Source organism: Cynocephalus volans, chromosome 3 (genome assembly GCF_027409185.1).
Source record: "Cynocephalus volans isolate mCynVol1 chromosome 3, mCynVol1.pri, whole genome shotgun sequence".
Lineage (NCBI taxonomy): Eukaryota > Metazoa > Chordata > Mammalia > Dermoptera > Cynocephalidae > Cynocephalus > Cynocephalus volans.
Genome location: NC_084462.1, coordinates 103,945,923 through 104,018,011, shown reverse-complemented (window position 1 = coordinate 104,018,011; position 72,089 = coordinate 103,945,923). Strand labels below are relative to the sequence as shown.

Sequence of the window (72,089 nt, the reverse complement as noted above, 5' to 3'; positions counted from 1 at the left end):
TTCTCAAATAACTACAGATAGAACTGCCATATGATCCAACAATCCCACTACTGGGTATATATCCAAAGGAATGGAAATCACATCAAAGGGATACCTGCACTCCCATGTTCATCTCAGCTCTATTTACAATAGCCAAAATATGGAACCAACCTGACTGTCCATTGACAGATGACTGGATAAGGAAAATGTGGTATATATACACAATAGAATACTGCTCAGTCATAAAAAAGAATGAAATACTGCCATTTACAGCAACATGGATAAGTCTGGAGAAAATCATGTTAAGTGATATAAGTCAAACAAGGAAAGAGAAATACTGCATATTCTCACTCATGACTGGGTGCTAAGAAGGAAAGGAAGGAAGGGAGGAAGGGAAGATGGAAGGCGGGGGGGAGAAAGGAAGGAAGGAAGGACCACAACAATATGTTGAACTTTCAGAAGGAGAGAACAATCCTAAGGATACTAGAGATGGTGGGGGTGGGAGGGATGGGGTCTGGGGAGTGATAGATTGGGTAAAGGACATAAAGAGAAATCATGATTTATAATAGTGAATATGCTAATAATAAATTTTAAAAATTAAATTTAAAAAGTCAAACAATAGCAAGTGTTAATGGAGATGTCAAAAAATTGAAAATCTCATACAATGCTGGTTGGAATGTTAAATGGTTCAGCCACGTTAGGAAACAATTTGACAATTTCTTAAAAAGCTAAGCATACACTTACCATATGACCCACCAATTCCACTGCTACATATACCCAGGAAAAATTAAAACATTTGTCCACACAAAACCTTGAACAGAATGTTAATAGCAGAATTATTGATAATCCATTCAAACTGGAAATAATCCAAATGATCATCACGTGGTTACTAAACAAATAAATGTGGATACTATAAATATAATGAGATACTCTACAGCAATATAAAGGAAAAAACTGATGATATGTATTACAACGTGGAAGAATGCCAAAAATAATATAAGTGAAAGAAGCCAGTAACAAAAGACGATGTATTTTATGATTTCATTCATACAGTATGTCCAGAAAAGACAAATCTGTAGAGACAAGAAGTATTTCTTGTTGCTTGGGTCTAGGAGTGAGAGTGAGGATTAACTAGAATTAGACAGAAAAGGTCTTTTGCAGGTGATAGAAATGTTCTAAAATTGAACTGTGGTGAGAGTTACATGATTCTATAAATTTACTAAAAATCATTGAATTGTATACCCCAAATGGATTAATTTTACAGCATATAATTTAAACATTCATAAAGCTGTTAAAACATGCTAAGTGAAATATACTCAGCTCTTGGAACTCTCATGATTTGTTCACATATCCATGCGTTATTTCTCAAAAATGTGAGACAAACAGACCAGGGGTTCCAATAACTTGCAACAACTCGATTAGAATCTAAAGAAAACCTAAAACTTCTTTAATTTGAAAAAAAAGATTATCAGAGCACAAAGTCACTTATCATCACACTAAACCGTTCAACTTCCCTGCAACTCTTTTCTGCAAATTGTGATAATTTGCCCTTGGGAGAAACAGTGTGCACAGAAGACCTGGTTTCCATTAGAAGCAATTATGGACTATAGGCAGTCCTACTACCCAGGCGTGCTAATTGACTTTCTTTCTACTAGTCTGAGATATTTATCAATTTTTGTCTTAAGAAATGGTGATGATTCAAAAAGGGTGTCTTTCTGTGTGTCTCAATCTCTTGAAGCTGCTGCTGAGTGGAGTCTGAGCCTGAGCAGGTACATAGGAAACTGTTCTTTAATGCCCTAGCGACTGGGTACATTGCTCCCTCCTTTATACATATATATATATATATACTTTTGTTTCCAAATATCCTTTCCTCTTTCTGTCTCCATTTTCCTTTTGCCAGTCCTCTTTATTTGAATGAGTTTCACTCATATTGTTACATATCTTTCTGGTCTCATTTTCATAATTTCAATTGTATTGAGGGGAATTTCCCTTCAAAGAGCCACTATTTTTATTAAATTGACATGTGAAGTGTCTTATTTTTCAATTCTTTATCTCTCTGAAATTAGATCACAGGAATAAAAAGTTATGTCTAAGTTTTGGATATTTCATTTCAATTGAGCACAATCTGGCAGACTAAGTTATCTCTATGTTTGGAGAGAATTAAATGAGTCTTAAAATCATTATAATTATTTTTTAAAATATATTTATTGAGTACTTATTATGTACTCAAGCCATGCTCTGATGTGTTCCATGTATTAACTCATTTAATCCTCACAACAACGTGATGAGGTAAGAGCTATTATTATCTCTATTTTACAGATGAGGAAATTGAGGGACAGAAAACTGAAGCGACTCACCCAAGGACACATAGCTCAGAAATCAAGAAGATGGATATTCAAACCCAGGTAGTCTAGCCCCAGAATCTGTGCTCTTAGCCACTACATTATACTGCTATTTATGAAATTACTCATTTTTAAATTTCCTCCATTAATTTTGAAATTTCTTTAAAAATTAGAAAATCCACAAATATTACTTAACATTTGAAATATTAAGAAATAATATAGAAAGTAAGAATAAATATTTAGGAGAAAATATAAAATTATCTAAAAATCCCACAACCTAGAGACAGTGTGGTATAAAGTCTACATATTTTAATATATATATTTATTTCATATTCATAGTTTTATAATCTTTTTCAACTTAATGAAATATTGCATATATTTTTTTCATGTTAGTTTACCAAAAGTTTTTACTTATTTCTTCATTTTTACCAAAAACATCTTATGTCATAATTGTAAATATATTTAAAAGTCCTCTTCCTTATTCATTTAGCAAATTGCTTTTCTTAGGAGCTTTTATTATGAAAACTATGACATTCTTTTGAATTACTGAATCTTTCCAAATATCTGGCGATGTTTTCCTATTCTACAGTATTTATATAAAATGCTTTATGTTAGTACTCCACTGTAATGCCTCTCTGCATATGTTGTTTGAGGGGAAAAATCCCTTTCTAGTTTTATTTCATTAGATTTAGTATCTAGTTGGGTATGTGGGGAGCTGAAGTCACTCTGAGAGAACAGTTATGAAACAGGGGACTCACAGACTTCCAGATAGGTTTCCATTCCCTTGTCAGTGTGCAGGTATCAGTAAGTTCAATTTTCAAAACCCCACAGGGGCTTCTATGACCCTGATTTTGTTAACATGTCTTCTTGAACTTTTACTATGAATGTTAGTGAAGACTATGTATTAGTGCCTACATTGTGCTAGAAATTGTGGTAAGCATTGTGGTATAAAAAGTTCACTAAAAGTTTCTTTTCTCAAAGAGATCATAGTTGAAATTATGAAATTAACATGAAAAAATTACAGTACACTTTAATTACAGTACACTTCAATTGTATGACCTTAAACAATGTGAGGGTTAGGGGCACCCTTCCCCCTCACTCGCATAGTTGAAAATCTGCATATAACTTTCAACTCCCCAAAAACTTAACTACTAATAGCCTGTTGTTAACTGGAAGTCTCACTGATAACATAAACAGCTGATTAACACATATTTTGCATGTTATATGTATTATATACTATATTCTTACAGTAAACTGAGCTGGAGAAAAGGAAATGTTATTAAGGAAATCGTAAGCAAGAGAAAATACATTAAGAGTACTCTAGGTACAATTATTCAAAATAATCTGCATATAAGTTGACCCATGTTTTAAACCTGTATTGTTCATGTCAAGTTTCTAAAAAATGTACAAGATATAACAATAGTTCACAGAGAGAATTTATTTACTCTGCATGGGATCTTCAATGAATATTTCAGAGGAGGTGATAGTCAATCTATGTCTTGAAGGATTAGAGGAAAAGGGAAGTAACATTGGTACTAGATGGGTTTGCCTATATCATCTCGAATACAACATCAGAAGAAGAAAGTTAGATTTCTCCCATTTTATGGACAAATAAACACCATCAGCATCATTTAGCTGCCTGCCCACATTTAAATAGCTCTGAAGAGGCTGAGTGGGATGGCAGCCAAAGTCCGTTGGCCTTAAAGCTGTTGGTTCCACTTTGTAATGACCGGGAATAACACAGGCAAGAGCATATGCAGAGGCAGAAAGACAGGGGGAAATGTAGGGAGTAGTAGCCAGTTCATGAAAGGATTTATGTTATGCTATTGAATTTCATATATTCTTTCTGATAAAACCAAAAGTTGAAATAAGAGAGTAACATGATTATATTTGATGTTTATATAGACAGATCTGGAAACAGACTATAGAATAGACTGAAATTAGGTAAGTCTGGAAACAGAGAGATCATTCAGAAGGCTTTTCAGTCATCAACATGAGAAAAAATACATAGAAACGAAGTAAGAACTGACAATGGAAATAAACAGGAGAAACCAAATCTGAGAAATATTTAGGAGCTATTATTTGTCCATCTGGGATATAAAGTGAAGAAGACACAGGGTGCCACACAGATTCCTGGATTGGGCATCTGGGAGAATAGTCATGGCGTTTCTTAAGGAAAGTAAGTAGATAATAAAATAATAAGATAAGCCTTGGACATTCTAGCTTTGAGCTATGTATGGGGATGTCCATTTACGTACTCCAGTACAGTTTTGGATCTATTAAGCTGGAGTCCAGGACTAGATACATGGATATAAAAATCCTCAGTAAGTGGGAAGTAGTTAAAACAATTAACCACGTTTGGAATAAAAAAGAAACATTTAGAATAGATTTCTGAGTCACATCAACAATCAAGTGTAAGTAGAAGAAAACAACCCATGTATTAGTGAAAGACAAAGAATTCAGAAACGTAGGAGAAAAACTGAGAGTGCTCTTATATAACTATTAGGAATGCAGCTGCAAGTAGCAATGTCTTATTTACAGTCTCCTGTACAAACTGGGTTTGTTTTTCCCAAATTACAGATTTCAGAAGGTAGACTTTTGCTGGCATCAGTTAAAGACCTTTGAAACCCAGGGTTCTTATATTATTTTTTCACATTATCATCTTTAATGTAAAGGCTTTCAGAGCTCATCGTTGCTGCACCTTTAGACATCACACTAACACTTAATGCAAGAATAAAGGGGCCAAGAAAAGAGCCTTCTCCAATAAAGTTTTGTATGTTAATCTAGGAAAGAAAGCCTTTCACAGAAGACATTTTTCTACGACTCATTAATCGTATCTAGATTACATACCCTTCTTAAAACAATGCATGGCCAAGTGAAACTCTATTATCATGTTTCATCCTGAGGCTGGGATAGGCGACTAGTGCCCCCCCAAATTAAGACATCTCTATCAAATACATAAACAGATAAGTGTTCTTTTAGTAGGAAATAGGGATGGAAAAGGCTTTCAGATAGACAGCATATATGGTAGCCAGTGGCAGAAGAAATATCAAAAACAAAGACACGATCAATAGTATCAAATTTGGAGAATAAGCAGTTAAGGAAAATAATGACTGAAAAGTGGTTATTGCATGTGATATTTTCATATGTGGACAACTGTGTGCTGTATCCTTCATAACTTCTCTAAGATGATTTTCTGCAGTGGAAGCTAGCTTATTTTGGCTTGTTCAATAAGTGAATGTATAAGTTGAGATAAACTTTCCTGTTAAGAGTTAGAGAGAGAAAGGGAATATCAGAAGAAATCCCTACCCCAACCCTTGATAGATTTGATTTTTGAAAGGAGAGATTCTCTGTGCAGTAAATCAAGACAAGTGAAAAGTTGAAGATGAAGGAGAAAGATTGATGTATCAAGATCCTCAGGGAGATCTAGAATATATTTGGAGGTGCTGGTCTTGAAGAGCAGAGTGCCGTGGTTAGAAGCATGCATTCTGAAGTCCTACAGCTCTGGATACAAGTCCTGGATCTGCCATTTCGTTTTTCTGAGGCTCAGTTTTTTTATTTGCAAAATAGAGAAAATAAAACCAAACCTATCCTATAGAAATTAAAAGAGATAACGTGCTTAACTCAATGCCTTGAATGTAAGATGCACAAGATAAATGTTATCTGTGATTATTATCACTGATTAATTAATTATTATCACTGATTAATTAATTATTATCACTGATTAATTAATATCTTTGATTATCACTTCTATATTTACTATTCTTTACTCTCAGATATTCAACAATTTATTTTTAATTGGATATTAATTAATCTATTCAATAAATTTGGCCATGGGCCAGAGATGATATTATGTTCTGAAGCAATATTGTATCTTTTAAGCCTTGTACATCTGAATTCTATTTAGACTTTAAGAGCTCAAAGCAAGGAGTGATGGGATGTGTTCAAGCACGTGTGACCTGGTGAGCTCCATAAGTCTAGTGAAGTAAGAGAATATTAATGGGCTAAAATGAATGCAGATAAGACTATATACAATTAGTAGTAGTGGTGTGACAGAAAAGATGGCATTAATTTGGTGAGAGAACATCTAGGAAAGTAGCAATAAAAATAATGGAGAAATCTTTTAGAGAAAGAAAAAAGAATTTAACTATAGGATGAAAACTAAAGTACCCCTTTTAAATGAAAATTAGAACCTTTTTGAGTCTATCTGAAAAATTTAGTCATTTTCTTCCTCAAGTATCCCTTTGTATAATAAATTTGTTACTAATCTTGTTTTTCTATATTCTTGATTTTTCCTACTCCCAATATTATCAAACTCAGTTAGCAAGGCAAATGGGTAATCTACCTTTGATTCAATGATACTTATTCTTTTTAATTTTTATCCTCAGGTCACTTGAATATCAACTCTTCTGTCCCAGTCAATGGGTGGACTAAATGACTCTGTGGTCACTGAGCTTGTTTTACTGGCCCTTTCTTGTTCTAGAGAGAAAAAATTTGTTCTCATCGTTATATGTTCCTTGCTCTATTTAGGGATCATCATGGGAAACCTTTTCATTGTGTTTTTGGTAATTGCTGATTCTCACTTACAGTCACCTATGTACTTCCTGCTGGCCAACCTATCCCTCATTGATGTGGGCCTTTCCTCTACCGTGATCCCCAAGATAATCACAGATCTTTTAAATGAATACAATGTAATTTCTTTCCAAAACTGTATGACACAGATATGTCTTATCCATATCATGGGAGGAATAGAAATGGTGCTACTCATAGCCATGGCATTTGACAGGTGTATGGCAATCTGTAAGCCTCTTCATTACTTGAAAATCATGAACCCTAAAATATGTGTTTCATTTGTAATTACTGGCTGGGTAACTGGGGTGATCCATGCTATGGCTCAGTTTGCTTTTGTCATAAACTTACCTTTCTGTGGGCCTAATAAAGTAGATAGCTTTTATTGTGACTTTCCCAAGATCATCAAACTTGCATGCACAGATGGAGCCAAGTATGAGTTTATTGTTACTGCCAACAGTGGCTTCATGACCATGGGCACTTTCATTCTGCTAATTCTTTCCTATGCCTTCATTTTGATCACTGTCTGGAAACGTTCTACAGGAGACTTATCCAAGGCATTTGTCACTTTATCAGCTCACATCACTGTGGTTTTTATGTTCTTCACTCCATGCATAGTTATCTATGTATGGCCTTCTCCCCCACCATCACTTGATAAAAATCTGTTCATTGTTGACTTTGCTATTACCCCTGTCTTGAATCCTGTCATCTATACATTAAGGAACAAAGACATAAGGGTAGCAATAAAAAGTCTGCACAAAAAGAGATCTTATTCCAGTTTTTGTTGATCACATCTCTTTAGAGCTTTAAACCTAATATATCCAACTGCACATTGGCTCATCTCCACTTAGGCACCACAAATTTAACAAATCCAGAACAAACTCATCAACCACTATCCTAAACCTGCCACAACTTCATCTGTGGAGTGTGAGACCATTACCATCACCATCATGGAAATGTAAATCTATCAATCCAGGAATTAATAATCTTACAGAGAACAGCATGATCTACCAAAGAATACTTTAATCTTCAAATTTTGGTTATTTTATGAATAAAATGATATAATAACATTTTTCTGCTATTTATAAGGTCTAAAAATAACCTAAAAATGTGTTGTTGTGACTGTCATGAATTTTCACATTGAATTGTCATATATATAGATCCAGTAGCTTTACTTATTATTTAAAAGTATACCCAGAGAGAAAATCTGAATGGCAGTTCATTTGAAAAGGAATTCTATAAGACACTGGTTTGAAAGTGTGGAAGTGAGCTAGGGAAGGGAAGGCTGCCAATCGAAGGTGTATTAATTTCTGTCTTACTGCTGTGCACAATTGGGGCACAATCCTAAGAGACTGTATACATTCTATGACTTCTAGTCATCTCACTTGAGAGGTAAGGAAGCTGCATATTTCTTTCCCGGTCTAGAGCTGCTGTAGGGCATTAACTCTATAGTAGTTCCAAGTTTCCCCAAATGGTGGGTTAAGCACTTTTGATATCCAAAGAAAAGTCTTCAGGCAGAGGTCTTGGGAACTTACAGGATAAAACAGTCTTAAATTCTTCGGAATATTAAGCACAGAAGGATATGTGTAAGGTATCAACAGCATCAGATACAGTCTGTATTTTCCCATTCTTAGAGACATTTATGCTCCATCTGAGTTCACTCCATCACTGACTCTTTAAATAAAGGAGTGTTAACGGAACAAGTGTTAATGAGTACTGTCATTACACTTGTTCCCAGGACAACATCCCTCATCTTCCTTCTCTACAACCCATTCTAAATTCCCCCATGTTTGTCCGACACTTCCGATGGTCTAGGTCACTTGCTAAAGTCCACATCTTCCTACCTGAACAGTCTGAGTCCGTAATTACCGTGCTGCTGTCAGGCTGTAAGTGCTGCAACTACCTATTTACAGTTATCATCAACCATGGCTAATGCAAGCGTAGCAGCAATTCTATCTCCTCACGATAAGAAAGGTCAATGATACCTGCCATTATAGTAACTTCTTTCTTTGTCAGCTGACCTACAAACACAAGGAAACCAAAATGACTAGAGAGCTACTAAAACTTCAGGTTTATTGGAATGCTTGCTGTTCCTCCAGAAGAAGCATTCTCCTCACTCTAGCAGAGCTTAAAGTTGTGGGTACAGGAAGCTCAAATTCCCCAAGGGAGTGACAGTAAGAGGAGCCACTCTCACTGTCTCCCTTTGGTTTCCAGATCTGTGTATTCTGGGGCCCAAAGCCTTATAATGTTTCATGGTTCAAAGTATATATCACATGTCAAAGCACAGAAACCCAACTCTGCAGAGTGCCATCCCCAAGCTGGCACATTAGTTGCACCTTCGCTTGTAGCTTTAAAAGTCTCTTTTCATGTTCTATCAGACTGATGGCTTTTGCTTGATACAGAATATTGCAGCACCAGTGGATCACTTCGTTGGGTGCTCATTGTTGTACTTTCTTTGCTGTGAAGTATATTCGTCTGTCCTAAGGTATGTTATGAAGGATATTAGGCATTCTATGTATCTTTGGAAAGTTTAATGGCCAGAGCATTGATGGCATGAGAGTGAAAACCATAGCTGGAGCACACATTTATTCCAGTAAGAACAAACAGTTGCTCTTCTAGCACTGGCAGGATCCAATGTAAACAACCTGCCATCAAGTTGCCGAGTGAATGCCTCAACAGATGAAATCATGTCAAGGGTTGAGCACCTACATGTGATGCTGAAAGGTCAAACATTTAACAGTTGCTGTAGCTAGACTGCCTTAATGAGAAGAGAGCATGCTGAATAAATAAAGCAAAGACTTTATAATTGCCTTTCATACTTTATACTACTTCATTTATACTTTATATTTCACACTATTTCATTCATGGGCCCATTGTGCAAGCAAAAGAGTGGCTGAGCCAGGTTATCAATGCCGCTATTTAACACTATTCTTGGAGAACAATAAAACAAGAAGCGCGAGCAAGCAGTACACATGTCTTTCTTCCTACTTTCTTCTGGCTAATGGAGCAATTACATCACATCCTAAGTTGACACATGTGTAACTAACCAGCATTCATTTTAAGTGACAATCCACAGTTGTGTAGAAATTTTAAAACTGACCCATACAGAAGAACTAATTGTGAGAATAAATATCATAAAGTCATTTGACAATTTCCAGTAAAGTGCTAGGTTGCTTTCTATTTTGCTTTTCTTAAATGCACAAAATAGAAAAGTTAACCCATACGGTATGGAATGGAGGAAATAAATGACATATCAGATCCAGATACTAATCAATTAGCAATTGGGAAGGAGATGAGGTAAGAAGTTGGTGCTGTTGAATGCACTTATCAATGGGTCCTTAAATAATTCACAATATAGAAACAATGATAGAATAGCAGAGAAAGCTCAGAAAGAGATCTAAGTTTTGTTCTATAATAAAGGTGTATTCTCAAAACAGAGGTGAATAAATCCATATATTGTGAAGAAATAATTAAGCTTTTAAAAAATTTTTTTTAAAGATTGGATTTTTTTATACAGACAAAAACTGTATTTCAAAATAAATTAATTGGATCACAATATTTTTAAATACGCCATAAAATAACTTGTAAAAATGTAGGTGAAATTTATATAACTGTGGCATAAAGTATGCAACTTTAAGCAAGGAAGCAAAAGCAGAACACATGAAAAAAGAAAAGATTAGATTTTACCACACTAAATTTAAATTTGTCAAAAACAAAAGTAAAGGCAAAATGGGAAAAATATTTGTGCTTGATGTATGACCAGGTACTGGTACCTATTAAATACAAAGAATATTATGAATTATTGTAATGTAAGCACAGCCATTCAAACTCAGTTTGAAAAGGCAATGCAAATGACAAAAATACATACTATATCTCTGTAACTGGTAATTAAATTTATGCAAACTCAAACAAAATGCTATATCATGCTGTCAGCAAATACCAAAAGGATTTTTGGTGAGGGTGTAGGGAAAAAGGGTATTCTCATAATACTTTGCGAGAGTGTCCATTGATGTGAACTTTCTCTCTCAAGCAATAAGTCTTCTTGATAAAAATGTGTGTACCTTTGGCTTAGGAATTTCACCTTTATCGATTCTATTTAACAAGCACTCTTCTCTTGGTGTTAGAAACAAAATCTCTGTCTTTTGCGGGGGTTGGGGGGAATTTACATTCTAGTACATAATACTATTATTATGTAGTAATCCTTCTATTATGTATTACTATAATATATAATATGCAATATTGTTATTATTTAGTAATATGTATGGTCCATCACAGGAGAAATTAACAGAAACTCTTCTTGATGAAGCACAAATATAGGACTTACTAAACAAAAACTTTTTGTTGTTATTTTTAGTATTCCAAATGGTACTTTTTTACTTATTTTTTTTATTGGTTCTGAATATTCATGAGCTACAGAGCCAGTTGTCACCCCTCATGTCCAAGATGTGAAAGCCAGATTCATGCTGGCAGCCTGCCCATTACCACAAATTGCATCTGTATCCCGTGTTGCCCACCCAATTATCCCCATCCTCTCTGCCCATCCCCCTATTCCCCTCAGTCAACTTTGTAGCCCAAAGAATGTTCTCTCCCTCTGCAAGTCCAATGCACTACTGTAGTCTTTCTTTCCTTCCTTCTTTCTCTCTTAGCTCCTACTTATGAGTGAATAGGTGTGGTATTTATCCCTCTGTGCTTTGCTTATTTCACTTAACATGAGTGTCTCCAAGCTCATCCATTTTGTTGCAAATGGGAGAATTTCATTCTTTTTTATGGCAGAGTAGTATTCCACGGTGTGTATATATCACAGTTTCCTGATCCAATTATCCATCAATGGACATTTAGGTTTGTTACATGTCTTGGCTGTTGTAAACAGAGGGGCGATGAACACAGGAATGCAGGTATCCCTTCGACGTGTTGATTTCCATTCCTCTGGGTATATACCCAGAAGTGGGATTGCTGGATCTTAATTTTAACATTTACTGATATATATTTGTGGGGTACAATGTGTTGTTTCAGTACATGAATATGCTGTATAATGACTCACTTAGGGTAGATAGAATAGTTTTGCTCCTATTAGTCCTTCAATTCTCCCCCCCCTCTGTCCTCTTCCCAAATGCTGGTAAATATTATTCTTCCTGACTTCTATGAGAACCACTTTTTTTTTTAGATTCCACATATGAGTGAGATCATGTGGTATTTGTCTTTCAATGCCTAACTTGCTTCACTTAATGTGATAGTTTCCAGCTCTATCCATGTTGCTGCAAATGATAGCATATCATTTTTTTAAAGCTGAACAGTATTTCATTGTCAATATATACCACAGTTTTTTAATCCACTCATCCATTGATGAATATTTAAGTTTATTCCATCTCTTGGCTATTGTGAACAGTGTTGCAATGAACATGAGAGTGCAGGTGACTTTTTGATATATTGATTTCATTTCCTGTGGGTATATCCCCAGTAGTGGAATAGCTGGGTAATAAGGTAGATCTATTTTCAGTTCTCTGAGGAACCACTATACAGTTTTCCACAATGGCTGTACCAACTTGCATTCCCATCAACAATGTAGGAGAGTTCACTTTTCTCTGCATCCTCACCAGCAATTGTTACTTTCTGTCTTGTTGATAATAGCCATACTAACTGGAGTGAGATGATATCTCATTGTTGTTTTAGCTTGAATTTCCCTGATGATCAGTGATTTTGAGAATATCCTCATGTGCTTGTTGGCCATTTGTATGTCTTCTTTTGAGAAATGTCTGTTTGGGTGATTTGCCCATTTTTTAATTGGGTTATTTGTTTTTCTGCTGCTGAGTTGTTTGAGTTCCTCACACATTCTGGATATAACCCTCATAAGATATGCAGTTTGCAAACACTTTCTCCCATTCTGTCAATTGTCTCATTTTGTCAATAGTTTCTCTTACTGTGCAGAAGATTCTCAGTTTGATGTAGTCCCATTTGTGCATTTTTGCTTCAGTTGCCTGTGCCTTTGTGGTCTTGCTCCAAAAAGTGCTACCTACTCCCATTTCATGTAGTGTTTCTCCTATGTTTTCTTCCAGTAGTTTCATAGTTTTGGGTTTTAAATTTAGGTCTTTAATCCATCTTGAGTTGATTTTTGTGTGTGGTGAGAAACAGTGGTCTAGTTTCAATCTACCATATGTAGATATCCAGTTTTCCCAGCACTGTTTATTAAAGAGGTTGTCCTTTCCCCATTGTATATTCTTGGCACCTTAATCAAAAATCAGTTGGCTGTAAGTGCGTGATTTTATTTCTGGGCTTTCTATTCTGTTCCAATGGTCAATCTGTCTATTTATATGCCAGTATCATGCTGCTTTTGTTACTACACCTTTATAGTGTATTTTGAAGTCAGGAAGTGTAATGTCTCCAGCTTTGTTTTGCTGTTGTTGTTGTCGTCGTTGTTGTTGTTGTTCAGGATTGCTTTAGCCATATGCGGTCTTTTGTGGTTCCAAACAAATTTTAAGATAATTCTTTTTTCTATTTATGTGAAGAATATCACTGGTATTTTGATAGAGTTGTGTTTAATCTGTAAAGACTGCTTTGAATAATATGGACATTTTCATGATGTTAATTCTTCCAACCCATGAACATGAGATATCTTTCCATTTATTTGTGTCTTCTTCAATTTTTTTTCACCAGTTTTGTAGTTTTCATTATAGAGGGCTTTCACCTCCATGGTTAAATTTACTCCTAGGTATTTAATTTTTCTGGTAACTATTGTGATGAGATTACTTTCTTGGTTTCCTCTTCAGCTGCTTTGTTATTGGAATGTGGGAAGGCTATTAATTTTTCTGTTTTGGTTTTGTATCCTGCCACTATAATGAATTCATTTACTGGTTCTACTAATTTTTTGGTGGATACTTCAGGATCTTGTAAGTATGTGATCATATCACCTGCAAATAAGGATAGTTTGACTTCCTCCTTTCTGACTTGGATGCCCTAACTGCTCTCTCCTCCATTATTGCACTGGCTAGAACTTCCGGTACTATGTTGAATAAGAGTGAGGAAAGTGGGAACCCTTGTATTGTTCCAGATCTTGAAGGAAAAACCTCCAATTTTTGTCCATTCAGTATGATATTAGCTATGGGTTTATTGTATATAGCCTTTATTGTGTTGAGGTACATGTCTTCTATTCCTAATTTGTTGACTCTTTTCATCATGAAGTGGTATTGGATTTTATAAAAAAAAATTTTCTAAGTCTATTGAAATGATCATTTTTTTACTTCATTCTATTGATATGATATATCACATTTATAGATTTGCATTATGTTGAACCATCCTTGCATCCCTGGGATGAATCCCACTTGATCATGCGAATGATCTTCTTAATGTGTTTTTGGATTCTGTTTGCTAGTATTTTGTCGAAATCTCATCTGCGTTCATTAGGGATATTAGTCTATAGTTTTATTTATTTATTTTTTCTTTTGTTGTTTTTCCATTTTTGGTATGAGGGAAATGCTGGCCTCATAGACTATGGAAGTATTCCATCCTCTTCACTTTTTTAAGAGTTTCAATAGAGTTGGTATTAATTCTTCTTTAACTGTTTGGTAGAATTCAGCAGTGAAGGTATGTATTACTGGGGTTTTCTTTATTGGGAGCCTTTTTATTACTGATTCAATCTCATTACTCCTTAATGGTTTGTTTAGGGTTTCCAGTTCTTCACGATTCAGCCTCAGTAAGTTGCATGTGTCCAGGAATTTATCTACTGCTAGGTTTTCCAGTTTGTTCACATATAGTTGTTCATAGTAGTCTCTTGTGATCCTTTGTATCTCTGTGGTATCAGTTGTAATGCCTCCTTTTTCATTTTTGATTTTGTTTGAGTCTTCCCTCTTTTTTTCTTCAATAATCTAGCTAAAAGTTTGTTGATTTTATCTTTTTGGAAAGCAAACTCTTTGTCTCATTGATCTTTTGTATTGTTTTTTTAATCTCTAATTCACTTATTTCTGCTCTGAGTTATTTTTCTCCTACTGATTTGGGGTTTCGTTTTTTCTTATTTTTCCAGTATCTTGTGGTACGACATTAGGTTGTTAACATTAGGTTGTTTATTTTAACTCTTCTTTTTTTTGATGTAGGCATTTATTACTGTAAAATTCCCTCTTAGGACTACTTTTGCAGTATCAATAGAGTAATGTGTTTCATTTTCATTTGTCTCCAGTAATTTCCTTTCTGATTTCTTCTTTATCCATCCATTGGCCAGGAGCATGATGTTTAATTTCCATGTATTTGTACAGTTCCTAGTGTCCCTTTAGTTGTTGATTTCTAGTTTTATTCCATTATTTTCAGGCAAAATAGTTGACATGGTTTCAGATTTTTAAAAATTCATCAAGGCTTGTTTTGTGACCTAACATATGGCCTAGTCTAGAGAATGTTCCATGTGCTGCTGGATGATTTGAGACTAATGCAACCTAACTTTGATATTTTAGAAAAAAGAGAAAACTGAAGCCAACTTTCTGCTTTGGTGTCATCCCCCACCCTCCACACACATGCACTTTTGGACATTTTCTTGTTTGAAGTTATATCTTTTAATATTGCCTACATATTATATAGTTGTATATATGATACTGTCTTGTTAGGTTTAAACTTAGCCTTCTTTTTGCATTATACATGTTTATTGGGTGCAGTTTTTGTTTCAATACATGCATAATGATATAAAGATCTAATCAGAATAGTTAGTATATCTATCACCTATATACTTATCATGTCTTTGTGGTTATAACATTCAAGTTCCTCTTCTCTGACTATCTTGAAATATTCTGTACAATATTATTAGCTATTGTAACCCATAAGCACCAGAATTTACTCTTCCTGTCTAAATCTAACTTTGTAACTTTGTACTGGTCTACCAACTTTCCCTGGCTCCTTAAACCCCTCCCTTTTCCTGACTCTGGTAACTACAATTCTACTATTTCTCTCTTTTCTTCTCTGTTTTTAATTTATTTTTCATAATTGAACCCTGATAATTGTATTATGGTGTATAATATGATATTTGGGTACATTCGTAGTGTGCAAAGATCATATCAGGGTGCTTAGTATATCCATGACTTCAAACATTACTCACTTTTTTGTGTTAGGAACATTCAATATCATCTGGACTAGCTATTTAAAGATACACGGTACTATGTTGTTAACTGTGGTCTCCCTATACTGCTATAGAACACTAGATCCCATTCTTCCTATCTCTCCACTATTTTGTATCCACTGACCACCATTTCCCCATCCCCTCTCCCCTGACCTCCACCAGTCCCTAGTAACTACTATTCTATTCTCAACTTCTATGAGATCAACATTTTTAGGTTCCACATATAAGTGAGAATGTGTGGTATTTCTCTTTCTGTGCCTGGTTTACTTCACTTATATTTTTTCAAGACTCATCCACATTGCTGCACAAGGCAGAATTTCATTCTTTTTTATAGTTGAGTAGTATTCCATTGTGTGTACATACCACATTTTTCTTATCAAATCATATGTTGAAGGACATTTACATTGGTTCCATCTCTTGGCTATTGTGAATAGAACCATGATAAACATGGTAGTGCAGGTTTCCCTTTGACATGTTGATTTCCATTTAGACATGTACCCAGCAGCGGGATTGCTGGATTGCATAGTAGACCTTTCTGTAATCATGAGAAGTCTCCATACTGTTTTCCATAATGGCTGTACTAATTTACATTCTTATCAACAATGTATGAGTTCATTTTTTTCTGCATCTTCACCAGCATTTTTTATTTTCTCTCTTTTTCATAATAGCTATTCTGAGGTAAGTTGATATCTCATTGTGGTTTTGATTTTCATTTATCCGATCATTAGAGATGTTGAGCATTTTTTCATATACCTGTTGGCCATTTGTATATCTTCTTTCAAAAAATGTCTATTCAGTTCCTTTTCCCATTTTTTATTTGGATTATTTGGGTTTTTTTACTATTGAGTTGTTTGAGTTCTTTGTATATTCTGGATATTATTGCCATGTGGGATGCATAATTTGCAAATATTTTCCCACATTCTGTAGGTTGTCTTTTCTCCATGTGGATTGCTTCCTTTGCTGTGCAGAAGCTTTTCAGTTTGATATAATCCCATTTGTTGATTTTTGCTTTAGTTTCCCTTACTTCTGAAGTATTATTCATAATGTCTTTCCCCAGACCTATGTGTGGAAGTGTTTACCCTATGTTTTCTTCTAGAAGGTTTACAGCTTAGGGTCTCACACTTAAGTTTTTAATTCATTTGAATTTATGTTAGTATGTGATGACAGATAGAAGTCTGGTTTCATTCTTCTCCATGTAGATCTCCAATTCTTCCAGCACCATTTACTGAAGAGACAATCGTTTCCCCAGTATGTGTTCTTGGCACCTTTGTCAAAATTCAGTTGGCTGCAGGTACATGGATTTATTTCTGAACTCTCTATTTTGTTTCATTGGTCTGTGTGTCTGTTTTGTACCAATACCATGCTCTTTTGATTACTATCACTTTGCAGTATATTCTGAAGTCAGAGAGTATGATACCTTCCCCCTGCTTTGTTCTTTTTGCTCAGGATTGCTTTGGCTATTCAGGGTCTCTTGTGGTTCCATATAAATTTTTGAATTGTTTTTTCTATTTCTGTGAAGTATGTCATTGGTAGTTTGATGAGGTTTTCATTAAATGTGTAGATTGCTGTGGGTAGTATGGTAATTTTGATGATATTGATTCTTCCAATCCATGAGCATGGAATGTCTTTTTATTTTGTGTGTTCTTTGACTTCTTTAATCAGTGTTTTACAGTTGTTATTATAGAGGATTTTCCCCTCATTGGTTAAATTTATTCCAATGTATTTGATATGTTTTTTGTTGCTATTGTAAATGAAATAGCTTTCTTGATCAGTTACTGGAGCATTATTTGGTTTTTTGGTGGTGTCATGTTACCTTGTTTCTTACATGTGTCTTATTTCCCTGCATTGACATCTGTGTAGCAGGTGGAACAGTCACTTCTGAGTGCTGTAGAGTGGCTTGTGTGGGAAAACACATTCAACTGCAAATGCATCCCAGGGTGTCAACTGGGTAGAATGCAATGGCTTTGTTCTGGGTGGATGCAGTAATGTAGACTCTGTGTAGTTTCTTCAGCTATAATCCTCTTTTCTTATGTCTGTGAGTGACTCAGTGACCATGTTTGTGAGGTTTGTGGCAGTGGTGGCACAGCTTTGCCAGAGGAGGGATTGCTATGTTGGTTCACAGGCTGTGGGTGTGTATATACACCTGTGGGACAGTCGTCTCAGAAAAGGCTCACTGGGAATGTGGTTGCTGGGTTAATTCTCAGGCTGCGGGTATAGATATATGGCATGTCAGGGTCTCCAGGAGAGGCTTATCAGTGGTGGGGTCACCATGCTGCTTCTCTGACCAGTGATGGACCCACCAGGGGCATGTCAACCAAGCTGTTTTTCACTCAGATACATATGCATGTGATGGCTGAAAGACTCAGGCAGAGGTCTTCCAGGGGTGTGACAGCTGACCTTTTTCTCTAAGCTAGGAGTGCGGTATACTTTGGCTCAGCTACTTGATTGTGTCTACCAGTGGCCTTTCCACTGTGCCACTTCTTGGGGCCTGAAACAAGGTTGTGCTTCCCTCAGCAGTTCAGGAGCTGGTCTGCCAAGACTGGAGCTCCTGAGCTGTTTTTCAGGAAGTAAGCAAGGCCACTTGGCAGGGCTGCAGTGAGGGGACCTGTCCAGCTGCTCCTAGAGGATGGGTGGGGTCCCTGGGCATGCCTGTGGTGAGAGGACCCATCCAGCTAATTTGGATGGTGAGCAGGGCCACAGGGCATGGTCACTAGTCATGCCTACCATAAGGGGGCCAGTCCAGCCACTTCTGGGACTCTGGGAAAGTCTGCTAGGCAAAGCTGTTCAGGATGAAACTGCCTGATTACCTCTCCAGGAGGGCATGCATGCATTTTAATTCCACAAGCCCATGGGTGTTTTCATTAGGATAGTAACCCATGCACTGTTTTTCTGGGTTGGTGGCTTAGGTGCACACAACTCAGTCAGCTGGCAATGGCTGGGGGTTGGGGGAGGAATTGTCTACCTGAGGAGAGTCTGCCTGTCTGATCACTGCCTGGGAACATGGGACGGTGTCAGTTCAGGAGGATTAGGGTTGACTTCCCAGACTGCAGAACTAGAAACACATGTGCTATAAGACCAGGCTTCAAGCCATGACAATCAGGGCATTGTAGCCTCTCTTGTGAGCATTCTGGGATTAGGGCAGAGCCTTAAGGCTGGGGGGGCACCATGGCTTTTGATTCTAGGGCAGGACATGCTCCCACAAGGGCCCTGGTTTCAAGATGGCATCATCCTGCATTGGCCTGTGTCATGAGGGTTGTGGGTGGGGAGCGCACATTCTGTGCTACTGCTCTTGAGTGAGGCAGGTGTGTTTACTCTAGGCGGCTCCCCACACTTGGCACCAGGCTTGTCCTGCAAAAGAATCTGTTGGCCTCTGTGGTTAGTGTGGGGGTTGGTATGGATCCTCTACCTACTTTTTTGCCACAAGGGAAAATTCCTCCTGTGCCCATCCTGAATGTTGGACACATGATGTCGGAGGCTATGTGGCTCTCTGTTCTCTCTATGATGTCATCCTGGGCTTTCATGCTCCACAGGGATCTCGGCAGTCTCCTGCTACACTTCCATACTCTTCCACATATGTTTCCATCAATATTTAGCTGTCTGTGAGTTGTTCTGGTCCTTTTCGTGGGAGGAAGGCTCCCTGAGCACCTCTAGTCCACCACTTTACTATGCCTCATTGTAACTGTTTTTGCCATTTAGTGTCCATACTAAAGGTGTAAAGGGTGAATATAAACAGATATAAAGGCTTTATTCTCCACCCTTACAACATTGGAGTATTCTGAGATTGTCTGTGTATTTGCTTTACTAATGAGTTAATGTACCTTCAAATGTTTTTTGGTTTTTGTTTGGTTCAGTTCTGTATTGTTTGTGCTACTCTTTGGCATCACCTTCTTTCAGTTGATGCACCCCCTTTAGCATTTCTTGTAAGGTAGATCTAGTGTTGATGAAATCCCTTACTTTTTGTCTGGGAAAGACTTTATTTCTCCTTCATATGAAGGTTAGTTTTGCTGGATACAGAATTCTTGGCTGACAGTCTTTTTCCTTCAGAATTTGAATATTTCATCCCATTTTTTTCTAGCCTGTAGGATTTCTACTGAGAAATCTGCAGAGATGTATTGGGGCTCCAATGAACATTATGTGTTCCTTTTCTCTTGCTTCTTTCAATATTCTCCCTTTGCCTTTGGTTTTTAATAATTTGATTCTGATATGCCTTAGGGTGTTCCTCTTTAGATTGAATTTGACTGGTGACCTTTGAGCTTTCTGTATCTGGATGCTGTCCTCTGTCTCCACACTTGGGAAATTTTCGGTCTTTATTTCTTTGAATATTCTTCCTAAGTCTCTTTCTTTTTCCTCTCCTTTGGGTATGTTAATTATGCAGAGGTTATTTCAGTTGAGGAAGTCCAATATTTGCTGTATTTCTGTGTTTCTGTTTCATTTTTTCTTATTCTTTTTTTTCTTTTTGCTCCTCTGATCAGATAATTTTATATGTTCTGTCTTTGAGTTCACTGATTTTTTCATCTTTTTGATCAATTCTGCTGTTGGAGCTTCCTGTCAAGCTTGGATAATGTATTTTTTATTTCTAGAATTTCTGTATTTTTAATTGATTCAATTCTTTTGTCAAGTTTCTCATTCCACTTCTGGATTGTTTTCCAGATATCATTTAATTTTCTTTCTGTATTTTCTTGTGACTCCCTGAACATCCTTTAGTGGCTTATTCTGAATTCTCTGTCAGACATTTCATAGATTTTCTGTTCCTCTGGGTTCATTGCTGGTGCTTTGTTGGTTTCCCTTGACGGTGTCATATTTGCCTGCTCATTCTCAATCTTTGTGTCTTTATGTTGATGAGGAGACTACAACCTCTTCTAGATCTATTGAGTGTTCTTTGGTGGCATTAGACCTTTATTGCTTAATATCATAGCTTTGTCTCTGGTCTTTGGGTTTTTTTCTACTTGTTATAGATTGATAGCTACCACCATCATGTAGACTCTGCACTAGAACTAATGTGCTGTTCTGTTGTTAATTCTCAAATTGAGGGAACTTCCTGTGGGGACCAGAACTTGGGCTCTTTGCTTGAACTAAATTAATGCTTTACAATGATTCTGTGTGGAAGAATGATTAGTAGATTAGTATGTGGATTGAATTTTAATTCTTGGCATTTTAATCACTTCCAGGTCATGTGAAGTCTCCAGATACAATGGGATTGTGTGGAAATTCAGGCCCAGCACTAAGTCTTTCCTGCAAACTGTGCCCCCTGTACTTCTATAACTCTGACCAGACTCCCCTGATTGGTGCTCATGCCAATTGGAAGGTAGATCAGCTGCTCACATTGCACTTCTGTGTTCCCCTAGTGGGCCACCTTTCTCCTCGCACCCCAAATGTTTCCCTTTGGGCAGACTGTTCACAAGCCCCTAAAAATAATCCATAGACCTCTGGATGGTTCCTTACTCCAGTCAGTTGAGGTCCCTTGTTCCTATGCAGGACCGGGGGAACCCTGCCAGTGGCCTTGCTGACCTGAGGGCTGATATGATGTGCTCCTCAGCCCTCTTCTTCTCTGCAGACTCCAAGGAACTTGAAGAAAAGGGCATAGCTATGTCTTTGCTGGCTTCTGGTAGCAGCTCCACGTCCACCAACTTCTCCCCATTCTGCATCATGCCAGAAGCAACTGGGCCTCAATGTAATTGAAGGAGTCCCTACTCCTTCTCACTGCAGCCTCTCATACCTTCATGAATTCCGTGGGTGTCTTCTCCTCTTCCCCAAAGCTACAGAAGTCCTATGATGGCAGTTTTTACTATTTAATAGTTGTAAATTGATTGATTGTGGAGGGTGACCAACCTTGGGAATCATCTATTCCGCCACCCTGATGACATTACCCCAAATGATCTGATGTACTAAATAAAAACTTTAAATCAACTCTCATATATGGTCAGAGACCTAAATGAAACCATAGACAAAGAGCTAAAGGAAATCAGGAGAACAATGAATGTGAACAAATCAAGACTTTCAATAAAAGACAGAAAATATAAAAAGAATAAAATAGAAATTCTGTGCTAAAAAGTACTATAAATTAGTTTTAAAATTCACTAGAGGGTTTCATTAACATATATGAGCAGGCAGAAGAATTGGTGAACTCTAACACAGGTCAATTGAAAGAATCTACTCTGAGGAACAAGAAGCAAAAAGAGGAAAGAAAAATGAGCATAACCTAAGAGACCAACAGGACACCATCAACCATATCAATACATGTGTATCATCTTCTTCTATAATCATACAAGCAGAGGAGAAAGAGTCAGAAACATTATTTGAAGAATAAATGACTAAAAATTTTTCCCATTTGATAAAAGTTTTGAATGTACACATTTAAGAAATTCAACAAATTTCAAGAAGAATAATGGCAAAAAGACCCACACTGAGACACATTATCATCAAATTGTTGAAATTCAAGGACAAATAGAGAATTTTAGAATCAGCCAGAGACAGGTGACTTGTCACCACTTCACACCCCACTAGGATGACTATAATTTTAAATAAATGGAAAATAACACGTGCTGTCAAGGATGGGGAGAAAGTGGAACCCTTTTATATTGCTAGTCACGATGTAAAAATGGTTTGAGGATCCTCATCCTCAAAAATTTAAACATATAATTACTATTATTGCCCATTGATTCCACTCCTAAATATATGTCCAAAAAGATTGAAAACAGGTATTTAAAAAAAAACTTGTGCACACATGTTCATAGCAGGATTATTCACAATAGCTAAAGTTTAAAAAAATCCAAATATCCACCAACAGGTGAATGGATGAAGTTGTGGTATATTTCTACACTAGAATATTATTCATGCATTAAAAGAAATAAACTACTGATACATGCTGCAATGTGGATGAACCTTAAAAAAATGCTAAGTGAAAGAAGCCAGATACAAAAGGTCACATATCATATAATCCCATTTATGAGAAATATCCAGAATTGGTAAATCTATAGAGACAGAAAGCAGACTGATGGTTGCCAAAGACTGGAAATAGGAGACAAGAAGGAGTAATTGCTTAATGGATATAGGGTTTACTTTTCTGGTGAAGAAACTATTTTGGAACTAGACCATGGCGGTGGTTGCACCTCAATGTGAATATACTAAATGCCACTGAATTCTTTACATTAAAATTGTTAAAATTTTGTTTTGTGAATTTCACTTTAATTTTTTTTTAAAGTTTCATGTGCTTCTTGAATGAGCTCAAGGATTTGACAAGAAAACAACTTGTGCCAATTCTTATTTCACTCTCATGGGAAAATCAAACTAACTCAACACCAGGTTCATGAAAACTGTTTTATTTCTGAAGTGCAAGGTTCAAAGAATAAAGAAGACAGCAATCATCTGCCATCTACCAACACATGAAGAAAACTTTCTTTCTTGGAGACTTCCTTCAAACATCCACAGAAAGCTCTTCCTTTCTTGGGAAATAATTCTTTCTTTAAAATGTATGTCTCAGATTTGTTTAAGAACATTTACCCCAAAATTAATGATGACAAATGTCAATAATCATGAAAAACTTGATCTTTTTCTCTAAAACTCAGATGGCTGGTTCCAAGCTATTTGCCAAAAAAAAAAAAAAAAAAAAAAAAAGTTTGAATTATTTCTGCATAACATGTTACCTAAAAACTAAACAGCTTAAAACATTTAGTTTTAATCATGATTTTAGTGGTTCATAAATTTGGCAAAGGCTCACGTGGACAATTCTCTATTTTGGTCTCTATACCATCAAAACTTTACATATTATTTTGCATGAAATAACAAGCTAATTGAGACTTTTCTGTTGCTTTGGAATTTTAGCTACAGCGCAAAAGATGAGAAGAATCAGCATAGAATATCTTCTCCTTCTACCCTTTCACATTCTAAAGAAATAGTTAAGCATTACCCAAGACCTACTGCTATGAGATGGCCTTTCTACCACCTTTGTGTCACCTGATGATAAATAATTGGAAGGCAGATAATATAGAGTGTCATCTTAGTGAGGAATTACGAGGCCTTTTCTACCAGCCCTCCCAAAACTGAAAGTCCCAGAAAAGAGAGAAAAAAAGACAGACATGTAAATTCAATGCTTACAACTCCCCTTTTTGAGTCTGTTGGGTCTTGGACTATTCCTGAGATAAGTACAATGGTGTTTTGTATTGGATAAAAGATTGAAGTTTAAACTGGACTTGATTGGACTGAACATTTATACATTTAAAGGATATTGAAAAGCCACAGAATATAACCAAAATATAAAGAAACAAGAAAGAGAAATTAAATACAGCAAACACTCAAACGGAAGTCAGTTGTTGGGAGGAAAAAATAAGACCTTTCCAAGAAGGTGAAATAGGATTTTCTAGGGCTTTTCCTCCATAAAAACATCAATTTTAACAACTATCCATGCAAGAATACCTTCACAAGTGCTAAGGAATCCAGGTGAGAGATTACAGAACCTGGGTGCAGCACAGAAATAAGAAAAGATTCATTGAAGGGGGTAGAAAAACAATTTCACATATCCCCATCACCCCTCCCCCAAGCCTCCAAAGCACAGCACAGGAAAATATACCCTCCACATTGGGAAAGGAATGTAAAGTGAGTGGAGACCACCAATAAAACAAAATAAATCACTAGTAACTGACCCTAAAGACAGAGGAATCTATGAACTGTCAAATAATTCAAAATAATTGTCTTTAAAAAGTTCAGTAAACTACAAGAGAACATAAGATAGACAGCTAAAAAAAATCGGGAATATACACACAAAATGAGAAGTTTCACAGAGAAAGAAACTATAAAAAACAACCAAACAGACATTCTGGAGAAAAAAAAAAAACACATTGAATGACCTAAAAAAATTTGATATAGAGCTTCAACAACCCACTAGATCAAGCAGAAGAAAGATTCAATAGGTGCAAAGACAGGTAAATTGAAATTATCCAGTCAGATAAACAAACAAACAGACAGAATGAATGAAAAAGAGTGAAGAAAGCCTACAGTAATTAGAAAGCAGCTGAACAAACTTATGCATTATGAGAATTCCAGAAGAAGCTCAGAAAGAGAAAGGGGCAGAAAGCTTATTTAAAGAAATAATCTCAGAAAACTTCCCAAATCTGGAGAAGAAAATGAACATCATGATCATAAAGCCCAAAGAGATCTTTGCTGAGACGCATTACAGTAACATTTTTAAAAGTCAAAATCAGAGACAGAATTTTGAAAGCAGCAAGAGAAAAGCAACGTATCATATACAAGGGAATGACCATAAGACTCAGTAAATTTTTTAGTAATAAGTTCACAGGCCAGAAGGGAGTGGGGTGATATATTTGAAGTGCTGGAAGAAAAAACTGCCAACCAAGAATAGTATACACAGGCAAGTGGGAGTTCATTACACCTAACTTATGAGAAATGCTAGAGGAAGTTCTTCAATTTAAAACAAAAGGACACTAACTGATAGCATAAACACATATGAAAGTATAAAATTCACTGTAGAGGTAAAAATATAGTCAAATTCAAAATATTCCAATACACTGTAAACTTTTGTATAAAAATGCATACACAATATATAAAAGAGGGAAATCGTGACATTCATAGCATTACATGGAAGGGTAGGAAAAGATAAAGTATAGACATTTTGTCATAGTTAAGTTGTAGTCAGATTAAAATAGACTGTTATAACTATAAGATATTTTAGGTAAGCATTTGGTAACCACAGAGACAAAAGACCTGTAGCAAACACACAAGAGATAATGAAGAAGAAAGAATGAATACCATTACAAAAATAATAAAATCACAAAGGAAGGCAGCAAGAGAGAGAAAAAATAGAATAAAGGAAGTACAAAAAAGACACAGCCAATAGCAAAATGGCAGTAGTAAGTATTTACCTAAAAATACTTTAAATGTAAATGAATTAGGCTTCTAGTCAAGATGGTGGAATAGATGGTCCCCAGTGCCACTCTCTCCCACAAATCAACCAATTTACAAGCATTAGAAAGCTACGACAGCCAAGCTGGGGTCACTAGAGCTCAGGGAAGAAGGAGGAGAGACCTGCAGAGTTCATGAAAGCAGGAGAAGCCCCAATGAGAGAAAGAAAGAATTACTCCTACCATTTCAAATCCCAGCCACTTCAAGGCTGCAGCTACATCCAAAAGCCACTGATGTGCCCTTCCTGTGAAGTAGCTTGGAGGTGGCAGGGGAGTGGCAGTGGACTGGCACACTGCCTGTCCCATGAGAAGTGTTTGAAGTTTGGGTGACAGGGGAGAGGGGCCCACCAGGGGAATAATAGGACACAGCATGGACAGCCAAACTGCCCCCAAATCAGTGCAGGACCATTCAGCGGAGACTGATCAGGAATACAAAACTGCAGAGGAGTAGTTTGCTGAAAAGACTCAAGCCCAGACCAGAGTTTCCACACAACCCAGGTGAACTGGATCTCACGAGACTCAGAAGTACCTACAAAGTCAACCATTAAAATCTGAACTGCATAAAAGTCCTTCCTGAGGAAATCAGCAGCAAAGCAACAATTTAGCTCAACCACAGGGCTGTAGTGCTGGTCCCCACAGGAAGTTCCTCCATTTTAGAAGTAAGCAAAGGACAACAAACTAGTTCCAGTGCAGAGTTTAAGTAGTGGGAACAGTGAATAATCCGACACAGAACTGAAAGAAAAAACAAAATACCCACAGACCAGAGACAACGTTTGATATTAACTATTAAAGGTCTCATTTCACCAAGGAATACCTATAAAACCCAGAAGGACCAGTACCCCCATCGGTCCACAAGCCAGGGAGTGGAGAGGGCAGAGGCCTCAGTCATGCCCCCCAACATACACAATCAGCCCAGCAAGGACCACCAAGCTTCTGAAGGAAGCACTCCAGGCTCCCAAACTGTAATAGAGGGGACCAAGGGCCTCAGCCACACACCCCCAAAACCCACACTCAGACTAGCAATGACCTCTGAGCCAGACAAAGAAGTTCATTATATAATGGTAAAAGGGTCAATTCAACAGGAAGATATGATAGTTATAAATACACAGTACCCAACATCAGGATACCTAAATATATAAACCAAATATTGAAAAATCTGAAGGGATTAATTGACAATAATACAATAATAGTAGAGTAATTCAACACTCAACACCCCACTTATTATAATAGTGAAGACATCAAGACAGAAAATCAATAAACCAGCGAACTTGAACAATATGAGAGTACTTCAAAAGTCACAGAAAAATAAAATTAAAAGATAATACAAATCTTTCCATGAACTTTTGACATACCCTTATATAGATCAGATGGCTGTAACAGAAATACACAGAATGTTTCATCCAATAGGAGCATAATACACATTCTTTTCAAGTGCTCATGGAACATTCTTTAGGATAGAGCTTATATTAGGCCACAAAACAAATCTTAACAAATATAAGAAGATTTCAAGTATTTTTTTCCTACCACAATGGTATGAAACTAGAAATCAGTAAAAGGAGGAAAATTGGAAAATTAAAAATATGTGTGAATTAAATATCACCCCTGAATAACTAATAGCTCAAAGAAGAAATCAAAACAGGAACCAAAAATATCTTGAGACAAATAAAAATGAAAACACAACATACAAAACTTACAGATACACCAAAAGCAGTTCTAAGAATAATAAATGCCTACACTAAAAAAATTAAGATCTCAAATAAACAACTGGACTTTACACTTCAACAAATAGAAAAAGAAGAACAAACTAAGCTCAAAGTTAGCAGAAGGAAGGAAAAAAACAAAGAGCAGAGCAGAAATAAGTAAAATAGGGACTTTAAAACAGTAGAAAAAAACCAGTGAAGCTAAAAGTTATTTTTTTGAAAAGAAAATAAAATTGAAAAACATTTAGCTAGACTAAGTAAAAGGGATAGAAGACATAAACAAATAAAATAATAAAATAAAATTATGAATAAAAGAGTAGATATTACCACTGATAACAGAAATACAAAGGATAGTATGACATAAGGATGAATGATTATGTACCAACAAATTGAGTAACCTAGAAGAAATAGATAAATTTCTAGAAATATATAGCCTACTGAGACTGAATTATGAAAAAAAAGAAAATATGAACAGATCCATAACCATAGGAGATTGAATCAATAATCCAAACTCTCTCCACACAGAATAGCCCAGGACCTGATACTTCACTGTTGAATTCTACAAACATTTATAGGATATTTAATGTCAATCCTTCTCAAACTCTTCCAGAAGTTTTAAAAGGAAGAAATACTTCCAAACTCATTTTATGAGGCTAGCATTACCCTGATAGGAAAGTCAAACAAGGACACTACAAGAAAAGAAAATCACATACCAATATCCCTGGTGGACATAGATGCAAAAATCCTCAACAAAATAGTAGCAGCCCAAATTCAACAATACATTGAAGGGATCATATACCGTGATCAGACAGAATTTCTCTGAGATGCACAAATCAATAAATGTGATACTCTACATTAACAGAAAAAATGCAAAAAATCATATGATCATCTCAATCAATAGATACAGAAAGTGCATTGACAAAATTTAACACCCTTTCATAATAAAATCTCTTGAAGGCATGTACCTCAACATGATAAAGGACATTTATGACAAGCCCACAGTTTACATCATATTCAATGGTGAATAGCTGAAAGATTTTCCTCTAAGATCAGGAACAGGACAAGGGTGCCCACCTCCCACCACTGCTATTGAATGTAGTACTGGAAGTCCTACCCAGAGCAATTAGGGAAGAGAAAGAAATAAAAGTCATCCAAATCAGAAAGGAAATTTTTCTGTTGGCAAATAACATACTCTTATATAAAGAAAACCCTAAAAACTCCAGCAAAAGAAAAAGAAAAATGAGAGGTAAACAAATTCAGTAAAATTGCAGTATACAAAATCAACATATGAAAGTCAGTAGTGTTTCACTCTTCTATCAAGGACCCACCAACGTGGGCTGTGTTCACACCAAACCCATGAAGAAGGCAGCCTGCATCGTCATTGAGAAGTACTACACATACCTGGGCAATGACTTTCACACGAACAAGCATGTGTGCAGGGAGATCGCCATTATTTACAGCAAAAGAAAGCAGGCTAAGTCACACATCTGACGAAGCAGATTCAGAGAGGCCCCATCCGACGTATCTCCATCAAGCTGCAAGAAGAGAAGAGAGAAAGGATAGATAATTATGTCCCTGAAGTCTCAGCTCTTGAAGAGATCATTGAAGTAGATTCTGCCACTAAGGATATGCTGTTGCTTTGGACTTTGGCAGTTTGTCCGACATGCAGGTCACTCAGCCTACTATTGGAATGAATTTCAAAACACCATGTGAAGCTGTTTGAATCGCTGTGCTGTAATATTTTCAATAAACCTGGGACAACAAAAAAAAATTGGTAGTATTTCTATACATTTAAAACAAACCAACAGAGAAAGAAATGAAGGAAAAAAATCCCATTTACAGTAGATTTTTTAAAAATGAATAAAATACTGAGAAATACACTTTAACAAGGTAGTGAAAGATCTGTCCACTGAAAACTATAAAACATTGATGAAAGAAATTGAACAAGACACAAGTATACAGAATGATATCCCATGCTCATGGATTAGAAGACTAATATTGTTAAAATGTCAATACTACAACAAACAGTTCGTAATTTTAATGTGATTCCTTCAGAATTCCAATGGTATTTTTCACAGAAATAGAAAAAAATCTTAAATTTTATATGGGATTTTGTAATTAAAACGATGTGGTGCTGGCATAAAAACAGACTCATAGACCGATGGTAAAGAATAGGAAACCCAGAAGTAAATTCATGAATTTACTCTCTATTGGCTTTTGACAAAGATTCCAGGGACACACTAAAAGCAGAATAATATCTTCAGTAAATGGTTCTGGGGGAAAAACGGATATCCACATGTGGAAGAATGAAGTTGGACCCTTGTCTCACATCAGACACAAAAATCAACTTATAAAAGATTAAAGACATAAATGCAAGATCTGATTTTAGTATATGTGCTGCCGAAGCGAGCACCATAAATGCAAGATCTGAAACTGTAAGACTACCAGAAGAAAACATAGGGAAAATTCTTTTGACATTGATATGGGCAATCACGTTTTAGATATGATCCCAAAAGCACAGGAAACAAAAGCAAAAATAGACAAATTAGATTGCATCAGACTAAAAGCTTCTGCACAACCTAGGAAACAATCAACAGAGTGAAGAGACAATTACAGAATAAAAGAAGATATTTGCAAACCATACATCTGATAAAGAGTTAATATCCAAAATACATAAAGAACTCAAACAACTCAATAGCAAGAAAACAAGTAACTCAGTTTAAAAATGGGCAAAGGACTTTACTAGACATTTCTCAAAAGAAGACATTAAATGGCCAACAGGCATATCAAAAAATGCTCAACATCACTAATAATCAGGCAAATGCAAATTAAAACCACAATGAGATATTATCTCACACTCATTAGAATGGCTATTATTAAAAAGATGAAATACAAGTGTTGGGAAGGATGTGGAGAAAAGAGAACCCTTGCACACTCTTGATGGGAATGTAAATTGGTACAGACATTATGGAAAATAGTATGGAGGTTGCTCAAAAAGTTAAAAATAGAACTACCAGATTATCCGGTAATCCCACGTTTTGGTGTATATCTAATTGAAATGAAATCAGTATATCAAACAGCTATCTGCACCCGCATGTTTATTGCAGCATTATTCACAATAGCAACGATATGGAATCAACCTAAGGGACCACCAACAGATGAATGGATAAAGAAAAGGTGACATATTATTCAGACTTGATATGAAGAAAATCCTGTCATATGTGACAACATGGATAAACCTGGAGGACATTATGATGAGCGAAATAAACCAGGTGCAAAAAGACAAATACTGCATGATCTCACTTATATGTGAAATCTAAAAAAGTTGAACTCATAGAGAATAGAATGGTCATTACCAGAGTCTCAGGGGAGAGCAGGGCTGGGAGTGGAGCATTGTTGATCAAAGGATACAAAGTTTCAGTTAGGAAGAATACATTCAAGAGATCTATTGTACAATATCAAGACTGTAGTGAGTAACAATGTAGTTTATACTTGAAAAATGCGAAAACAGTAGATTTTAAATGTTCTCACCACAAAAAAATAATGTTATGTGAGCTAATGGATATGTTAATTTTCTTGATTTATTCATTACACAATGTATATGATGGAGTTTGGATGTGTCGTCCCCTCCAAAACTCATGCGGAAATTTGATCTCCAATGTGGCAGTGTTGGAAACTGATTGAGTCATGGGGGCCGATCCCTCATGAATGGATTAATGCTCTTCCTGGAGGAGGAGGTGTAATGAGTGAGTTCTCTCTCTACTAGTTACCGCGAGACCTGATGTTTAAAGGACCCTGGCACCTCCTTCTCTCTCTCTCTCTCTTGCTTCCTCTCGCCATGTGATCTGCTTGTACCCACCAGCTGCCTGCCACTTTTCCACCATGAGTAGAAGCAGCCTGAGGCCCGTGCCAGATGCAGCTGTCCCAGAATCGTAAGCCAAATAAACCTTTTTCCTTTATGAATTACCCAGTCTCGGGTATTTCTGATATAGCAACACAAAATGGACTAGTACAGTATACATTCCACAATGTGTGTTTGTATGTATATATGTAAACATCATGTTGTATACCATAAATATATACAATTTTGTCAATTAAAAAAACAAAAACAAAAATACTGACACTTTTAGGTTTATAAATTAAATATTCTATATAAATTTTTTTAAGTAAAAACAAATATGGGAGGTAGTTGCATTGGGCTCTACAATTACGTAGACATCCTGATTGCAGGCAATATGTCCAGAGACAGGGTCTACAGGACTTCAACAGACTTAGCTTTTCAACTTTCATCTGCATTTTTACTCCCAAATATATATCAAGATGATGAAAATGGATGTGGATAATGCTTCTACCATATCCTTTTTGTCTGCCAAACTTGCTTTACCTAGGGTGGGATCAACAAACTTTTCCTATAAATGGCCAAAGAGTAGATATTTTAAACTTTACAGGTCATACAGTGTCTGTCACAACTACTCAGCTCTGTTGCAGTGTAAAGGCAGTCATAGATGATGCATAAGCAAATGAGTGTGGCTGTGTTCCAATGAAACTATTTAAAAAACAATTAGTGGACCATATTTGGCTCACGTATCATAGTTTGCCAACTCCAGATCTAGACAAACATTTTTAAGCTCTTTTTTTTTTTTTTTTTTCTGGCCGGTAAAGGGATCGCAGCCCTCGGCACAGTGTGGTCTGCACCACGCTCAGCCAGTGAGCGCACCGGCCATCCCTATATAGGATCCGAACCCGCGACCTCAGGGATACCAGCGCCGCACTCTCCCGTGAGCCATGGGGCTGGCCCTTTAAGCTCTTTTCATACTGGTGTTGTTCAGCAGTTAAGTATGGCTCCATACCCTTTAAATCCAGTCAGAATTCAATATGTTTTAAGGAAAAAATGGTCACACAAAGATATTTATTCATTCATTCATTCATTCATTTATAAACACATTTTCAGTTTTATATGATACATTTTGAAAAAGTTACTTGTTAAAAGTATTGGATGAGAAGAAATCAAGAATGTTTATGGAAATATCCTCATTGCATGAAGCCTCTTGCTTATTTCTGAAAGAAAATATTGACACACATTAGGCTCACTCCATGAATGAGGACATCTTCCACAATTGTGGGTGACTTCTTACCCTCCCCCAGCTCAAGCTAAGTACGCTCATGGTCCCACATTTCCTGTCCTATAGGGAACTTACTTCCCACCCACCAGCTCATTATCTCTCTCAATACACAAAATATATTTTTGCACCTTTATTCTTTCCTTGCCTCAACTCGCAGGTAACTCTTCTGATATTTTTTCTCTTGACAAAATTAATATGATTCATAGACCTGGTTCCCAGGAGAAATCAATAAAGGTCTGGATATAAGGGATCTAAGAAGCACCAACGGGTCACTAACATGTAGTGCTACTAATTAACTGTATTATCACTGGGAATAAATGTACATAATTTTTTCTTGGAGGTGATCACACTACAAAGCAGAAATCAAAGTTATCAGAGCATCTCAATGTTGCTGTTGCACACCCTGGACCAGAGCAAGTGGGTCAGGAAAATGCTCCTAATGTCGAGCAATATCACAGCAATCTCTCTCTTCTTTTATTTTCCTCCAACTTTCTGTCTTTATCTTTCACTTTTCTATTTTCCTTCTATCTCCAGTTATTCCAATACTCTTCACATTATTCTTACAATTTTAATCACTAATTTATATTATTCCTGAAAAAAGAGATATTTCCAAGAGAATTGACATTTATGATGTCTCTTTGTGAATTACTGTTTCAAGGATCTAGTATCTATTGCCACTTTCCTCATCGTCTCATATAATACTTCACATTTCTCATTGTGGGAACCACACATGTCCATGTCTTGCCCATTCCTTTCCCACCCTCTTCCTAACATTATTCTAGGGGAAGTGATTCTCTTCTCTTATGTAGGGAATGCTGAGGTCAGTTCACTCCACTTGTAATATTCTACAAAGCATTTGATAATGTTAGCCTGGGCTAAGAATTAAAAGGATGAACGTGGTTTAATAGAACTGGAGTCTATCAGTTTCAAGAAGGGCCTTTATCACAAGTCAGCTAAGGTGGTAAAGAGAAGAGATAAAAAAAAAAATCTGTGAATATGGTACATCAGTTAACAAGACATTGTTGAACGAGTTTTGACCATCTTAGCTCCTTTGTGTATTCAGTCTCAGGAAGATTACAACTGCTCTTGGCTCCTTAGTGCAGAGAGAATCTTCAATCACTGAAATCAGGAGACCTAAATTCTATCTGATTTTCTGCATTTTCTGTTTGAAAACGTTCCTAGGTTCTGAATATTAAAGCCAAGATATCCATAAGGGATAGCAACCAACTCTTATGGGACTCTGCCTTGGGAGAATTTCCAATTCCTTAATGTTTTCTGAAAAAGTGAAAGAACTCATTTTTCTTCTCTTTAAATTGGTTTGGATATACTCTTTTCTCACTGTTCTAAGCATGAATTCAGTATTTCAGGACTAACTAACTAAATGTTAAAACCAGCTCCTGATAAGTTTTGAACAAAAGATGGGATCCTCTTCAAGCTGGGTAATCGCCACAATGTAGTAGTATTTGGAGCTACTAGTAAGTCTGACTACACAGTTTAGCTTTTCTTTTTAGATAGATTCCTTCAGTCTTATCTGTTTTAGAAAATATAGGGGGGGAATTATTTAGGTGTAGAATTTGGTGCTTTCCCATTTTTTTCAATGTATAACTCACCTACTTTAAATATCTGGGACATACAGCATTCCATAAAATGCCATCCTGTTACCAGACGTTTTTATTTCTTGACTTAAAACTCACTCATATATATTCATTTTTCTCTAAATAAGAAAGCATGTGAAATTCTAGCTAAAATTGTCATAAAACACCCAGGTTTCCTTCACAGTGCACCAAATAATTGTCATTCACTGATTGAGAAATCATGGTTTAACAAAGAGTAGAAAAACTATGAAACTGGTGCCAACAAATATCTACCTCTATCATGTGTGTGTGCATGTGTGTGAGACAGATGATTGATTGATGATAGATAGATAGATTATACTTCCTCCATAAATCTCCTGGTATTCTCTTTTTCCTTTCCTTGCCCCTCCTTCTCTCCTGTTGCTTTCCTGACATTTCCTTCTCATCATTTTTATTACAAATACCCAGCCAATACAGAAAAATACAAAAATATATAGGGTTACCCTTTTTAATACTAATGTTATCTCAAGTGCCATTATCCAAAGTGATCTTCTTGAGGTGTTAATGTACATACTTACATGTTTTACAGTGTATACATATAAATAGTATATCACATAAGACATATTTCTTTGCAACCAATTTTTGTCACCTAATTTATTGGAAGTGCCATCAAATCTAAATTTGTGTTATCTATAGTGGCCACACATTCATTTTGGTATAAATCTTAATTTCTCCCTTCTGCATTATTTATTGACTTCTCATATCTTATTATCTCTCTTGAGTGTACTTCTAATTTTTCACTTTAGATTAGATAATTAATGGATCCAAATGTACATTATACATATCTTCAAACTTTCTACTTACATGTCGTGATAATAACATATATTCTCTCTAGAAAGTAGTTGGTAGCAATTTTACTCACTTCAAATAACCTTTTTCCTGCACTAAGTTCAAATATTTGAAGACCAGCTGTCATGACCTTTATTTTTGTGACTCTATGAGGCCCTATAGTTTCTACATGCTCTTAGAGTATCATGAATTAATAGTTAGTTTCAGTGAAGATATCACTATTTCTTATCTTCATATTCAAATTACCAAAGGCATGAATCCCAGACTATAACTCTCAAAATCACCAAATCTCTTTCCATCCTAACAAAGTACTGAAACACCAGCTTTCTGAGTCTTCTGAGTCTTTCTTTGGGGTTTGGAGCTTTACTTGATTTAACGTGAGTCTTAATTCTCTGACAAGTGACTGGTTCAAATCATAAGTGTTGGAAGCTCTCAGAGGAGTAAGCCTTTGCATTTTATGCTGCTGTTCCTCTTAGACTCAATGTTCTTTTCATCATTGACTGGTCACTATTCTACATATGATTATTGCCTGAGATTTCTCAGGTATGATGGAAAAGATTGATCAGACAGTACATCCTCAAAGAGCACTTGTGGAGAAATGTGATTAAGGGTTTGAACATTCCAAGTATGGCTGTTTGCGAAACAGAAGATGTTCTGCTGAACATGTATGAACAAGACTGAAGATGCCAGAATTACTACACAATGAGCATGGTAAATAAGTACTCTCCTGGGGAAATGGTATTCTTTGCCTCTCCACTTTACCTGTATTCCCATGTGATTTCTTTCCTCGTCTCTCTTGTCTAACTTCTGATTATCTCATTACTCCTATTCATTTATCTTCCTTTCATCATCCTTCTTTGTGTGTTTTCTAGCTTCACATTTCAGCACTTGCAATGTATCTTCCACAGAGTTATTGATGGGCAAACAACACATCAACCTGTAGTATTCATAATCCTCATTCTTCCTTATTTTCTGCCATCAGAATACTTCAGCTTCTTCTCTACTGATTGGTCAATAGATGGATTAAATGACATTTTGTTATCTGAATTTGTATTGATTTGGACTTTCAAGTTAATGAGAGATGAATCTTTTTCTCTTTTGGTTCTTCTCTGTGTTATATGTGGAATTATCCTGGGGAACTTCTTCATTGTGTTCACAGTAATTATTGACTTTCATTAACACTCCCCCATGTACTTCCTACTGGCCAACCTCGTTTTTCATTTATTTTATTAGCATATTACTTATTATAAACCATAATTATTCTTTATGCCCCTTTCCTGACCAATCACTCCCCAACCCACCTCCCTCCCACCCCCATCTCTAGTATCCTTAGGTTTGTTCTCTCCTTTTGAAAGTTCAAGGAGCTTCCAGTCAAGATGGTGTAGTAGGCGGTTCCTAGCATCAATCTCTCCCACAAATCAACCAATATGCAACTATTAAAAAGTAATAACAGGAGGCCTGAGAACCACACTGGAACAGTCAGGAGCAATTCACCATGGGACCCCAAGCTCAGGCCAGTGCCCACTGCCCAGAGAGGCCTGGCAGTGTCCAGGCCCACACACCCCAAGCCAGCTGTGCCAGAACAGGCAGGTGTCATGAGAACCCCAGCCCAGGCTGGCTCCCACTGCCCAAAATTGGCCATCCCTTCAGGACCCAGGCCAGACGTCAAGGTGGAATGAGTGGACTATGATACCCCCTGCCACAATGACTAAACACCAAGGGAAAGACACGAGAAATATGAGAAATCAAGAAAGTACATCACCACCAAAGGGAAATAACAACTCTCAAGCTCTAGATCCTATAGAACAGAAGTCCTTGAAATGACTGACAAGGAATTTTGAGCAACAATTCTAAGGAAACTAAATGAGATACAAGAAAATTCAGTTAGACAATACAATGAAATGAGAAAAAATATACAGGATCTAAAAGAAGAAATGTACAAAGAAATCAATGGCCTGAAAAAGAATGTAGCAGAGCTTGTCGAGCTGAAGGATTCATTTCTGAAATAAAAAACACAACAGAGAGTCTAACCAGCAGGCTAGAACAAGCAGAAGAGAGAATTTCTGACCTTGAAGACAGGCTGTTCGAATTGACACATGCAGACCAGAAAAAAGAAAAAAGAATTTTAAAAAACTGAAGAAAATCTAAGAGAAATAACAGACAATGTTAAGCACTCAAATATACGAATCATGGGTATTCCAGAAGGGGAGAAAAAAGGAAATGGCATTGAAAACATATTCAACAAAATAATAGCAGAAAACTTCCCAGGTATAGGAAAAGTCACAGATCTTCAGATTCAGGAGGCCTAAAGATCCCCAAATATATTCAACCCAAAAAGGTCCTCTTCAAGACATGTTATGGTACAACTGGCAAAACTCAAAGACAAAGAATCTTAAAAGTTGCAAGAGAAAAGTGGCAAGTCACCTTTGTAGGTGCCTTTGTCACCTTTGTGGGAGCCCCAATCAGACTAACATCAGACTTTTCATCAGAATCCCTAAAAGTCAGAAAAGAATGGGGTGATATATTCAAAATACTAAAGGACAGAAATTTCCAGCAAAGAATACTGTACACAGCTAGGGTATCCTTCCAAAATGAAGGACAAATAGTATATTTCCCAACAAACTAAAACTGCAGGAGTTCACTACCACACGACCACCCTTACAAGAAATTCTCAAGGAAGTACTGGGTTTGGTACCAGAAAAACAACCACCACTGCCATAAGTACTCAAAAAAAACCAAAACCTACCAGTAAAACAAAAATGCTAGCAATAAAGAGAAAAAAATAGTGTATTGACCACCCCAAGAAACCAACAGACACAGAAGACAAACAGAAAATCAGAAATAAAGGAACAAAATATGCTTAAGACATCTAAACAAAAATCAGTAAAATTCTAGGAATAAATCAACACCTTTCAATAATAACCCTAAATGTAAAGGGATTAAATTCCCTACTCAAAAGATACCCACTGACTGACTGGATTAAAAAGATGGACCCAATAATATGCTGTTTTCAAGAGACTCGCCTTACCTATAAAGACACACATAGATTAAGAGTGAAAGGATGGAAAAAGATATACCATGCAAATAGAAATGAAAAACAAGCTGCAGTAGCTTTTCTCATTTCACATAAAATAGACTTTAAAGCAAAAACCATAAGAAAAGATAAAGAAGGCCACTATATAATGACAAAAGGATCTATCCATCAAGAAGACATAATAATCATAAATATATATGCACTGAACATTGGACCAGCCAGATTTACAAAGCAAACACTATTAGATCTAAAGAATGAGAGAGACATTAACACCATACTAGCAGGGTACCTGAATACCCCACTCTCAACATTGGACAGATCCTCTAGGCAAAATATCAATAGAGAAATGCAAGATCTAAACAAAACTTTAGACCAATTGGACTTGGCAGATATCTACAGAACATTCCATCCAACAACCTCAGAATATTTATTCTTCTCATCAGCTCATGGAACATTCTCTTGGATAAATCACATGTTAGGTCACAAAGCAAGTATAAACAAATTCAAAAAAATTGGAATTATTCCATGTATTGTTTCAGATCATAATGGATTAAAATTATAGATCAATAACAAAGAAAACTCTGGAAACTATACAAACACAAGGAAATTAAACAACATTCTACTTAAAGACATATGAATCCAAGAGAAAATAAAAAAATTTCTTGAAACTAATAAAAATAAAGAAACATCATACCAAAACCTGTGGGATACTGCTAAAGCAGTACTAAGGGGGAAATTTATCTCATTAAATGCTTACTTCAGAAGAATGAAAAGATGGCAAATAAACAACCCAACAATTAACCTTAAAGAACTAGAAAAACAAGAACAATCCAAACCCAAATTTAGTAGATGAAAAGAAATAATTAAGATCAGAGCAGAACTAAATGAAATAGAAACCCCCAAAATGATACAAAAGATCAATAAAACAAAAAGTTGGTTTTTTGAAAAGATAAATAAAACTGACAAACCCTTAGTAAGACGAACCAAGAAGAGATAAGACCCAAATTTAAAACTTAGAAATGAAAAAGTTGATATTACAACTGATACCTCAGAAATACAAGGAATCAATAGAGACTACTATAAACAACCATATGCCAACAAATTTGAAATCTGGAGGAAATGGATAAATTTCTGGACATAGAAATACTACCAAAACTGAGCCAAGAAGATATAGAATATCTGAACAGTTGAAAAACAATAAAAGAGATTGAAGCTGTTATAAGAAGGCTCCCAACAAAGAAAAGCACAGGACCAGACTGGTTCACTGCAGAGTTCTACCAAACCTTCAGGGATGAATTGCTACCAATTCTCTACAAATTAGTCCAAAAGATTGAAACAGAGGCCTTTCTCCCAAACTCATTCTATGAGGCAAACATCACCCTGATACCAAAACCAGACAAAGATACATCAAAAATAGAAAACTATAGGTCTATATCTTGATGAATATAGATGCAAAAATCTTTTAAAAATACTAGCTAACAGAATACAGCAATACATCCACAAAATTATACATCATGATCAAGTGGGATTTATTCCAGGTGTGCAGGGTTGGTTCAACATATACAAATCAATAAATGTGATACACCACATTGATAAAAGCAAAGACAAAAACCATAAGATCATCTCTGTAAATGCTGAAAAAGCATTGACAAAATTCAACATTCATTCATTATAAAGACTCTCTACAAGTTAGGTATAGATGTAAAGTATCTCAACGTAATTAAAGCCATATATAATAAGCCCACTGCCAATGTCATGCTGAATGAGGAAAAGCTGAATACTTTTTCCTTAAGAACAGGACCTAGATAAGGATGGTCCCTTTCACCACTTCTATTCAACATAGTGTTGGAAGTACTAGCCAGAGCAATCAGAGAAGAGAAGGAAATAAAGGACATCCAGATTGGAAAAGATGAAGTCAAACTGTCTTTGTGGATGATATGATCCTATATATTGAACAGCCTAAAGCCTCTAAAAAAAAACTCTAAGAGTTGATAAATGACTTCTACAAAGTTGCAGGATACAAAATCAACACACAAAAATAGTACCATTTCTATTCTCCAACAGTGAACATGCAGAAAACAAAATCAAGAAAACTAGCCCATTTACAATAGCTACCAAAAAAAAATACTTAGGAATAAAGTTAACCAAGGAAGTGAAAAATCTCCATGAAGAGAACTAGAAACCACTGTTGAGAGAAATTAAAGAGGACACAAGAAGATCAAAAGATATTCCATGCTCTTAGATTGGAAGAATTAACATAACATTGTGATAATGCCCATATTACACAAAGTGACCTGCAGATTCAATGCAACTCCCATTAAAATTCCAAAGATATTTTTCTGACAAATGAAAAAAACTATGCAGATATTTATATGGAATAACAAAAGACCATGCATAGCCAAAGCAATCCTGAGCAAAAAAAAAAAAAGCTGGAGACATAACACCAACTGACTTTAAACTATATTACAAAGCTATAATAACCAAAACAGGATGGTACTGGCATAAAAACAGACACATGGATCACTGGAATAGAATGGAGAACCCAGAAATCAGTCCATACACCTACAGCCATCTGATCTTTGACAAAGGCACCAAGTCTACACATTGGGGAAGAGACTGCCTCTTCAGCAAATGGTGCTGAGAAAACTGGATATTCATATGAAAGACAATGAAACTAGACCCATACCTCTTACTATATGCCAAAATCAACTCAAACTGGATTAGAGAATTAAATATGCATCCTGAAACAATAAAACTCCTTAAAGAAAACATAGGGGAAACACTCCAGGAAGTAGGACTGGGTACAGACTCCATGAATATGACCCCAAAAGTACATGCAACCAAAGGAAAAATGAACAAATGGCATTATATCAAACTAAAAAGCTTCTGCACAGCAAAAGAAACAATCAACAGAGTGAAAAGACAACCAACAGAGTGGGAGAAAATATTTGCAAAATATACATCTAACAAAGGATTAATATCCACAATACACAAGGAACTCAAACAACTTTACAGCAAAAAAAAAAAAAAAAACACCCCAACTAATCCAATTTTAACAATGGGCAAAGGAGCTGAATAGGCGTTTCTCAAAGGAAGATGTATGAATGTCCAACAGACACATGAAAAAATGCTCAACATCCCCTAGCATTCGGGATATCCAAATCAAAATCACTTTGAGATACCATCTCACTCCAGTTAGGATGGCTAATATCTTAAAGACTGAGAATGATAAATGCTGGCGAGGTTGCGAAGAAAAAGGAACTCTCATACACTGTTGGTGGGCCTGCAAAATGGTGCAGCCTTTATGGAAAATGGTATGGAGGTTCCTCAAACAATTACAGATAGATCTACCATATGACCCAGGTATTCCACTGTTGGGAATATACCCAGAGGAATGGAAATCATCATGTCGCAGGGATACCTTTACTCCCATGTTTATTGCAGCACTATTTGCAATAGCCAAGAGCTGGAACCAACCCAAATGTCCATCATCAGAGTAGTGGATAAGGAAAATGTGGTATATCTACATAGTGGAATTCTACTCTGCTATAAAAAAGAATGAAATACCACCATTCACAACAACATGGATGGACTTAGAGAAAATTATATTAAGTGAAACAAGTCAGGCACAGAAAGAGAAATACAACATGTTCTCACTTATTTGTAGGAGCTAAAAATAAATAAACACACAAGCAAATAAACTGTAGGGAGGGAGAAGATACAACAATCACAACAAGTCCTTGAGCTTGTTAAGACAAGTGAACAGATATGATGTAGTGGCAGGGACAGGAGAGGGGGGTGGAAAGTGGAATGGATAAAGGGTCATGAAAATCAACAACAATGCTTGTTGAGAAGTTAAAATTTTAAAAAAGTCACTAATACAAGCACTGAACACTCAGCAGGCATGGAGGGAAAGATCCCAGGGGATTTGTAGCAACCAGAGGTAACTGACAAGGAAATAACATTAAATTCTACTTCCTGGTTACAAAAAAAAAAAAGAAAAGAAGAAAGTTCAACATGTTATTGTGGTTCTTTCTTTCTTCCTTCCTTTCTTTCTTCCTGTCTTTCTTTCTTCCTTCCTTCCCTCCCTCCCTAGCACCCAGTTATGAATGGGGACATGTGGTATTTCGATGTCTGGATTATCTTATTTAATGTAATTTTCTCCACACTCATTCATGTTGCTGCAAATGGCACAATTGCATTCTTTTTCATGGCTGAGTATTATTCCACTGTGTATTTATACCACATTTTCAGTCATCCATTGATGGAAATTTAGGCTGGTTCCATAATTTGGCTATTGTAAACAGAGCTGCGATGAACATGGGATTGCAGGTGTCCCTCCAACATGATAATTTCCATTCCTTTGGATATATGCCCAGTAGTGGGATTGCTGGGTCATATGGTAGTTCTATCTGTAGTTGTTTGAGAAACCTCCATAGTATTTTCCATAATGGCTGTACTAATTTAAAGTCCCACCAACAATGTAGAAGAGTTCCCCTTTCCCTGCATCCTTGCCAGCATTTGTTATTCTATGTTTTTTTAATAATGGCTAGTCTAACTAGGATGAGATGATATCTCAGTGTGGTTTTGATTTACAATTCTCTGATGACTAGTGATTCCAAGCATTTTTTCATGTACCTGTTGACTATTTGTATGTCTTCCTTTGAAAAATGTCTATTCATCTCCTTTACCAATTATTTTATTGAATTATTTGGTTTTTTACTATGTAGTTTTTGAGTTCCTTATACATTCTGGATATTAATCCCTTGCAGATATATAGTTTGCAAATATTTTCTCCCATTACGTAGGTTGTCTTTCCACTATCTTGTTTCCTTTGCTGTGCAGAATTTTTTAGTTAGAGATTATTCCATTCATTTTTTTTTCTTTTGTTGCTTATGCTTTCAGGGTCTTATTCACAGTCTTTGCCCAGTCCTACCTCCTGGAGTGTTTCACCTATGTTTCCTTTTAGTAATTTTATGGTTTCAGGTCTTATATTTAAGTCTTTAATCCATTTTGAGTCAATTTTGATATGTGGTGAGAGGTACAGGTCTGTTTCCATTCTTCTGTATATGGATGTCCAATTTTCCCAGCACCATTTATTGAGGAGGCAGTCTCTTCCTTAATATATGTTCTTGTTGCCTTTGTCATAGATCAGTTGGTTGTAAGAATGTGGGTTAATTCCAGGGTTATTCAACATCCCTTCATGATAAAGACTCTCAGCAAATTAGGTATAGAGGAAAATTTTCTAAACACAATAAAATCCATATACAACAAACCCATTGCTGAAAGCTTTTCCCTTAAGAACATGAACAAGACAAGGATGCCCACTCTCACCACTCCTAATTAACCTACTATTGGAAATACTAGCCGGAGCAATCAGGCAAGAGAAAGAAATAAAGGGCATCCAAATTGGAAAGGATGAAGTCAAACTGTCTCTGTTTCCAGATGACATGAACTTATATATAGAAAACCTGAAGACTATGAAAAAATTCTAGAGCTTATTAACAATTTCAATAATGTTGCAAGATGCAAAATCAACACCCAAAAATCAGTAGTATTTGTATACTCCAATAACAAACTAGCAGAAAAAGAAATCAAGAAAGCAAGCCCATTTACAATAGTCACCAAAAAAATAAAATACCTAGGAATCAACTAAACCAAGAAGGTGAAAAATCTCTGCAATGAGAACTACAAAACAAAACACTATGGAAAGAAATTAAAGAGGACACAATATGGTGGAAAGACATACCATGCTGTTGGACTGGAAGAATTAACATTGTGACAATGTCCATACTACCCAATGCAATCTACTGATTCAATGCAATCCCCATCAATATACCAATGACATTGTTAACAGAAAGAGAAAAAACAATCCTAACATTCATATGGAACAATGAAAGAAGACCCTGAATAGCCAAAGCAATAGTGAGAGAAAAAAAATAAGGCATAACACTACTTGACTTCAAATTATATTACAAAGCTATTCTAATCAAAACAGCATTGCACTGGCATAACTACTTCTTTCATCTTGATCTGGGTATTTCCTCTACCACAGTTTCCAAAATGATCCCTGATCCTTTTGCTGACTGCATCATTTCTTTTCCAAAATGTATGATACAGATATTTTTTATTCACATCATGGGTGGAGTTGAGATGTTGCTGCTAATATGTACACTGCAATCTGTGAGCCTCTCCACCACCTGATCATCATGAGCACTAAAATGTGTGTGTGTGTGTGTTTATCCTACTATCCTAGATAGTAGGATAATTCATACTGTATCTCAGTTTGCTTTTGTAATAAGCTTGCCTGGTTTTAGCCCTAATAAAGTGGATAGAGTTTACTGTGATTTTTCTCGTGTCATGGAACTTGTTTGTGTAGACACTTACAAGCTAGAGCTTGTAATCATTGCTGGCAGTGGACTTACATTCATGGCTACCTTATTTTTTAAAAATTGTATCTTATATCTTCATTTTGGTCACCATCTGAAAATGTTCTTCAGGGGACTTGTCCAAAGTATTTGTTACATTGTCAGCTAGCATCACAGTAGTGCTTTTTTTTTTAATGCCATGCATGTTTCTCTGTGTGTGGTCTTCTCTACAATATCACTGAATAAGTATTTCTTCATTGCCGACTTTGTTATCACCCTTGTCTTCAATCCTACCATCTACACATTATGAAAGAAAGACATAAAAATGGCTTTGAGAAGACTGGGCAAACAATTTGAGGATTCTGGCAGGATCTCATAATAAATGGTGCAGATCTGGAGTACAAGCTGATTCGGTCCCACCAAGAGCACTGACAGTCACATGAGAGTCATCATTCCTATAGTAAGAACTACTATTTGGAGATGTAGTTAAGCAAAGCTGTACCTGTAGAAATTGATTGTCAAATCAGAGGTGACTTTAATTTGTTAACCATAGAATAGATTAAGTTTATCTACTTCCATTGAGAAGAGAGATGAGAAGAGAAAACTGAGCTGATTTGCAGGAGCAAAGTTGATACTCAAATGCCATTTTCCAGATGACATTTTCTAGGACGTGCTAATCTTAACTACTCTCAGTTGGTAATAAGTACATCAAAACAATAAATATATCTCATAGCAAGCTTATGGATAAAAGGCGAGCTGAGGTAAATCATAAATCAATAAACTATATTTTTAATTTCTTATCTTAATTTCAGTTTAATTTAGAATAAGAGGACAGTCAACTATGTACTACATATGTAATGCCCTGAAATCAGACTTGACTTTGTCTTGAGCTTTGTCAGTTTTGGATGCTATTTTAGTGTTGTGTTAAGATTTGAATGATTACGGGTAATAAATTTCTTTAATACTATCAATACTTTACATAGATACAGAGATTTTGTATTTGTCCCTGCCTCTCTGTTATCCTAAAAATGAGGACAATCCAAAATTTAATCATCCCAGTTAATTCTCAAAACAGTGTGTAGAAATAATAGTTTTTTCACAGTGAAATAATCATGCAGGTATGTGTATTTAGAGGTTCTGGTTTCCTTCAATATAGTTTTCTGGTCAAGCAAAAGATTCCACAGAGCTTAACGTCTGTGGTTGATATTCTTGGATAAGAATAAAGCTAAAAATAGTAAGGCATATTCAGTTTATTGGGTATTTCTAAATCTGGAATAAAAATTTTATTGAAATTACACATAATTTTTTCATGTATTTGTTTCTACTCTACTGTAAATAAAGTCTGCTCAATTAAAAGAAATTAATGCCTATGCTATTTTGTCCTGTGATTCTCGAGGAACCTTCCAATAATACTTCGAACTTCTTCTATGTAAATAAATCAATTATACTTCTTTCTATTGCTCTGTTACTCATATTGATGGGTATTTCTTCTCTTAATCATTGCTAACCTCCTCTCCTTCAAATACTCTACGGGGCACCACAGTTTCCTGGCTTTTCTCCTGCCTCTTGGGCAATTCCTTCCCAGTGTCTTTTGTTGAGTTTCCCTCATCTGCTAAATCACCAATCCGGGTGTTTCTCAGAATTTCATATTTGGCCTCTTTTCACTTGCATTCTGTCTCTAGATGTCACTTATTCCCAAGGCTTTAATTACTATCTAAACACTAAGGGCTCTCAAACCTGGTACTATTTCTTGAGTTCCTAATCTGCAAACCTAACTGTTTACTTGCCCAGCTGCCTCACAGGTATCTCCCTCCCAACAAATTTAAAACTAAACGAATCATGTCCTTCTCAAACCTGCTCTTCTTTCAAGGTTCCCAATCACAATAAATAGCACCAGTATTTACCTAGCCGTACAACCCAAAATCTGGGAATAATTATGGATTCCTCCTTCCCCTTGATTCACAATAATAAATAAATCAAGTCCTATTAATTCCAACTTCTAACCAGCTCTTGAATATGGGCCGCTTATTTTCATCTGCAATGTCACCATTCTTGTCTAAGGTTTCAGATGTCATTTTTGGAATAAAAAATGGTCACCTGTGTGTTCTTCATACTTTACATCTGGTTTGCCTTAATTCCCAATATCTACAATTCAGTAAGAGAGATTAGAGAGATTTAAAGAAAAAATCTAAAAATGTGAATTTTTGCTTAAGACCTTTCATATGCTCGTCACTGTTCTTAAATTAAAATGCTAATTCCTTTTCAGGGTTTGTCAAGCTATACAAGACCTGGCTTCCATCTCCCTCTCCAGCCTCAGATAGCAACATACTCTCCCCCTGAAATTCCAGACCCAATTTGGTTATATTTTACTTGCCTGAAAGCTTTAAACTCTCTCATCTTTGTGACTTTGCAGTGGCTAATCACTCTGTATGAAACTTTTTCCTTCATGTTTTCCTGTTAATATCTATTCATTCTACAGATATCAGCTTCATCATTTTACCAGGGAAGCCTTCTCTGGGCCCAGGAGAGCTCCTTCCAATGTATATTACTCTATCACTCCCTATTACCACTTTTGTAACATTAATCACACTCATAATTTCTTATTCAATGTATGTCTTCCTCATTACATTTTAAGTTCCATGTGAGCAGAGCTGTGTCTGTCATCTTCACTGTTGTAACATCATAAACACAACAGAATAAAACACTTGCAATGTAATTTATCAAATGGTGCATAGGCTTTCTTCTCACATTCAATCAAAAGGCATATGACTGAAGAAATTCCTTTGTTTTTCATTCTCCTTTTCTCTTCTCAATTAATTTTTTCTGCCTCTATCTTCTCAGGTCTCTGGGGTGAAACCCACTAGTGAGTTTCCTTTGCAGGCTTAGGCCAATTCAGATCTTAAGCCAATCTCCGCTAAAACAGCCTGTAAATTATTGGTCTCAGCCCTCTCTGGTACTCTTAGGTCTCGTGAATTCTACATTAACTACTTGGGCTCCTCTGTTGGCCCAGAAGCCTTCTGCTGCCAAGAAAACCCAGGTTGCACGCCCCAGGAGTTAGCCCTCAAATCACAGAATGCTGCATACCTGGCTAGCCAGCTCCCTAAAGCTTTGTTTCTGCCTAGATTCTCCCTTATTCATCTTCATATGCAGTTCCACCTGGAACTCCAGTCTCTCACTTAGGACAAAGGCACAGCAGGAGGAGCATGTTGGCTTCATAGAATGATTTACTGGGCTCTGTACTGTTCACTGTGCTGCAGAAGAGACCCCTGTGGGGATGGTAAGAGAAATTTCCGTCTCATCTCAGAGTAGTTATGATTCCCCTAAACAGCTAAATTGTTTTACCTTATTTTATGTATACAGTGATTCACGTAACTATTTATCCTTACTCGTAAAATATTTCTGCCCACATTATTCTCCAGTCTTTATCTTGCTTATAAATTTTTGCAGTGTCACTATTTTTCAAAAATCAATTTGGTGTCAACCAAAATTTCACATTCTTCTGCTTTTCTAAAGAAAATATTTCCCTCATTTCCAAAACAAGAGAAAATGAAATATAGCTGTAAACAAATTCAACTCTAATCAAAGAGCTTTGACACTTTCAGGCCTCCCTGATAACCTGGATATCACATTCTTCATATCTATACAGCAGTGGTAAAGCCAAACTTCAATGGGGAGGTCCACTAGGCTTGTCTCAGTGGCTCAGCACAGGTCCTTTTGAATGATCGTCTTCCTCTCAGGTAAACACACTCCCGTTACGGACAACTGAATATGACTTCCTACATTTTTTTCTTTTATGTTTTTATCTGTTTTTCCAAGGTCTCTAGACAAATTGATCCAATAAAACACTAGTTTTACTCAGGAAAATAAAAATCAAAAGCTTTCAAGGAGACCTTCATCCCCAACTTTCTAAAATTTGGGAGCACAGGTAGGTGTTCAGAGGTAAACATTTGCTATAATTGATAACAGGAGAAAGATCTGTGTATTCCCCTGTTATCAATTATAGGCATTGTCTTTACAGATCAAGTGTTTTAGAGTTTTTTGTTCAAATTTCATTCATGGCATCATGAGTGAATATGTCTGTCTACTCTGGATATATTTTTCTCTTCCTCATCTCAGTCATTTTAAGAAATTTATACCCCAAGATTATCCACCCTAAATGGGGATTACACTAGCTAATATATTACTTCAAAATCTTCCCTCTTCCCCTTAGTTTCACCACCAGGCTACTCTTTTGATACTTCTCTCGTGGGGAAGCCATTGTGACTCAAAGATCTAGTCCCCAAGAGAAACTAATGGGCTGGGTATTGGCGGTCTCTGCAGCATCGGTGGGTCACTCTCCTGTGCAGCTAATTACCTTCTTTCCCACTATGAAAAATCTTATATATAGCTTTGTCTTTGGGCTATTCTTTACAGAAATGAAGGCTAAGCTATCTGAATTTCTCCTTCTCCTAAAAATTCACATCCTATGACCAAAAAGACAGGTAAAAAAGATGCTTTTAAATTACAAAACTACCCCTGTCATGGTTGCTTCTCTCTCTCTCTCTCTCAAGCCGTGACCTCTAACATTCTAGTGTGGTTCCCTCTCCTTTGGTATTACTTTTCTCCACATAGTTCCTTAGGAAGGGAAAGCTAATTTTGTTCTAAACAAAACAAGAACTCAAGGATTAAGAGGGTCCTTACCATAGATTAAAGCGATCCTATCAAATATAAATACATCTAGCTTTTTTCACGCCTCTCAGCTCCCCTTCATTTTACATCCTTCTGTAAAATATTTGTCAGAAATTTTCCCCATTCTGAAATATTTTTGCCCCTTTATTCTACACCATCTCTTTCCTATTTTGAAATTTCAATCATTGAATGGTATTACGCCTTATAAAATTAATTTATACACAACTCCTTTGATATTTTCTATTTGTTTCAATGTAAAGATTTTTCAAGATTCATGTGTTTCTGACTTTTGTGCTCTCCAACTCATTATGAACTTCATTTTCCAATGTGCAAAGCAGACATCTAGTCTCAGCTATTCTCACCCTATTTGAAGACAATATTATGTTTTAACCCAGAGGAAGGGCATCTTAAGCCTTGTCCTCTGATATTTGGGTGTGGTTCCCTCTCCTTTGGTATTACTTTCCTCCACATTTGAAGGCTCCAGCCAATGCCTAGGCTGAGGAGCTATGCTCAGATTCAGAAAAATTCTGGTCTAATGTCAGGAGATGGTAGAGAGGAACTGGTGGCTATGAGTTCTGAAATGAAACTTTTCAAGGACTGGCCACATTGTTTGAAGAAATAAGAAATGGAACTGGGAAGAGTAATGTCCAGTGGTGGGGGTAGGGGGCAGGGGGAGGAAAGGCTAATTTTAGGAAGGAAAGACTAATTTTCTTTTAAACTGAAGAACTCAGGGAATAAAAGAATCCCTTCAAAACATTAAGGTAATCCTATTAAATATAAATACTTCTAGATTTTTTCATGACTCTCTACTAAACAGATGTAGAACATTATTGAGGAAGACCAATGGACTGGAATTTAGGAAGTCTGACTTCTGGTTCTGGCTTTGTGAATGTACTGCTATGAACACACTGGCTAGCCATTTAACTTCACCGGGTTGTTTCTCTACCTGTGTAATGGTGTGATTGGATGAGTCAGTCTCAAAGTTCTTTCCCATTTCTATACACTGTAATTCTGATAATACTTTTTGTTTAATATGTATCTGCATCACCTGATTGAAGATGTGTCTCCCCAGGCCCTGAATGACTGACAAATTTTAAATCTCTGATAAGAAAAATGACAAACCGTACAGAAACTTGGCTTCTGAAGAACTAGGAGTTTTACAAAGTTATCAGTATTTCCTAAGAAGGCATAGAAGCCAAACACATGGCCTTTTCTTCCAAACAAGCTCTCAGGTCATCAGGATTTCTTCAGCAATGATACAGGATAATTCCAGATGTTTGCAACAGAAGGGTTGGACCTTCTTCACTTATTTTAAATAGTTACTTTTTATACACACACACACACACACACACACACACACACACACACGCACTCACATATACATATATGTATATAACTGAGTTATCACCAGGAAGTACAAGCTTGTAGAGAAGTATTATTAAATGCAATTTCCCTACATATATGTGTGGGCTACTATTTTGCTTCTAATATGAACAATCTAGTATCTATTTTTAGAAAATTCATTTATCAAATATTTTTAAACTTTTTCTATGTGCCAGGCACTGTTTTAGGCAGGTAATACAGCATTGGACAAATCAGAAAGGTTCTCTGCACTCACAGACTTTTAATTTTACACTTATGAAAAACTATAAATACTAGAACTGGGATAAGTAAAATACTTCCTGGAGGCTAAAGACATATTTTGATCCATTGCTTCCTACCTTTTTTTAGAGATTACTCACCCGTCAGCTGGCCACCACCAGCAATGTCCAACTACCCACTCCATTCCACCAGACCTCTCTGCCACAGAGATTCACTCATATGCTTAAACTCAACTTTTCTTCATATTAGTGATGGTTTCCCCTACAGCTTTTCTGTCCTTCTAGTGAACATATACATAAAAATAAAGCTCTCTCTGTCGGGTGTTCATAATCAACGTGTGTTGGTTTAAGCCATGACTGGCAACCTTAGTAAAGATGTACGAAGTTCCACTAGTGCTTTGTTCTATAATCATCTTAACCTCCTCGTTTCTCCTTTAGGATTCTTTCTTATTTCTTCCATCCCTTCTTTTACTCTCCAACCCTCTTTCCAATTCATCTTCATTCCTCCTCTTTCTTTAGGTCTTCTCTCCTGCATGTTTTTAAGCATGCTATTGACTCTGACTCCACCACATTGATTACACTCAGAGTTCTATATTTTGGATTGTAATTGTCCCATTTTTAAATAATTAAAGATCACTATTAGATAAAATTATATATAATAAATGGAATTTTTGAGTCTTTAGACTAATAAGTTCATGCAGTTTGGATTTCTCTCTTTAAAAAAAAAAAAACTTAATTATCACTTACACTCCAAGACAAACAACATTTCAGCAGTACTAACCTAATAGTAATAGGAATTTCCAAATCTGACAAAGTAATTCAGAGCCTTTAATTGTTTTTAATTACTTTATGATTGCTTTTATAAGATGAAATATCACTTTCCTGATGAGAGTCCTAGAATGATTGCTTTATATGTTGTATCTTAGATTAACAGGACAAAACTTTAGGTCTTAAGCAGTCAACATGATTCTTTAGCCTCAAATTTATTTCTCCAAAGACACTAAATTGGATGCTGAGCTTAGCAAGTCACCAAACACCTTCTGCTCGGCAGAGTACCTCTACTCTTTTCGTTGCCATGAAAATTCCCGGGAATGACCTTATTAACTGTATAATGCTTCCAAGATTCAATTCCCCTCCCCAAATCCTTTGTCTTTATGTCCTTGTGATATGAATGATTTACCTATAGGTCCAGGGATAGTAGTCCAGGCATAATAGTAAGAATGAATTGAAAGTGGTAAAACATAGTTTTTAAAAAGTGTATAATTCACTGAGAAAATGCTAGAAAGAGTATTTAGGAGAACATGTAGGTGAGAGAAGGTAGGAAACAATGCAGAAATTGGTTGAGTGGCAAGAAAAATAATTGCATGTGGTGGAAATAGGAAAGAAATCAAACCTATTTGTCTCCATCTGCTATATTCTTCCCAATGTATTATCTCTTCTTATTCATTGCACTTTATTGTCTCTATCTCTTTGACCATTTATTTTGTCTCTCTTAACATTCCCAGTATAACATTACTAACCTTGCTCACTCTGAACTTCATGAGAGTACGAGGACATTTATTATCCTTATAGTTACATATTTTATGATTACCAGAATTTATTCAGTATGGCCAACCTTGATCACAGTGAAGCAACGTTGATGCTTTGTCAGTTGACTGGATGGAATAACCCAAGAAGTCACGATGGCATGATAGTTTCATACAAAGTCCAAGTTTAATCAGGACCGTTTACTTATTTAACTCTATCTACCTCCTTGATAATCTCACCTATGAAAAAATTTCTAGCAGTTTAGGAAAACGAGTAACTGGATGAAAGAGGTATTATAATCTTCTATTTCTTCAGTTGGTTTGTCCTCTTATGAGTCAATTTTCATTTTCAAACATTCTTAATAAACCATGTATTCCTTCAACTTTTCATGACTTTTGATGTTTTATCAAAAAAATCTAATTTAAATATAATGTAAACTGAAAGATATTTCAAAAATTAAAAGATTAAAGAGCTCTAAAAAGTTAAAAGTAACTACTGTTATTTAAAATGTTGAACTATGCAATTTGTTTACCTTGATTGCACTTAATATTGTAAAGAAAAGTCTTCCTAATGCTATTGTAAACTCTTCCATCAGTATTTATTTTAATAACTGTATTATAGTCCATCATGTACACAAACTATATTATAATATACTTAAAGCTAATATTTGGTATTTAAATTGTTTCAAGGTTTTACCACTATCAATAAGTATGAGGAATATTTGGGGGCTGAAAACTTCTTCTGTACAAATAAAATTCCAAAAGGAGTATTATTGCACCAAAAGTTATGGATTCAAGATTCTTGATACATGATTTCAAAATGTTTTCTTTGGGTTTGAATCGGTCTATATTTTCTCCAGCAATGTATGGAACGGCCTATTTCACTAAGCCTTTTGCAATTTTGATAATTATAATTGTAAAACTTTTTCTAATTTAATAAGAAAATAATTGTATTGCATTTTCTCATACTTCTTTGATTTCTACCACACACACACATATACCTATACTCACACACATACGTATATAGCTTACATTTCTCAATTCTCTTTTTATATCATTCATCCATTATGTCTTGGAGGTTTTATTGAATGGTTTGAATTCTTTTTTATATTATAAAGATATCAACCTTTTGTTTCTCTACAGCATTTCAAATCAAGTAGAATTTATGTGTTAGTTTGGGATAGATTGTTTTAAGTAAATGTAGGAAACAACCTTCAGAAGTGCTTTAACTGTTACTATGCATTTACATTCTCACTTTTTATTTTCTAATTTTTATTTAATTTTATGATTCTCAATTACATTTTATTTCTATTTTTTATTTTTTTGAAACCCATTTTTATTTTATTTTATTTTTTATTTCCTCCGATACGCTTATTTTATTTTTTTTTAAGTTTTTTTTTTTTTTTAATTTTATTTTGTCGATATACGTTGTGGTTGATTATTGCTCCCCATCACCAAAACCTCCCTCCCTCCTCCCTCCCCCCTCCCCCCAACAATGTCCTTTCTGTTTGCTTGTCTATCAACTTCAAGTAATTGCGGTTGTTATATCTTCTTCCCCCCACCCAGCCCGGTTTTTGTGTGTGTGTGTGTGTGTGTGTGTGTGTGTGTGTGTGTGTGTGTGTGAATTTATATATTAACTTTTAGCTCCCACCAATAAGTGAGAACATGTGGTATTTCTCTTTCTGTGCCTGACTCGTTGAAACCCATTTTTATATGTATGTATACAATCTTTTAATTTTCTGGGGTTCCATACTTATTTATTTTTGTTTTTAATCTTTTCTCTTTTCTTTCAACTGAATTCCTTGAGTTGAGTTTATGCATTCTTTCCTAGCTCCTCAAATTGCCTAAATTAATGTATTTGAGCAAATGAGAGCATTTAAAGCAATATAGATCACCCCTGAGTGTAGCTTTGTTCATACTACATTATTCTTTTATACCCTTCAGTTAAATAAAAGATCTATTAATAATCAATTTTAAATTACCAGCATTTAACACATTATTTTCAGTGCCTCTAAGTTGATTCCTTTCTTCTTTTCTTTCAGGTCATTTTAGAGTTTTTCCTTCTTTCTGATTCAATGGACCAAGTAAATGACTCTGTGGTAACTGAATTTGTGTTACTGGGACTTGCACAGTCCTTGGGAATGCAGTTTTTCCTTTTTTTCTTTTTTTCTTTAATCTATGTGGGAATTATCCTGGGAAACCTCTTCGTTTTGTTCACAGTGATTTTTGACCCTCATTTACACTCCCCCATGTATATTCTGCTGGCCAACCTATCACTCATTGACTTGGGCCTTTCATCCACCACAGTTCCTAGGATGATCTCTGATCTTTTCACTGATTATAAAGTCATTTCTTTCCACAATTGCATGATGCAAATGTTCTTTATCCATGTTATGGGAGGAGTTGAGATGGTGCTACTTATAGCCATGGCATATGACAGGTACACAGCAATCTGCAAGCCTCTCCACTATCTAACTATAATGAATCTCAGAATATGTGTGTTTTTAGTAGTAGCTGCTTGGGTTATTGGGGTGATTCATGCTGTAACTCAGTTTGCTTTTGTCATAAATCTACCCTTCTGTGGCCCTAATAATGTGGGGAGCTTTTATTGTGATTTTCCTTGGGTTATTAAACTTGCATGCATGGACACTTACAGACTAGAATTTGTGGTCACTACCAACAGTGGCGTCATATCTATGGGCACCTTCTTTTTCTTAATTGTATCATACATCTTTATTCTGGTCACTGTCTGACAACATTCTTCAAATGATTTATCCAAAGCTTTCCTTACTTTGTCAGCTCACATCCTTGTAGTGGTTTTGTTTTTTGCTCCATGCATGTTTCTCTATGTGTGGCCTTTCCCTACTAAGTCATTGGATAAGGTTTTGCCATTGTGGACTTTGTTGTCACCCCTGTCTTAAATCCTACCATCTATACTTTAAGGAATAAAGACATGAAGGTGGCCATGAGAAGGCTGGGTCGACAGATTGTAAGTTCCAGGCAGACAACATAATCTATTTTGCTGATGAGAGCACAGAATGAATGTCATGGGCCAACAATACCCTCCTGATCACTATAAATACTATGGAATGTGTACATTTTTATTATTTTTTTAGAAACTGACAAATCTGCAGAAAATGAGCTATTGAGTCTAAGAATTTCATTTCAGATTATTGAAGCAATTTTTATTAAATATTAAAGAGTACTACATATTTCTATCTAACCTGCATACCTTTTGTAGTTACCAGCAATGACATTTAATTTTCATGTGGTTATTTTATATCTGTGTGTAAATGCATATACACTTGTGTGTGATTTAGCTTTATTTATCAGTATCTTTATACTGAGAATAGGCATCACTGGAAATGAATATTTCTTATAGAAATTATGTCAATCCAATGGATAAAATGTGGGTTTATATAAACCAGCAGACATTAAAATCAAGGAAGAAACAATTCTCATCCTAATTGTACCTTGAATAGATAAATGGGAAGTTCAACACATTATAACTATTGAGTCTTGTTTTCAGTCTGATTGTCAATGTATTTTGTACACTGTTATTTTAGAAATAGTCTCTAATACTTTGCATTATGCAAAATTTATCTATGTTCCATTTTTTTATCTGCACAATTCTGTTGCCCTTGCAGTCGTCCTCAAAGCATTTCTTGATTCATTTTTTAAAAGCATCTACAATTCTAAAAGTATTTGAAGGGACTTATTTCCTAGAGAAGGGTACCCCATTAAAATCTCAACATTTCATTTACTGTTCCTGCTCTTAAGCTAGGATGCTTAGGAAAAAGAAGATGATTGACATCTTTCAGATGAAACCTGGAAAGCCTGATGGTCAAGAAATACAACTGAGACATCACTTGCATGTATTTCTGTGACTCATTTAAGAAACATTAATTGTGGTGACTTGGCTCATTTTAAACTACTGCATGGTAATTAAATTTACAAAATAAAATGGTAAGTGATAAGAAGTGAGACATTTTTAACTATTGGTCAATGTATTTTTTCTATATTTTTTCCACAAATAGATCACCATATTCAAAGCTATTCTCTTTTTACAAAATTTAAGCATTTTTATTCATTGTCATAATTTATCTGGATTTTGATTTTGCAACTTTATCTTATTTGCTTTACTATGATTCTTTAAAAATCATCTTTAGAGTCAGTAAGATAATAAAAATATTGAAAGGGGCCAAGAAATTGTGGCAATAATCTCAAGAAGATTCTGTATGTTTCCTCTGATGGCCAAGGGAAAACTTGAGTGACTATAAGCGTTAGATTCAGTACACAAAGCTCAGACTGGTTATTCCCACATCTCTTTATCTGCATCTGGTCCCTTTCATAAAGGGCTCTTAATTAACCAAGTGATTTATTAAAGAGGACAATTCACGTAAATGCTATTCTCCTGGGAATTTTATGTAACAAGAGAGTGCAAATAAAAGGAAATCTGTACTCCTCTTTCTCTGAAAATTGCTGTAGTCTCTTCCAGTTATGAAGGAGGTAGGTGGAATGATGAAACTGAAATATATTAATAGGACTAACTAAATTGAAGCATTTCATTGACAATAAGATGACTCTATTAGTAGGAATCCAATCTGCAGAATTAGTTATGTGTTTAACTTCAGGGAAAATGAAAGAATCCTGTAGAGTTGGCCTAAATACGTAGAAGAATTAACATGAGTAACGTTAGCAAGGGTTGCCCTTGTCACAAGAGTTAACACTAAACACTGGCAATAATTGTCGTGTCCTTCTCCTGACTCCTTTGGGCTAATCTATTCTTTCCTCTCTGTTCAGTGGTCCTCTTCTCCATCTTCCCCCCAAATCCTGTGCTTTCTTGCTCACCTCACTCCCTTTTTCTTGTAATCACAATGAAACCTGATTTGGGACATTTCTTTTACATAAAGGTGCAAATCACACTGTTAGAGTTGTACAGTTTTTGAGAGCTTTTGATAAAACCAACTCACTTTAAAAACAGAAAAACTAAGGCCCAGAGATTTTGAGTGATGCCTAAGACCACATAGCGAATTTGTGGTAAAACCCAAGTTTCTAACTTCCATCTCAGTGAGACTTACAAAGACATAAGGTGTTTTTATTTAAGGAGGGGTAAAAGATGCTTAATAAAAATTATATAAAATTCTAACGGTTGAATTCCAAGTTTAATCTAGTGCATGGGGAAGGATTTTTTTTTTTTCAGCTATGTCTGGCTCTTCACGATTGTACTACCAGTGTGTAAGATTCTGGAGAACTCCTTCAAAAAGCCTAAACTTAACATTTAACTTAGAATCAATATAATTCTTCTAAAACTTCTCGAATCATTTTTGAAGAGTCAGAAATGAGTTTTGGAAGGATTATGGAGGTGAAAGTTTCCCTGCAGCTGAGGATCCCGTTTTATCACTCTCTCCTCAGCAGCATAAACTCAGAAGATATCTTAATTTAGTGAGCAAGAAATTCCTTTTACTGAAAAATACCATTCCTGTTATAAAGTCTTTTTGTTACAGATGAGAACCCTTGGATCAACCATCATCCTTGGTATATTTCCTATGGAGATATAACTTCAAGTTTGTCCTTCTCTAGCAGTAAAATAAAATGGTTTCATATCAGTAAATATCTAAGGTCAACTCTAAATTGCATATTTTTATTCAAAAGAAACACCCCACTCAATTGGTCACATCAGAAATTATTTCACAATAGGAGTCCTATCCTCTGTATTGTCAATGATTAATATGATTTTATTCATTACTGTGCTAAGCAGAAGGGCACTAAAATGAGTGTTCATAAATTACTTCACTCTTAGAAAGTAAGTTAATTTCTCTTTATTCTTAGAAAGAAATTTAGAATCACTAAATATTTATAGGACTTTAAAAACAACAATGTGGTGCTTGAGTGGATAGGGCTAAGGAATGGGATTCAGGGTATCGAAGAGAAAAATGCAATTTCCAAGGATAATAGAATAACCGTGATTAGAAGAAAACAAGCAACCCAATTAAAAAATGGGCAAAAGAGCTAAGTAGGCATTTCTCTAAGGAAGATATACAAATGGCCAACAGACATATGAAAAAATGCTCAACATCACTCAGCATCCGGGAAATGCAAATCAAAACCACATTGAGATACCATCTAACCCCAGTTAGGATGGCTAAAATCCAAAAGACTCTGAACGATAAATGCTGGCGAGGTTGCGGAGAAAAAGGAACTCTCATACATTGTTGGTGGGACTGCAAAATGGTGCAGCCTCTATGGAAAATGGTATGGAGGTTCCTCAAACAATTGCAGATAGATCTACCATGACCCAGGTATCCCACTGCTGGGAATATACCCAGAGGAATGGAAATCATCAAGTCGAAGGTATACCTGTTCCCCAATGTTCATCGCAGCACTCTTTACAATAGCCAAGAGTTGGAACCAGCCCAAATGTCCATCATCAGATGAGTGGATACGGAAAATGTGGTACATCTACACAATGGAATACTACTCAGCTATAAAAACGAATGAAATACTGCCATTTGCAACAACATGGATGGACCTTGAGAGAATTATATTAAGTGAAACAAGTCAGGCACAGAAAGAGAAATACCACATGTTCTCACTTATTGGTGGGAGCTAAAAATTAATATATAATTCACACACACACACACACAAAAAAAACTGGGGTGGGGGGGAAGAAGATATAACAACCACAATTACTTGAAGTTGATACGACAAGCAAACAGAAAGGACATTGAGTTTTGCCAATTTGACTATAACGTGTCTTGGAGAGGACCTTTTAGGGTTGAATATGTTTGGGGATCTTTGAGCCCCCTGAATCTGAAGATCTGTATCTTTCCCTATACCTGGGAAGTTTTCTGCCATTATTTCACTGAATATGCTTTCAATGCAATTTCCTTTTTCCTCCCCTTCTGGAATACTCATGATTCAGATATTTTATCTCTCTTAGATTTTCTTCAATATTTTTAATTCTTTTTTCTTTTTGTTTGTCTGCCTGTGTTATTTAAAACAGCCCATATCCAAGGTCAGAAATTCTCTCTTCTGCTTGTTCTAGACTGCTTGTTAAATGCTTTGTTGTGTTTTCTATTTCATTGAATGAATTCTTCAGCTCCACAAGCTCTGCTACATTCTTTTTCAGGGCATTGATTTCTTTGTACATTTCTTCTTTCAGGTCCTGTGTACTTTTTCTCGTTTCATTGTGTTATCTAACTGAGTTTACTTGTATCTCATTTAGTTTTCTTAGAATTGTTGCTGGAAATTCCTTGTCGGTCATTTCAAGGACTTCCTGTTCTATAGGATCTAGAGCTTGAGAGTTATTATTACCCTTTGGTGGTGTTGTACTTCCTTGATATTTCATATTTCTGGTATCTTTCCTTTGGCATTTAGTCATTGTGGCAGGGGATTTCATAGTCCACTCATTCACCCAATGTCTGGATAGGATCCTGCAGGTACTACCAATTTGGCATGGCTGCCTTGGTGCCTATGGGCAGGAGGCTCCAGCCTCTCTGGGCCATGAGGACTGGCCAGAACTTCAAGTCCCACAGCAGTGCCTACCTGTTCCAACATGGTTGGCTTAGGGCCCTGTGAGCCTGATGGCTTCAGAGCCTTTCTGGGTGGCACACATGGGCCTTGGCTCGGAATCCTGTGGTGGTGCCTACCTGCTCTGGTGCAGGTGCTTATAATTTTCTTTTTGACTTTCAGTTACCCCATGCTGTGTGAATAAAGAAGTTTTCTCAGACAAAAAGCTGTACATACTCTACTTTCAACAGCTGACTCCTATCGACTTTCTGCCTCTGCCTGCCTTAAATCACTTTCTGGTGTCTTGAATAGTTACGTTTTTTTTTTTATTTTCTATGGAGTTTATCATTAATATCTGTGAACACTTCAACTTTTCTGTTAGTCATAGTTAATTCCCCAAGATGTTGGTTTAGAGATGTGCTATACTGGCTAAGTATAAATATTACTATAAATCATTTAACAAACTTGTATAAAACTTTCGTTAAGATGCTTTCTGAAAAATAATAAAGTTGGACCTCTTCCCTACACTATACACAAAAATTAACTCCTAATGAATTATAAACATAAATGTAACAACTAAAACTATAAAACACTCCAAAAAAATTATTCTTTATGACTTTGGATTTAGCAAGGCCTTCTTAGATATGGCACCAAAAATATAAATGACAAAAGAAATACAATTGGACATCTTCAAAATTAAATAATTTGTGTTTAAAAAGACACCATTAAGAGACAAAAAAGACAATCTACAGAATGGAAAAAAATATTTGCAAATTATATATTGATAAGGGACACATATCAGATTATCTAAAGAACTTCTTCAACTCAATAATTGAATGACAATTGAATTTTTAAATGGGCAAAGAATTTCAATAGAACTTACTTTAAAAAAGATATGCAAATGACTAATAAATTAAAAGATGCTCAACATCATTAGCTATTAGGGAAATGCAAATCAAAAATACAATGAAATGCCATTTCACATACATACTAGGCTGATTATAATCAGAAAGACATGATAACAAGTGTGGGCAAGGATGTGCAGAAATGGAGAAATTTTGGGAACCCTTATACATTTCTGGGGGGAATGTAAAACGATTTCCCTGCTTTGCAGAAGAATTAGTCAGTTCCCCAAAAAGTTAAACATAGAGTTAACATATGAATCGTCAATTCAACTCTAGAGTATATGCTCTAGAGAAATGAAATCACTTCTCTTTTATAATAAAGAGAATTTATTATGAAGCTATGAAAATTAAGAGAGTGTGACACAAGGATAAATAACCTGACCAATGATATATAACAAGGATCCTTGAAACTGACTCATGTATATGTGAAACTATGACAAAGTTCCAAATGGCATGTAGATAAAAATGGAGATAGAGAAACTCATTTACAATATGGAAAAAGATCAAATTTGATTTTATCACACACTGTATGCCAAGATGAATCCAGAAAAATTAATTACATAAACACCATAAACAAGATTTTACAAACTTAAGGTTCTAATTGATCCTAGTATAATGGCAACCACCTAAATCAGAATGTCTACAAACACCATCTCCAAAAGATGTTATGTCAACAAGGGATACAAATAAAACCATGTTACCACGCCTTAGCATTTTTAGGAGACAGAAAATACCACACATTGCAAATTAATTGTAAATAGAGAAATAAAGAACAAATTTCAACTGAGCTGCTATAGGAGCTTTCACCACCAATGCAATCTATGGGCACAGAGAAGAGTAGTGGAAGTTTAAAAGACTACAAGAAAAAAAGGGACTACAAAAAACATGCAAAAGGTGTAGAGGATATATTAAATAACAAAAGAAAACATCCATTTCTAAAGTGCTAAAAAGATGGGAGATTAGGATGGCTATTAAACGAATCAAGGGATGAAAAGTTACACAAATTTTGAAATCTTAAAACCTTAGGATTTTGTGCTAACCAATTCTTAACATGATATGTTTTTCTGGTTAAGTTTTATAAAAATTTTTTTTGGTTTTTTGGATTTTTTTATTGGTTATGAATATTCATGAGATACAGAGCTGATTGTCACCACATGCCCAAGATGTGAAGGCCAGATTCATACTGGCAGCATGCTCATTACCATAAATTGTGTTTGTACCCCATGTCCCCCACCCAATTATCCCCAACCTCCCTCTCTCTTCCTCTTCTCCCCCACTACACTTTGTACTCCAGGGTATGTTCTCTCCCTCTTTAAGTCCAATGCACCACTGTGGTCTTTCTTTCCTTCCTTCTTTTTCTCTTAGTTCCCACTTATGAGTGAGTACACATGGTATTTATCCATCTGTGCTTTGCTTATTTCACTCAACATAAGTTTCTCCAGACTCATTCATGTTGTTGCAAATGGGAGAATTTCATTCTTTTTTATGGCAGAGTAGTATTCCATGGTGTACATATACCCATAGTTTCCTTATCCAATCATCTATTGATGGATATTTAGGTTGATTCCATGTCTTGGCTATTGTAAATAGAGCTGTGATGAACATGGGAATGCAGGTATCTCTTTGACATAATAAAAAAGTTTTTGTGTAAAAATACTTTTGTCTTTCTTACAAGCAAGTCTTCTGGATAAAAGGTCTGGAGGAAAATAGAAAATGATTGATTTATTAAAATATATAAAATTTTGATTACTAAATGAGACACACCAATAACAGTAGGGAAAGAAAATAAAATCAGTACCTAAGAAGACATGGGGAGAGGAGGAGAGATTAATAATCTTTGTTATTAATAGATTATTAACAATAATTAATTATTAATAACACAACACACCATTATCCTCCTCAAAGCCTAAGGTCCTAATCCTGACCCCCAGAAACTATTCCCAAGTTGTCCATTTAAGCTGAGGACTTTCAGATCACTCTGCACTACCTATCAGGATCACAAAACACTAACTAGGTTGCTAGCAAGTCCACTCATGATCATCTGCTAGTCTAGGAGCAACAGAGTATCCAGATGCTTCTCCCAAGAGCTCAATCTTGCCCACATTCTCAGTGACCTAACCCAGTGTCACTCACTTCAGCAAGAAACTACTGAGTGCCCTAGTTCCTAGGTCATGAAGACATTCAAAGAAAATACCAACAATAAATATAATTGTAGAAACCACAGAGAGACTACACTACTGTGTCTATCCAGAAACAAAATTAAAACACACTACTCAATGGTCAATATAAAATACATCTACAGAAGGGAATCTCCCTCCTCAAAAGCCACTCCTAAGTATCAGAAGAGGCAATGCTCAACCAGATGCCCAGATATTAATGTAGGGAGACTAGAAATACAAAAAAAAAAAAAAAGACAAGAATATAGGACACTGCCAATTCAATTCAATAATTCTCCAATACCAGACCCCAAGCAACAGGAAATCTATGAAATGGCTGAAAAAGAATTTCCAGCAAAAATCTTAAGGAAACTCAATCAGATACAAGAAAACTCAGACAGACAACACAATGAAATGAAAAAAAAAAAATTCCAGAATGTGAAGGAGGAAATTTACAAAGAGATAGATACCTTTAAAAAGAATGTAGTAGAGGGAAAGTATCTCAACATAATTAAAGCCATATATGCCAAACCCACTGCCAATATCATCCTGAACGCGGAAAAGCTGAAAGCTTTTCCTTTAAAAACAGGAACTAGACAAGGATGCCCACTCTCACCACTCCTATTCAACATAGTGTTGGAAGTGCTAGCCAGAGCAATCAGAGAAGAGAAGGAAATAAAGGGCATCCAGATTGGAAAAGAGGAAGTCAAACTGTCCCTGTTTGCAGATGACATGATCCTATATATCGAACAGCCTAAAACCTCTACAAAAAAACTCTTGAAATTGATAAATGATTTCAGCACAGTAGCAGGATACAAAATCAACACACAAAAATCAGTAGCATTTCTTTTCTCCAATAGTGAACATGCAGAACAAGAAATCAAGAAAGCCTGCCCATTTACAATAGCCACCAAAAAAATAAGATACTTAGGAACTGAGTTAACCAAGGAGGTGAAAAATCTCTATAATGAGAACTACAAACCACTGCTGAGAGAAATTAGAGAGGATACAAGAAGATGGAAAGATATCCCATGCTCTTGGATTGGAAGAATCAACATAGTGAAAATGTCCATACTACCCAAAGTGATATACAAATTCAATGCAATCCCCATCAAAATTCCAAAGACATTTTTCTCAGAAATGGAAATAACTATCCAGACATTTATATGGAACAATAAAAGACCACGCATAGCCAAAGCAATGCTGAGCAAAAATAATAAAGCTGGAGGCATAACACTACCTGACTTTAAGCTATACTACAAAGCTATAATAACCAAAACAGTATGGTACTGGCATAAAAACAGACACACTGACCAATGGAATAGAATAGAGAATCCAGAAATCAACCCACACACTTACTGCCATCTGATCTTTGACAAAGGCACCAAGCCTATTCACTAGGGAAGGGACTGCCTCTTCAGCAAATGGTGCTGGGACAACTGGATATCCATATGCAGGAGAATGAAACTAGATCCATACCTCTCACCGTATACTAAAATCAACTCAAAATGGATTAAGGATTTAAATATACACCCTGAAACAATAAAACTTCTTAAAGAAAACATAGGAGAAACACTTCAGGAAATAGGACTGGGCACAGACTTCATGAATACGACCCCAAAAGCACGGGCAACCAAAGGAAAAATAAACAAATGGGATTATATCCAACTAAAAAGCTTCTGCACAGCAAAAGAAACAATTAACAGAGTTAAAAGAGAACCAACAGAGTGGGAGAAAATATTTGCAAAATATACATCTGACAAAGGATTAATATCCAGAATATATAAGGAACTCAAACAACTTTACAAGAAGAAAACAAGCAACCCAATTAAAAAATGGGCAAAAGAGCTAAGTAGGCATTTCTCTAAGGAAGAGATACAAATGGCCAACAGACATATGAAAAAATGCTCAACATCACTCAGCATTCGGGAAATGCAAATCAAAACCACATTGAGATACCATCTAACCCCAGTTAGGATGGCTAAAATCCAAAAGACTCTGAACGATAAATGCTGGCGAGGTTGCGGAGAAAAAGGAACTCTCATACATTGTTGGTGGGACTGCAAAATGGTGCAGCCTCTATGGAAAATGGTATGGAGGTTCCTCAAACAATTGCAGATAGATCTACCATACGACCCAGGTATCCCACTGCTGGGAATATACCCAGAGGAATGGAAATCATCAAGTCAAAGGTATACCTGTTCCCCAATGTTCATCGCAGCACTCTTTACAATAGCCAAGAGTTGGAACCAGCCCAAATGTCCATCATCAGATGAGTGGATACGGAAAATGTGGTACATCTACACAATGGAATACTACTCAGCTATAAAAACGAATGAAATACTGCCATTTGCAACAACATGGATGGACCTTGAGAGAATTATATTAAGTGAAACAAGTCAGGCACAGAAAGAGAAATACCACATGTTCTCACTTATTGGTGGGACCTAAAAATTAATATATAAATTCACACACACACACACACACACACACACACACACACACACAAACCGGGGGGGGGGGGGAAGTAGATATAACAACCACAACTACTTGAAGTTGATATGACAAGCAAACAGAAAGGACATTATTGGGGGGGAGGGGGGAGGGAGAAGTGAGGGAGGTTTTGGTGATGGGGAGCAATAATCAGCCACAATGTATATCGACAAAATAAAATTTAAAAAAAAAAAAAAGAATATAGTAGAAATCTGGGAACTGAGGATTTTTCATGGAAATATAAATACAATTAAGAGCTTAATCAATAGGCTAGAGCAAGCACAGGAAAGAATATCTGATCTTGAAGACAGGCTCTTTTTAATAGTCCAGGCAGACAAAAAAAAAGGAAAGAATAAGAAAAAACAATTTTTAAAAAATGTAGAAAACCTACAAGAGATGTCAGACGATCTTAAGCATACAAATATCCAAATTATGGGTATTCTGGAAAGGGAGAAGAAAGAAAACAGCATTGAAAATTTCCCAGGTATTGTGAAAGATACAGACTTCCAGATCTTAAAGGCTCAAAGATACCCAGTCAGATTCAATCCAAAAAGATTCTCTCTGAGACATATTGTAGTTACACTGACAAAAGCCAAAGACCAAGGGAGAATCCTAAAAACAGCACGAGAAAAGCATCAAATCACATATAATGGAGTCCCCATCAGACTTACAGCAAATTTCTCAGCAGAAACCTTACAGGCCAGAAGAGAGTAGGATTATATATTCAAAGTATTAAAAGAAAAAAAAATGGCAGCAGAAATGAAGGAGAAATAGTGTATTTCTCAGACAAAAAAATCTGCAGGAGTTCACTACTATACAACCAGCCCTGCAAGGAATCCTTAAAGGGGTCCTATGTCTAGAATCCAAAAACCAATAATCACCATCATGAATACATGGGAAAGAATAAAACCCACTGGTACAGCAGATATGCAAATGAGAAAGACAAAGAGACTATATCTTACCAATTCAATAAAACAAGAAAACCCAGAGACAAATAATAAAATAAAAAGAAAGGTATAAAAGATATTTAAAACAACCATAAAAAATCAATAAAATTCCAGGAGTAAGACAATATCTGTCAATAATGACCCTAAAGAAATAAGTGAAGCACAGAGGGATAAATACCATATGTACTCTCTCATAAGTGGGAGCTAGGACATAAAGAAGAAAAGAAAGACCACAGTGGTGCATTGGACTTGAAGAGGGAGATAACATACCTGGGGATACAAAGTGGAGAGGGGAAAGGCGGATGGGGAGGGAGGTTGGGGATAATTGAGGGGATAATTGGGTGGGGGACATGGGGTATAATCACAATTTGTGGTAATGGATATGCTGCCAGGATGGATCTGGCCATCACATCTTAGGCACAAGTGGTGACAATTTGCTTTGTACCCCATGAATATTCATAACCGATAAAAACAAAACAAAACAAACAAAAAAAAGAAATTTCAATGTTTTTTTTTAAAAAGTAAAAGGATTGAATTCCCCACTCAAGAGACATAGACTGGCAGAATGGATTTAAAAACTAGACCCAACTATATGCTGCCTACAAGAGACTCACCTCACTTATAAGACTCAACCAGACTAAGAGTAAAAGGATGAAGAAAGATATATCTTGCCAAAGGAAACCAAAAATGAGCAGAAATAATATTCTAATATTAGATAAAATAGACTATAAATGAAAATCTATAAAGAGAAAAAGAAGATCACTATCTAATGGCAAAGGAATCTATCTAGCAAGAGGATATAACAGTCATAAATGTGTATGCACCCAACATTGGATCACTCAGATATATAAAGCAAACATTAGACCTAAAAAGAGAGATAGACCCCAATCCAATGCAATAATAGCTGGGGACCTCAAGACCCCTCTCTCAACATTGGACAGAACATCTAGGCAATAAATCAACAGAGAAACAAAGGATTTAAATTTCACTTTAGATGAATTGGACTTGACAGACATCTACAAAATATTTCATACAGCAACTACAGAATATACATTCTTCTCATCAGCACATCGAACTTTCTCCAAGGTAGACCACTGTTAGCTCAAAAATCAAGTCTCAACAAATTTTTAAAAAATCAAAACCATTTCAAGTATCTTTTCAGACAACAACAGGTTAAAAACAGAAATCAATAACAAGCAAAATCTCAGAACCTATACAAATACATGGAAATTAAACATGCTCCTGAACAATCTATAGGTGAAAAAAGAAATTAAGCAGGAAATCAAAAAAATTCTTGAAACTGATGAAAATAAAGCCACATCATACCAAACTCTATGGAATACTGTACAAGCAATACAAAGAGGAAATTTTATTGAAGTAAATGCTTACATGAAAAGTATAGACCTCAAATAAACAACCTAATTTTACACCCCAAAGAACTAGGAAAAGAACAATACAACCACAACATTAGTAGACAGAAAGAAATAATTCAGATCAGAGCAGAGGTAAATGAAATAAAGACCAAAAAAATATATATATATATGGAAGATCAACAAAAAAAAAATGTTTTTAGGAACTATGTTCTATTTTCTGTTTTTCTATAAAAACAGAAAAACCATTAGCTACAAACTAAAAAAAAGAAAAGACCCACATAACAAAAATCAGAAATTAAAAAGAAGATATTACAACCAATACCACAGAAATATGAGGAATCGTTAGAGACTATTCCGAACAACTGTACTACAACAAATTTGAAAACCTGGGAGAAATGGATAAATTTCTGGACACAAATGAACTACCAAGACTGAACCAAGAAGAAATACAAAACCTGAACAGACCAATAACAAGCAACAATATTGAAGTAGTAATCAGCAATCTCCCAACAAACAAAAGTCCAGGACCAACCACATGGTTTCAATGCTGAATTGTATTAAACCTTTAAATAAGAATTACTGCCAATCCTTTTCAAAATATTCCAAAAAATGGAAACATAAGCCATTCTCCCAAACTCCTTCTATGAGGCCAGCATCACCTTAATGCCAAAACCAGACAATGATATACAACAAAAAAAGAAAACTTCAGGCCAATATCATTGATGAACATAGACACAAAAATCGTCAACAAAATATTAGCAAATAGAATACAACAGCACATCAAAATGGTTACACATTATGATCGAGTGGGATTCATCCCAGGGAAGCAAGGATGATTCAACATAAGCAAATCAATATATGTAATACACCACATCAACCAAATCAAGAGCAAAACCTGTTACAAAACCAACTGAACTTAAACAAAGACACCAAGAATTTACACTTAATCAAGGATAGCCTCCTCAAAAATGGTTCTGGGAAAACTGGATATCCATGTGTTCAAGAATGAAACTAGACTCATACCTACTGCCGTATACCAAAATCAACTCAAAATGGACTGAAGACTTAGGCATAACACCTGAAACTATAAAACTCCTAGAAGTAAACATAGGGGAAACACTTCAGGATCCAGGATCAGAAAAGGATTTTATGAATATGAATAAGATCTCAAAAGTACAGGCAACAAAAGAAAAAAACAAATGGCATTATATCAAACTAAAAATCTTCTACACAGCAAAGGAAACAATCAACAGAGTGAAAAGACAACCTACAGAATGGGAGAAAATATCTGCAAACTATACATCCAACAAGGGATAATATCCAGAATATATAAGGAATTCAAACAATTTAACACACACACAAAAAAAAAAACCTTTTAAAAATGGGAAAAGGAGCTGATTAGGCATTTCTCAAAGGAAGGCAGACAGATGGCTAACAGATATATAAAAAAAATTTTCAACATCACTAATCATCAGGGAAATGCAAATCAAAACCACATTAAGATATCATCTCATACCAATTAGACTGGTTATTATCAAAAAGAGAGAATAACGAATGTTGGAAAGGATGTAGAGAAAGGGGAACCATTATAAACTGTTGGTGGGACTGTATATTAGCAGTCATTGTGGAAATCAGTAGACGTTTTCTCAAACAATTACGGATAGAATTACTGCATAATCCAGCACTCCCACTACTGGGTATATAACCAAAGGAATGGAAATCATCATGTCAAAGGGGTACCTGCACTCCCATGTTTAAAACAGCTCTGTTTACAGTAGCCAATATACGGAACCAACCTAAATGTCCATAATAGATGACTAGATAAAGCAAATGTGGTAAATATACACAATGGAATGTTTTTCAGCCACAGAAAAGAACAAAATTCTGCCATTTGCAGCAGCTTAGATGAACTCAGAGAAAATTATGTTACGTGAAATAAGCCAGGAACAGAAAGAAAAGTACCTCATGTCCTCACTCATAAGTGGGAGGAAAAGAAGGAAGGAAGGAACAAACGAATGAACGAACAAATGAACAAATGAACGAACAATCACAATAATAGGCTGAACTTTCAGAAGGAGAGAACAGAACTGTGGTTACTAAAGGTGAGAAAGGGGGAGGGGGGAGTAGCAAGAAAGTGGTTAATGGACACAAAGAACAATTACGTTTTGTAATGATGAACATGCTGACTATCCTGATTTCATCTTCACACATAGTACATAGATATTGATATTCAACTCTGTGCCCTGAAAATATATATAATCAATTATGTTTCAATAAAAAAAGAAAAAATACCTGGGCTGCCTTTCAAAGCATCGGTGAGCGTTTTGGGTTCAGACTGACTGCTGAGCCTGTGGCCACACTTGAATAGGCTGACACACTGATATCATGGACAAACAAAACTGTTTAAAACTGACTGGCTCAGGGGGTTCTTCTATAAACAAGTACTGAACTAAATAATTCGAACTGGACTTGGAACCCCAGGACAGAGGCCATACACTGGAAAGCCACACTGGGAACCATGTTAACCTGACTACCTACTTAATGTATATCCCGTTTTAGGTGGCCTAACTTTTTAAACTCTTTGTTTCCAGAGGGACTGCATGTTCCCTCTGGGATTATACTTCTTATATGTGTACCTTAGCTGTCAGGACACTACCTCAGCCCTGGAAGGAATTCAGGTCAGCTTCAATCTGCTGGCGAGAGTTGTGTTGTGCCTAACTTGATGACTTAGATTATGTAAAAAAAAATTTGTATAGAAACTTAAGAAGTCTCCTGGTTCTCTAAAGTAGACCCTAATGGGCTATGGAACATCTTTTCCTGGCTTGGTAACTGCTGTGACTCACGTTCACTGCTCCAGGTGGGCCTGATCATCCTGCTTAAAGTGATCTTAATCATGGTCTTAGTCCACTGTTTCCTCAGGTTTACTGCTTAGTTATTGTCACAACCCCTTAAAATCTGATTTATTTGGGTACACGATGGGGTAGCCTATGATTCTTGCTTGGGTCCTGAAAAATCAAGAGGTATAGTTGAAGACTCCAGCTCTTGCCAAAAACAGATCATTGATTTTTCAAATCAAACTATATGCAATTGCAAATACTTGCAATTTAGAACAAACATTTGCAACCCAAAATTTTTTTTTTTAAAAACTACACCAGGAATAAAATACAAAAGGCAAAATGAGAGCAAGTACTTACAAGCTATATCACAGATAAAGGACTAATATTACTAACATAAGAACTCTAAGAATTAAAAAGGAACACCAGACACATAATGTATTAAAAATGGGCAGGCAGTGACATCAATGTAAATGGCAGAATATTTAGCTCCAAGGACGCACCACTCTATAGAGACATTGAAAAAATCAAGCAAAAACTATCAGAATCAATTTTGTCAGAACTCTGGAAAACAGTGAAAGTTTACATCAACCAAGTGAATGCAGAATCAAGAAAAAGACAACTTTAAAATGATTAGAATAGCTTGTGGCATTTTTACTTGCCTTTGCCCCAACCCCCACAGCCCATCTTAGCATCAGTCTTGAAGATGGCCACCCATACTCCCATTTTGAGAACCTAGTCCTTGACTTCAGACGGCAGACCTATTCTCAAAGAATTATATTTGTTTCTTCTAATCTGTATACGAGCCACCTGAAGGACCTATACAAAGTGCATATCTTTTGTTTCACATAATTCAGAACTCACTCAGTGGAAGAATAGTGGGCATTACTTGAAAACACTGTAAGGCAAATGAACAACCTACAGCCATCTGAGACTAAATATTACAATTGAAGCAAATTATACAGTACTGAAAACCTGAGAGGAAACACTGAAGAGAGAGTTCTTTTAGGATTCCTTTGGGAAATTAAAGTATTCAAAAGCACCCACATACACTGCGGAACTTAGAAAGTGCATGCATGCCCAAAGTGGGACATAGGCTCAGAAAAGACCTGAGAAGACAACAAGCTTTTACCTATGGTGATTTCTAGATCTATGGCAAGCAGAAAGTGAAAGCTAAGGCAGAGTTATGTATGGCTTGGCTAAGTGTTGAAGAAATGCTTTAGCACAGAGCCCATCAGCAAAGACTGGAAGAAGTTTTTTTGATTTGGGTTTTTTTTTTTTTCCTCCTGATATTCAAGAATACTTTCGAATTACTAGATGAATGCAAGCTAAAGGAGCCTTCATCAAATATAAGAAAGAATTTAAATATTATAAAAATCATTTAGAAAAGTTATTAAACAAAAAAATAGCTACATCCCACAGTAAGTACCCCTCATCAAGGGGGAAAATCTGATTCCAAAATTACCGCATTGTAATATCTAAAATGTTCAGTTTTCAACAAAAATTTTCAAACAAGCAAGTAAACATGAAA

At 35.9% G+C, this 72,089-nt stretch overlaps 1 protein-coding gene and 3 pseudogenes across 1 annotated transcript; all 4 read left to right on the top strand.

The window, feature by feature from the left end:
• The first annotated feature begins 6,742 nt into the window (after positions 1-6,742).
• Positions 6,743-7,678, top strand: LOC134372639 (olfactory receptor 4F15-like). Its single transcript, XM_063090076.1, has one exon. The coding sequence runs from the start codon at positions 6,743-6,745 to the stop codon at positions 7,676-7,678; it is 936 nt and encodes a 311-aa protein (XP_062946146.1).
• Positions 7,679-28,882: 21,204 nt separating this feature from the next.
• On the top strand, positions 28,883-29,318 carry LOC134372638 (small ribosomal subunit protein eS17-like; annotated as a pseudogene).
• Positions 29,319-30,824: 1,506 nt separating this feature from the next.
• Positions 30,825-44,922, top strand: LOC134372637 (olfactory receptor 4F4-like; annotated as a pseudogene).
• Positions 44,923-54,404: 9,482 nt separating this feature from the next.
• On the top strand, positions 54,405-55,351 carry LOC134373613 (olfactory receptor 4F6-like; annotated as a pseudogene).
• The last annotated feature ends 16,738 nt before the right edge of the window (positions 55,352-72,089 follow it).

Coding starts and splice junctions, on each gene's coding strand:
- LOC134372639 (XM_063090076.1), top strand. CDS start 6,743: ATGGGTGGACTAAATGACTCTGTGGTCACTGAGCTTGTTTTACTGGCC.